The sequence below is a fragment of the Solanum tuberosum genome, unplaced genomic scaffold, assembly GCF_000226075.1.
Source record: "Solanum tuberosum cultivar DM 1-3 516 R44 unplaced genomic scaffold, SolTub_3.0 scf00146, whole genome shotgun sequence".
NCBI lineage: Eukaryota > Viridiplantae > Streptophyta > Magnoliopsida > Solanales > Solanaceae > Solanum > Solanum tuberosum.
This window is the reverse complement of record NW_006239076.1, coordinates 551,928-614,304: the sequence shown is the minus strand read 5'-3', so window position 1 is coordinate 614,304 and position 62,377 is coordinate 551,928. Positions and strand designations below refer to the sequence as shown.

The 62,377-nt window shown below is 33.5% G+C and overlaps 1 protein-coding gene and 1 long non-coding RNA gene across 3 annotated transcripts; one reads left to right on the top strand and one right to left on the bottom strand.

The window, feature by feature from the left end:
- Positions 1-3,486: 3,486 nt before the first annotated feature.
- On the top strand, positions 3,487-18,037 carry LOC102602959 (uncharacterized). 2 transcript variants are annotated; one of them, XM_006353037.2, is made up of 11 exons: positions 3,487-3,736; positions 4,945-4,988; positions 5,671-5,773; positions 6,305-6,419; positions 6,589-7,013; positions 7,197-7,343; positions 10,958-11,351; positions 12,952-13,240; positions 13,631-13,783; positions 14,779-15,234; positions 17,157-18,037. In XM_006353037.2, exons 1-11 carry the CDS (start codon positions 3,553-3,555, stop codon positions 17,442-17,444), a joined length of 2,598 nt encoding a protein of 865 aa, XP_006353099.1. In that variant the 5' UTR covers positions 3,487-3,552; the 3' UTR covers positions 17,445-18,037. The 2 variants fall into 2 exon arrangements, with proteins under 2 accessions (XP_006353099.1, XP_006353098.1); XM_006353036.2 differs by having other exon boundaries at positions 7,164-7,343.
- Positions 18,038-21,330: 3,293 nt separating this feature from the next.
- On the bottom strand, positions 21,331-23,825 carry LOC102602620 (uncharacterized). Its single transcript, XR_367681.2, has 3 exons — positions 23,630-23,825; positions 22,040-22,102; positions 21,331-21,357 (listed from the first exon to the last, which is right to left on the bottom strand). It is a non-coding gene; the product is annotated as an uncharacterized lncRNA (long non-coding RNA).
- Between the last annotated feature and the right edge of the window lie 38,552 nt (positions 23,826-62,377).

Here is a 62,377-nt window from a genome sequence, read left to right as displayed (position 1 = left end):
GTGATCACTACACTTGACATCCATTCAAGATCGAACGTATATAATAATACTATCTCGCATTTCATACTGGAATGGATTATATGTTAGCTCTTCACCTCTACTACATCATGACATGAGATATTAAGTTTATGATTAGACGACGGACTGATAGGATTTGTACATTACTCTATAAATATAAGTATAATTATCTCCTAATTCATATCAACGTAGTTTCATACTCTAAATATGGATTATAGATATTTTTTTATTTATTTCACGAATTTAACATTTTATTTGTAAAAGTATACAAAATTGTTACACTTTTTGAATAATTAATCGTAGGTGTAAAATGAAATTTTAATATTATGCACAATAGCAAAATTATGATTAATAGGAATATTTTAAACATACCGACCTCATGAGGTCGGTATCACATTAACTTTTAAGATAAATAAAAAGTAATCATGTTAATTAAATAATATTGACATCGGGAGGTCGGTATTTTATACTAAATTATTTTTTAACTTATATAAAACCGTCATTCGGAGGACGATTTATTTAAAGTTTATTGAAAATATTAATTTATTACATACTATTTAATTTTACCGACATCTGGAAGTCGTTATTATAATTTTTTTTGTTTTTTATTTTACACAAAATCATTCTCCGGAAGGCGATTTAAATAAAATTAAATCAAAATATTTCTCAATTTTGTTTTTTTATATGGAGAACTGGGGAAAATCGCGTCTGCTAGTGCATATAGTTTTAAAAAAGCGATGGACAACGTCTCTATGTCCGTCGCTTTTTAAAAGAAATTGTTTGACCAACATTTTGACCAAAAAGCGACAGACTAAGAGACATTGTCCGTCGCTTTCTTAAAATATTTGACCAGATATTTTGACCAAGAAGCGACGGACATAAAGATGTTGTCCGTCGCTAATTTAAAAAATAATTAAACATTTACAATTAATAAAAAGCGACGGACGGCGTGACTTTTTTTAAATTAATAAATAATTATTTTTAATAAAAAGCGACAGACTGCGTCACTATCTATATAAAATAATTAATTAGCAAAAAAACGCGAGAAAAAGCGACGGACTAAGCGATGTCGTCCGTCGCTTTTAAAAAAAAGTTTAAAAAAAATTATTTAAAATGCGACGGACTAAGAGACGCTGTCCGTCGCTTTTTAAAAAAGTATTTTGTTTGGGTCTTGCTCAACTTGAACCCTTTGGACTTCAGGGTTTGTCTCCAAACCTCACTACTAAAAAACGACGGAAGAAAAAGCGACGGACAGCGTCGCTCCAAAAAAGTGACGGACTAAGAGATGCCGTCCGTCGCTTTTTTTAAAAACTAATTAATAAAATAAAATAAATTAAAACGACGGACAACGTGGTTATTGTTTAATTTATAAATAATTATTTTTAATAAAAAGCGACGGACTAAGAGATGCAGTCCGTCGCTTTTTGTAAAATAATTTTAAAAATAATTATTTTAATTAAAAAGCGACGGACGGCATCTCTTAGTCCGTCACTTTTTTGGAGCGACGCTGTCCGTCGCTTTTTCTTCCGTCGTTTTTTAGTAGTGAGGTTTGGAGACAAACCCTGAAGTCCAAAGGGTTCAAGTTGAGCAAGACCCAAACAAAATACTTGGAGTGCAATCAGGTAAGATAGGTGTGGAAGTGAGACTTGATTCACAAGTCATTCTTAAGAGAACAAGTTTCAAGTATCTTGGGTCTTTGATCAAAGAAAATGGAGAGATCCATAACGATATCACATATCATATTAGTGCGGGATGGATGAAATGGAGACTCGCCTTCTGATGAAAAGGTTGCACCAAAATTAGGGTTGGGCATAAAATACCAAAAAACAAATTATTGAACCAAACCAAACCAAAATTTTTGGTAATTTGGTGTATGGTATTCAAGAGTAAAATTTTAGAATTATGGTATTCGGTTTTGGGTTTGGTATGAGACATTAGTACCATTTGATATTTGGTATTTTCCTAATACCGAATTATTTACTTAATGAAAACTATGTATCAACATGTTCATTACTCATTAATACAAGTCCAAAGAAGAAAGTTAAAGAATGAACGTAAACAACTCAAATACATGTCTTTTAGTTGTATCAATTTATTTCTCTCGATGCTTTCTTACTTATTTGATCTTTGATTATATCTTTCCTCCACATGAGAAAATAGAAATAATTGGAAAAATAGTATTAACTTTGTAATACAATCGGCTACAACTTCAATACGGTATTACCGAATACCATATCAAATCGAAATTTAATTTGCCGTTTACCAAATTACCGAACCAAAATTTAAAATTTTTGTATTTGGTATCTACTTTTGACTACCAATTACCAAACCTAAAATTTTATAATTTCGAACCGAATACCAAACGCCTACCCCAAACCAAAACTTATGGGTAAGTTCTATAAAGTGATGGTTAGACCAGCTTTATCGTATGAGGCAAATTGTTGTCCAATCAAGAACTCATATGTTCAGAAGACACAAGTTCCAAAAATGAGGTTGTTGCGATCGATGGAGTAAAAATAAGATTAAGAATAAGAATATCCAGGATAGAGTAGGAGTGACATATGTGGTGGACAAGATGAAGAAAGCGCGACTGAGATGGTTTGAACATGTGAAAATGAGATGCGCAGATTCCCAAATACGGAGGTGTGATAGGTTTGATATAACGGACATGAAAAGAAGTGATTTAACAAGACATGATGCAACATTAGCTTATAAAGGACCTAACCTTAGATAAAAGGGTATGAAGGTCACAAATTAAGGTAGAGGGTTAGTATGTACTTGAGTTTTGACTCGCTTGTCGACATGTTTAGGCTTGGTGGGAGCATGTGAGCACTATGTATGTCGTAGTATTATCCTTATGCATGGAATATCTTTTAGTTACCATATTATTAATGTTGTTATTATTTCATTTTCCTGGATGCTGACATATCTTTCTTCATTCACGTATTTCCATTTTCATGAATATTTTGATTCGCAACACTTAAGTCGAGTGTCTGAAACAATTTCTTTATCTCTTTGAGGTAGGGTGCGTACATTCTATCATACTCAAACCTTACTTTATATGATTATACTAAGTATGTTGTTATGGCTACAAATAAGTAATGAAATGTCCAAACAACCTTTTAAACATATAGTTATGTTCTAATAATTGCAATTGAGATTGCATTCACATTTTTTTCCCTTCTCTATAGTAAGGGGTCCACCTTTCCCAAAAAAAAAAGAAGAAAAAAGGTTCCACTATTCCACATAGGTGAGTTATCCCTCTCTGTTTTTTTTTGTATATATACAAAAAAATAGAAAAAAGACATGAATGAAATTTGATATTCAAAAATCAAAACCCTTCTCCTAAGTCTTCTCTTTGTATTCCCCTATTCACCAAATACAATTACTCTCTTTTCCCTCTTTCTCTCCTCCCTTTCTCTCTCTCTAAACATATAGATACAGTAAAAAGTAAAATACATATATTTATATAAATATATATATATATATATAGAGGTAGGAATTTGTGGGGTTGGTGGGGTGGTGAAGAAGAAGATGAGTAGCAACAACAGTGGAGTTGGTGGAGGAGGACCTAGGGTTTCAATCCCAAGCACTGTGAAGAAAACGATCCACAACATTAAGGAGATCACTGGGAATCACAGTGACGATGAGATATATGCAATGCTCAAGGAATGTTCTATGGATCCCAATGAGACTGCACAAAAACTCCTTTATCAGGGTCAGTATTGCTTTTGGATCATCTTCTTTTCACTTGGGATCTCTTCATTTTACTATATACTCACTTCTGCCCACGTATTTTATTATCTTGCCTTTTGTGTTCTTGTTACATTCATTCTCATACTAATTTGGTCACTTCTTAATTGGGTTTTAATATTGGACTTTATCAGGGCTGATAAATTATCTTATATGTTAAAAAACAATGTATTTGATTTGTTTTGGTCCTCAATGCAGGTTTCCCTGAATCCCCTTTTGTTTTGACAGAGATGGCTTCACTCCCCCCCCCCTTTTTTTTTTTGCTGCAGTTACATTGACAGAACCTCTAGTTTTAGAGAACCCTGAATTTGCCTTAAAAATCATTTTTTTTTAGTATTGGAATGAATTGAGACCACAACAGAATGGCCAGAAAGGATTCATATATCAGTGCCAATAACCTATGTTGCTCGAACTCTCCAAAAATGCAGTCGCACCTGTGTCGGATTCTCCAAAAATGCACTACTTTTGAAGAAGAGAATCCGACACACATTCAGTGACATTTTTGAAGAGTCCAAGCAACATAGCCAACAACTTAACAAAAAAATAGAGAGAGTCGGTCCTAACTAGTTTGAGATTGAGGACCCATGTGATTGATGATGTATATTCCATTTTTGTTCAAGATAACATTTTGTAGTTATCAGCAAGTTTTGTTTTGATGAAGTTTGTTATCGAGAAGGTTTAGTCAAACTTCTCACCGTCTATTTGGTGCGTGGCAGAGTTGTCAATGTATTTTGTATTTAGTAGTAACAAAGAAATTAATATGGCTGTCGGTTCTTCTTTCTTGTTTTCTTCGTTACATTTGTGATGGTTGGTTCGGATGCCTTCTTTAAAAGAATTCGGAACCTTCAAATCATAGTAGCATAAAATTTTGCTTTCTGCATCTTCTTGTTTTGCTGATTTTAGATAATTTTATATGTGCACCAGTAACCTATGGATTTTCTGGTAACAAGACTAAAGGGAAATTTGCACATGTGCACATAAAAGATGCATAGATTGGTGTTGTTTATGTGTTCTCTTATTTTCTATTTTTAATATTCTGTGAGATTTGTTCCTTTTTTAAACTACAGCCCATGTGTATTACCCCAGCCAGGATCTTCTCATTGTTACGCTTCCTAGCTATTGCAATAGAAAATTTATTTTTCCTTACTCATCTTATTGAGGGGTTATTTACAGATACATTCCATGAAGTAAAAAGGAAACGGGACAGAAGAAGAGAGGTATGGTTAGCTACTGATTTGCACGCTCACAATGCTCTCTATAAAGATCCATAGGGAATTAATGTTTTCTGGGTGGGGGATTTGCAAAATAAGGTCTCAGCTGATTCTAGGTGCCCAAAGAGCTTAATGTAGTGCACACACACACACACTGACAAGTAATTATACAAGCTGATGCAGATTCATGAAATCAACATTGAACGTAGGGTGGTGGAGCAATTTATTGCCCGACACTAGAAAGAATGTAATGAACCATTTCAATCAAACCTCTTGCTAAGATAAGGCTGTTCAGCATGTGTTAATGCCTTCTCTATTTAACCACTGTCATCTAAGTTACAACTTATCTGGTTGATGTGCTGAAGAACATCATCACTTCTATGATGCATAGAATGTCTATTTGGTTTGATCAACCTGATTAATGCAGTAAAAGAGGGAATGTGGATAGGCATGAGCACCTTGGCTGAATTGGTTCTTTTTTTGGTCATGGACCCCATGAATGTCAAATGAGTTTCTTTCCCCGTAGAATTCCATGCTATAATTCAACTTTGGTATCAGCATTTTGCTTTAATTGTTTCACATGTTCTCTCATAATGACCCAATAAATGTGAAGTGCTGGCTGACATGCATTCATGGCCTTTCACGTGCTGTTTCTGTATTGTTATTACTTAATTTGCCTTTTTTACAGAATTTGAACAAGGAGTCTACTGAGCCAAAGTGGAAACCAGCTATGCAGGGGAGGGGGAACAAGGGGAGTCGGGGAAACTTCACTCCTCGCCATGTCTTGCTTGGTAAACATCCATTTTGTTATTAATTTCTCTGACTTGTGATAGCTTATGCTGCCGAACATGGTGATTTCATATTTGTCATTTTTCTGATATCTTGATTTTAGTGTTCTTTTTAATTGCTTGACCTAGTTTCCTTTTTTTTTTCTCCATTTTCCCTTTTTGCCAAATGACAAAAGGCTGGCATCTCTAAGAATCCAAATTATTTTCTTTATGTAATTGTGATCTTGATGCTGCTTCTAATCAACTATCACAAATTTTGCCTGATATATCTAAGCAAATTACAAGTTGCTCCAAAGTTATAACTACTTCATACTTCAATTTTTTTTTAAAATGTCTTTGCACTAGCCAAACAGTAACAAAGAGAATTGATATTCTGTCTTTTGGGCCACACGTAGACTTTCAACAATTAATATAACTTATTGAAACCTTTTCCTTTAACTTGCGAGTATTTTCACTATATCTTTAGTTTTGAGTCTTATCACTTATGAGTCCCTCTCCTATCCATTCATAATTGATGTGTATATGCTTGGTCAGATGCTGGTGGTGGAAGGAACTCTAGACCTGATAAGGAAAATGGAGCCAGTCATGTTTCTGGAAAGAGTGTCAATCCATCTTCCGTGCCTACTGTTGAGGGGAAGAATACTTCAAGGTGTTATTGATGTTTCTGGATTTTTCTCTCTGTGTGCATTACAGCATGTGGATGCTCCTTGAATTGCCAGTGTTATACCTCTTCAGATTACAAAACGTGGTTTATTGTTTTCTATACATGGTTTGATTTCAACTATTTTTGTCGCCTAATTCTTTTTCTCTCTTTTCAGCTCATCAAGTGCCAGAGCCATTCGGCCTGGTGTTGTAGCTTTTGGGAGTAACAATGTTGTACCTGATGCACATGCATCAGCAGGAAGAAGGATTAAGCAATCTGAAGCCACTGCAGGTGCTGGCTCTATTAAGTCAGAGGAACCTCTGCAATCTGCAAGTCATGATGCGAACAGAAGCCCTAGAGTGTCCGTGGGACCCAGGGATATGCTTGGACAGAAAATGCCAAACTTCAGCAACTCTTCAACATCCTTATCTTCACCACCTTCGTCAGGAGCTTATTTTTCAGCGTCTGATCCTGTTCTTTTGCCATCTCATGATTCACGACCCCCTGGTATAGTAGGCACAATTCGAAGAGAAGTCGGTAGCCAGCGTGCTCCATTTGAAAATCTTCCTACCAACTCTAACGGAAGCAAGACAGTCACTGGTAAGCTTATGAAGACTTGTCTGGAAATTTGTCCTTAATTTTTGGAAGTATTGATACTGTTGTATCATCATCAATTCATGTCATTGTTTGGGGGGTGGGGTCATTCAATTAATGGATCTCATGTATTTGTTTCTGCCTATGTATGGATAGAGGTTTCTGACTCTAGAAGTTCAACTGTGCAAGTAAACATGTCAAGCAAATTCCAGGGGCCTGGAAAGAATCAGCTTCCGGAGAACCCACAAAGTGCTTCTTCGGCTCAGGGTGTTTCTTCTCTTAGTAGACCTACATCTAATTACAACAACCGGTCACCACTGGTTGGGCCACAAAAAGGTATAGTATTGAAACATGTTCCATACTCTAATGCATTAGTATATTATTTTCTTTCCCCCTCCTTGAAAGATTCTTTTAATTGATATTGTTTCTGCAATTGTTACTAATGGTGCTTGATGATTGAGCTATGGACGGATTTAAGTTGTGGTATTTAGGAGGCTCTAAGGATATGAATGGAGTAGGAATTTTAGTAGATACAAACCTAAGGGAGCAAGTGGTGAAGTTAAACAGATCAATGACAAGATGATGGTGATCAAGCTAGTCATTGGAGGGTTTTCTTTGAACGAATGAACGTCATTAGTGCATACTTGCCGTAAGTGGCTTGGACGAGGAAGTCAAGAAGTGATTTTGGGAGGATTTGGACGAGATGGTGAGGAATATACCACACTCCAATAAGCTCTTCATTGGTGCAGATTTCAATAGCCACATCGAGGCAATTTCTAGTGGTTTTAACAATGTGCATGGAGGCTTTTGTTTTGGCGATAGAAACAAGAAGTGGTGCTTTGCTTCTGGATTTTGCTAAAACTTTCGAGTTGGTGATAGCTAATTCGAGCGTTTGCCGAAGAAGGACCACTTAGTTACCTTCCCTAATGCGTTGGCCAAGATGCAAATAGATTATTTACAGCCCTTTGTAATACTGCAAGGTTATTCCTAGCGAGAATCTTATCACTCAACATAACCTCTAGACTATGGACTTGAAGATAAAGAGATAGAGGGAGAAAAATACTATATAATCGGTCGAGGATCAAATGGGGTGGCTTGACCTTGCCCAAGCATGGGAGATGGGGGAGAAGTTGACTGTGGCTCGGGGGAGTAGTGGGGATGCTCATGACATGTGGGTAAGACTTCTAGTGGCATTAAGGAAGTAGCTAAAAAGGTCTTGAGGTTTTTGAAAGGTAATGGTGGTGGTCATCGAGGTGATTGGTGCAAGAACGGAGAAGTCCAAGGCTAAGTGGAAGCTAAGAAGGTTGCTTTTGCAAAGTGAGTGGAGAGCAAGGACGAGGAGGAATAATGGATGAACTAGGAAATGTATAAGGTTGCGAAGACGGTAAAGTTTACGGTTATGGCAACAAAAACAACTTTCGAACGCTTGTATATTGAACTTGGAGACAAAGACGAAGACAAAAAGTTGTATAGGCTTGCCAAGGCAAGAGAGAGGAAGGCCCGAGACCTGGACAAAGTGAGTGTATCAAGGACGGGGGAAGGAAAAGTATTGGTGGAAGAGACACTTTCTAGAAGGAGATGGCATGTTTACTTTTACAAACTCTTGAACGAAGAGGGGGACAAGGACATTGTGTCATGTGATTTAGAGCACTTTGAGAGACACCATGATTATGGGTATTGTAGGTGTATTAAGGTTAAGGAGGTTAAGGGTGTCCTTTAGAGAATGTGCAAGGGAAGAGTGACAGGGCAAGATGAGACTTTGATGGTGTTCTGGAAGAGCTCAAGCAGGACTTGAGGGGATGACTTGCTTGTTTAATGTCGTTTTCAAGACATAAAAATTCCCGAAGAGTGGAGGTCAATTATCCCTCTATACAAGAACAAGGGTGACATCCAAATTGCAGTAAGCTGCTAAGCCACAAGTGTTCTCAAAAGTAAAAAGCGCAAAAAAAATGTGAGGTCAGTTGGGGCTTTAAGTGCAAAACACAAATAAAGCGCGAGCTTTAATGAAAAAAGGTGCAAAGGAAAAAACACAAATATATATGTTTAGTCCAAAACATATAATTATAACATGAATGACAATATATGAACAAAGTTATTGAAATTTTTAACAATTAAGTGAAATATCAATTGTTTAGTGTCGCCTCTTTAGAAGAGACTCATTGATAAGGAAAAATATGCCTTAGAACCTTGATGACAACACTGAACTACACATTAACCGAGATGGAGTGAGCAACGTGTTTTGAGCCTCACTTAAAGGCCTAAGTGCACCTTTGACAACACTGTAAGCCACACAATGGAAGTTTAGGAGAGGGCGAGGGAGATGAGGGTGAGAAAGATGTGTTCATTACTGGGAACCTGTTCGATTTCATGCCGAAGTGTTCTACTATAGAAGCCATTCATCTTGTGAGGAGATTGGTAGAGAAGTATAGAGAGAGGAAGAAAGACCTACATATGGTGTTCATTGATCTAGATAAGGCTTACGACAAAGTTCAAAGAGAGGTTATATCGAGATGCATGGGGCTAGAGGTGTACCGGTGACTTACATTATGGCGGTAAAGGACATGTATGATGGAGCCAAAATTCGGATAAGAACAATGGGAGGAGACTCGAAACATTTCTTAGTCAAGATGGGGTTGCACTCAAGATTAGCACTTGGCCCCTTTTTATTTGTCTTGGTGATGGATGAATTAATGCTTCACATCTAAGGTGAGGTGCCATGGTGTATGTTGTTTGCAGATGATATAGTACTGATTGATGAGACTCGCGGTGGAGTTAATGCTAAGTTGGAGGTTTGGAGACAGACCATGAAGTTTAAGGGTTCAGGTTGAGCAGACCAAAATAGAATACTTGGAGTGCAAGTTTAGTGATACATCATGTGAGGTAGGCGTAGAAGTAAGGCTTGATACTCAGGTCATCCCTAGAGAGAATTTTAAAAAGTATCTTGGTCCTTAATATAAGGAAATGGAGAGATCGATGAAGATGTAACACCTCGTATTGGTGTGAGGTGGACAAATTGGAGGCTCACTTCCAGAGTCTTGTGTGGTAAAAAGGTACCACCAAAACTTGAATGTAAGTTCTATAGAATGGTGGTTTGATTAATTTGCGTAATAAGTGTCTTAACATATGAGTAGGATGATTTTTTCTAACACGTCATTCTCCTTTCTATGTATGGGGTGCAGTATTGGCTAATTAAATTTTTTTCATGTTTAGAAAATGCAAGTTGCGGAAATAAGGATGCTGAGATGGATGTGTGGACATACTAATTACTAGGAGAGATAAGATTAAGAATGAGGATATCCGGCATAAGGTGGGAGTGACCTTTGTGGTGAGCAAGATGAGGGAAGTGAGATTGGACTAGTTTGGACATGTGAAGAGGAGATGCATAGATGCCCTAGTAAGGAGGTGTGAGAGGTTGGATATAATGGGTATGAGGAGAGGAAGAAGTATGCCTAAGAAGTATTAGAGAGAGGTCATTAGACATGATATGTTACAACTTCAACTTACTGAGGCATAGCTTAGATATGAGGGTATGGAGGTTACGGATCAGGGTAGAAGGTAGTAGGTAGTTGAGTTTTGACTCGCTTTTCGATAGGTTTAGGCTTGGTGGGAGCCGGGGAGCACTGTGTCTTTTGTAGTATTCGTCTTATACATGTATTTTCTTTTCAGTTTCAGCAACCACATTATTTTGTTGTTATGTTTTCTTTCTCTGAGAGAATGCCCGTAGTCCTAGTTGGGGGACATGCACCAGTATATTCTCGTCTTTAAAGATGACTCAATAGTTACATTATTTGAAGCTTTAGAGTGTTATGATACTCTAGCTTTTTGTTAAATTTGATTTTTGCTGTTAAATGGGAAGAGAATAAAGAGCTGAACTCTGGAGATTAGGGTTTCTTACTTGAATAACCATGTTGTGCTCAACCTAAAAACTTGTCCTTTGCATTTCACTACAGCTGGTCCTGGTATGGAATGGAAGCCAAAGCCTACAAACAATAGTATTGCTCAAATTTCTGTTACATCTGCTGCTGGTTCATCTGATGTTTCTATAGCTTCTACTGAAGTAGATACTCAGCCGCAGCCTCCAGGTGTCGATGTTGAAACAAGGGAAGGGACTTTGGAACTGCAGCACAAGTTAGAAAAATCACACATTTCAGATATTCAGCATGTCATTATCCCTAACCACCTTCATGTGCCCGAGGTGGAAAAACTTGGTTTCTGTTTTGGAAGTTTTGAAGCTAGCCTGGGTTTAGGCATCAGCGCTAACAGTGCTGCTGAGAGTGAAAAGACTCCATCACTCTCTGGAACTTCTGAGGGTATCGAAGAAACAATAAATGATCAGTTTTCGAGGTCTGTCATCTCACTTCTTGCTTCCCTCAATTGACCTGCGACTTGTGAAAGCTTTTTGATTGCTCTCCTTTTAGCCTAGGAATCGAGGATTAGGATGAATAGTACCAGTATATTTCACCTTTCTAATTTAATAGATGTGGGGGGGTTATTTGGAATGTCCTGTTTTTGTTGTTTTATATGATACTGCAGATAGAACTTAGAAGAGAAGTGCATACAATTAATTGATGATGCCAACATATATACATGACCTCACAAAAAATACTTTATGCATTATATTAATGCGGGAATGGTTTATCTGGAAGTCCAGTTTTGCAGTAATACTAAACTGGATATTCAAATAATATTTTTCAATATTTTGAAGATTAAAAACTTTTAGTTACTGAAATTGTTCAGTGATGCTTTGTTCATTCTCTAGATTCTCATTGCTCAGTCTTCAATTTTCCAGACAGTTGCCAGCTGCATATGGTTTTGGCAAAGTCTAGGAAACATTCCAAAAACTAAACCAAGTGTTTTTTATTTGAAATAACTTGAAACCAACTTGGTCTGGTTTTCAAAAACCAAAAGCCGATGATTAATCTTTTTCCTTAGCAAAATCTGACTTTGAAACCAATCTTCCAAACCAACCCGTACCCAAACATACAACTTTCTTCCATAATCTAAGGCTACTTTACTTTATTGAATATCGGTTACCTTTTAAAAAAACAACTTTCATCCATAACCATTCCCGATTAATTTCTTGTGAAATCAAACCCAAAAACCAATTCCAAATGCATGGCCTTTTTCCATCTTCTGCATTGACCTTGCATCTTTTTTAAAGCAATTTGGACTACATTTGGAAAAAGTTTTTGAGATTATTTTTTCAGAAAAATATCTTGTTGAAATTGAGATTACTTTACTTTATTGAATATCCGTTACCTTTTAAAAAAAACAACTTTCATCCATAACCATTCCCGATTAATTTCTTGTGAAATCAAACCCAAAAACCAATTCCAAATGCATGGTCTTTTTCCATCTTCTGCATTGACCTTGTATCTTTTTAAAAGTAATTTGGACTACATTTGGAAAAAGTTTTTGAGATTATTTTTTCAGAAAAATAGCTTGTTGAAATTGAGACGTGTTGGTAGGTGTAGCTTCTATGAGAAATAAACTTCTGGAAGTGAGTGTTCTGCGAGTAGAGGAATAGTTTTTTCTTTAATTAATATGTAAAATTCTAGTTTGAAATACACCCTCAAACTGCAACTTCAGAAAAACAGTTTCTGGATTTCTTTTTGTAAAAAGTACTTCAAAATATTAAACAACTGTGAATTAATTTTTTTCCACAAATTTTGAGAATAAATTTCTTGGACAGAAGCCAGTAATTCTATATTTTAAGAAAAATCTTCTAGAAGATTGAGACCTAAAATATCTAATTCAATTTGTCTTTTTTCTTTTAGCTTTTAAGCGCCTCCCTTATTTCAAATGTTTTCTGTGCATATGAACTTGTTGCCTTTAGCCTTGTAGTTTATATCTTGATGGTATCTTTTATAACACTTAAAGCTATATATACTTCGTTTGTAGCACATTCACATGCTAATGTTTTCATTCTTATGAGTGAATGCAGTGATCAAAATCCATCAACAGCTGCAGAGGGTGCCGATTGTTCTGATCAATCTCCGCCTTCAGGTGGGCAGGAGAATTTGTCTGCAAAGACAGAAGATGTCTCATCCTCTATTCCCGAGTACAGTGAATCTAAGCAAGAGACCCTGAAAGGAGGTCATCAGTATTCAGTTGTTCATACGTCCCCGAACTACAGTTTTGGTTTTGTGCCACCAACATTAGGCAGCCAGCTTGCACCTTTTGAAATCTCTGAATCACAGTCTCGTGATGTTTCTCATTTTCCAAACTTTGTCGTAAGCCTTCATACTCTGATGTACTTTTTGCATATTCTATGATTTTATTGGTTCTGAAGCTTCAAATTCTCAATTTTGGTATAGAAAGTTGCAAGTTTGTAAGTAAATATCCGTAGTTAGATGAACACCATGTTGTAGACTTGTAATGCGTTGTCATTGTTGGTTTCACCTCACTTGCCTGCAAGGTCCTAGAATCTCACACTTCGATGATTTGTTCTGGGGTCTATGTTAATGTTGAATGTAGAAACTATCTGACAGTAAATAGTAAATATAGTGTTTCGGGATGATTTGACATATTCCAAGAAGTTTGCGACCACGTGGAATCGATATAACTGATTCATGAAAATTTATCAATCAAGAATTGTTAAAACGGATCATTTGTTCCTGTAGGTTCAGCAACCAATTGACCCAACAAGCTACTATGCCCAGTACTACCGCTCCAGTGTCGATGGTGATGGCCGCATTTCACCTTTTCATTCAGCGGGAGTTTCTACCAATTACAACGGCAATGTTGCAGTTGTGCCTCCACAAACTTCTCAAGAGGTTTGAAAGTACTCTATCGAGTATATGTTTTATTGTCTGTATGACTCTATGCAGGAAAGTATTGGGTGGATGGGGGGGAGATTATGCACTTGACACCTTCTCCCAATGCTTTCATCGCATCAACAGAATTTCGTCTCTTGTACAGTAATGCTAACTTGTCCATTGATTAGTTTCCTTTACTATAGATATTCCCTAGCCTAGACGGAAGGTTTGTTTTTCTGCTAAAGACCTTAAAACTCTCTTTGCCCCATGCATTCGTGAAAGTCATAATTATTATCATGGTTGCGGTCCAGCAGGATTCAGTTCGTTGGTTGATTCTTTAGCTTGATGTAATGGGAACAACAACATACCCAGTGAAATCCCACAAGTGGGGTCTAGGGAGGGTAGAGTGTACAAAGCTTTTTACGCGAAGTTATATGATTAGTGATTAGTGTTCTTCAAGAAATTTGTTATAATAGATATTTATAGAGTATTATAAAATCCTTTTAATAAACTATGCATTATTTGCATAGTCTAGTGAACACTATCCAAATCTTTTAGTATTGCATTCTTAGAACCTTGAGTGACATTTGAGCAAATGTTTTCTAAGTTTCGTAAGTGTATTAGATGCTTACTTTTGCTGTTCAATATTGATATTTTACCAATTTTCTATTCACCAGAAGATCAATGCTAAATGCCATGAGTTCTCCCTTTATGTTGCAGTGAACCACCAAGTATAGTGTAAATCTATTTAAGATAGCTTTTGACAATCTGCAGTAAGTTGTGTGCCTGGTGCTATCAGCCCCTTCTATAATTATGACTGAACAAACTTTATTTTATTTCTTCTGGTGGATTTCATACCTTCATACTCTCCACAGAAGTATACCACCTGTATTTGATAATAATTTTCACAGAACAATAGTTTAATTTTTGGGTCAGTTGTTTGATTTACAACTTGCTAACTTCAGCTCACAGTAAGGTACTCCTTGTTGATATGCATTTCAAATGATACGCAGGGAGGAAATGCTCCAACATCCCTTGCAACTCAAGCTGCTGGGATTATGCAGAGTTCAGCAGCTGTAACTCAGCAATCTCTCCCTGTATTTCGACAAGCTACAGGGATGCATTTGCCTCATTATCCTCCAAATTATATCCCATATGCTCACTACTTCTCTCCATATTATGTTCCACCAACAGCCATCCATCAATTCTTAAGCAATGGTGCATTTCCCCAGCAACCTCAGGCTGGTAGTGTGTATCCATCTCCACCAGCCGCTGCTCCCAGATACTCACTTTCACAATATAGGTCAGGAGCTAATGTAGGAAACTCAACTCACATTGGAGTGCCTGGGACGTATGGGCCATATGGATCCTCTACATCCAACTATACCCCTGGTTCAACTACAGGAGGTGGAAACCCTGCTTCTAATGAGGATCTTTCTGCTTCTTCCTTCAAGGATAGCCAACAACAGGTTGGTCTTGTGTTTAGTTTAAATCTATATTGATGTTATCTTTTTCCTTACTGAAACATTTAATTGACATCATTCACATTATCTCTAAATCTTTTTGAATGGTGAACAAAGGAGATTGTATAATGATGAAAGATCACCCCCTAAGATCAGCAATAAGGGGGTGATATCCCAAAAACAAAGGAGAATGAGAGATGAATAATATGGTCTATATTGATTTACGGCATAATACATAACTGTGCCCTTTAGTTTGACATCAACTGACATCTATGCCCTCCAATTTTGGGTGTGCACAAGCAGACACTTAAACCATCCAAAAGTTAAACAAGTAGGCACACGTGTCCTATGTGGCCCCTTATGTGACAATTCACGTCCTACATGTCATCCTACGTGTATTATGCCACATAGGATGTGTCTGTCTACTTGTTCAACTTTTGGATAGTTTAAGTACCTATTTGTGCACACCCAAAGTTTGAGGGCATAGATGCGGGATGCCAACTGAAGCCAAGTTAAAGGACACATTTATGTATTATGCCTTGATTTACCCCTAGTGAAAAGATATAATTCTAACCTTGCCAGTAAAGTGAAAAGACAACCATGTGAAAATTATCCATTATATCAGAACTTGAAATTCTTTTAGCAGAATGATAAGGGCCTAAAACTGATGAAACTAGGCTATGTCTGCTCTTTTAAAGCACTTCCAAAATATTTCCAAAGCTTCCTACCCCTGCACTTGGACTGATCTGCTGCAGACTATGATTCTTTTAATTTTTGCTGATATACTGGAGAAGCCATATTGATACTTGGAGCTTTCTGTGAATGTCTGTATCTCTCAGGGGAAACTGCACTTGTGTTTACATTTGTTATTACTCCCTCCGTTTCAAAAAGAGTGGTCTAGTTTGACTTGACACGTAGTTTAAGAAAATAAAGAAGACTTTTGAATGTTGTGGTTCTAAATTAAAGTTATGTCAAATGTACAAAATTTCCCTTTAATCTTGTGGTCTTAAACATGCCACGTGGAAAGCTGAAAGTAAAATGTTACAAAAAAAGTAAAGAGGTCATTCTTTTTTAAACAAACTAAAAAGGAAATGAGGTCATTCTCTTTTGAAACGGAGGGAGTATCTTTTAACTTTTTTGAGTGTCCAGTATTGTGACTTTAGTATTTTAAAGTGGAGAACTAATTATACTCTGCCCTGCATTTATACTTTTGCTTGCAGTTTTCAGAGTTTAACATGCACGTGTGTTCTATAGTACATGCATGTGCGAGTGTGTGTGTATATATATATATATATATATATTTGCTTTGGATGGTGGTTTTCTTTTGTGGAAGTTCTATGGGCTACTACGCCCTTGTAGGGTTGTGTATACTTCGCCAACATTTAAAACTTTTCTTTTCTTTTTTCAAGATTGTGGCAAACTAGAAATTGTGTTGCATGGCAGTCCTTTCAAGAAAATTTCTAGGATCCCATATTCTTGTTCTTGTGTCAAGTAATTTTCCTTTCGAACACTTTTGCCTTGAGTGGGACAACCTGATGGTTATTGGGCTCGTACAGTGAAATTGAAATGGCATGTTCCTCGTCTGTCTAGAAAGGCTTCTCCTCTTTTGAAACTGACTTATTTACTTTTATTTCTAAACAATGAGTGAGCTTCTACTATGATTTGTTCTTCTGACTTTTTGTGTGGTAAACTCTTTTCTATACTGTTTGCTTTGAGTTTTGTATCAACTGAATAATTTTACGTGTAACCTTGATACTATGTCCAAATTTTATAAAGGTATCCAAATTTATAGATGATTATTTGGAAAATAGACTCGTTCTTTATGTAAGGCCTGAGCCCATAGGTCTCTCTGGACTGTGTTTATCATCTTTTTTGGGTTTGTACTTTATTTATGTGGCTTAAAGGGGTGAACAATTTTGTTGTTGCAGAGTGAGGGCTCAGGTATGTGGATTACTCCAGGTCGAGATTTATCCAGCTTGCAAGCAAGTTCTTTTTATAACCTACCCCAGGGTCAAGTGGCTTTTACTCCCACACAACCTGGCCATGGAAACATTGCTGGTCTTTATCATCCAGCACAACCAGTGACAGCACAGACTGTTCACCCACTTATGCAACAGTCGCAGACGATGTCTGGTCCAATTGATATGGTTGGACCCACAGCCACTGTCTATCAGCAGCCTCAACATTCACAAATTAACTGGCCAAGCAGCTACTAAGGAGCTGGTCCTGCCATTTGTAAACCGGAAAGAAAATGAAATTCTTGATTACAATTTTGGGGGTTACAATTAGTTTGGAGACGGAGGAAGTATCCAGCACGTGCCTAGAAGACAATCACTGTGGAGGTTGACTGTAAATCTATTAGAAATGCCCCTTCCTGAAAAAAAAAGGAAAAAAGACGAGGTATCTCTTTTCTTGCTTGGGATTGAGGATTCAAAGGGTAAAATCCTCCTGTAACGAATAGTGACATTCTTTAGTTTGAAGCAGGTATAAACATATCAGTTTTCGTTTACATTTTGTTAGCCCTTCGATAGTTTTCAGTGTCAACTCTTTTCTTTTTGGTCATTTTTTTTCCACATTTCTTTCATATATATATATCCTTCTATTGGTAGGTTAGGACTGTTTAAAGCAATGAGGGGCTTAGGGGATTTTAATACTTTTTCTTTCTCTTTTTGCTTTCAATCATCTTTATGTGTAAAGTTAGTTTTGACATTTAAAAGGGGTGTACTTGGACTGTTGTTATTGGTGCTTCCAGATGCTGATTCAGTTTTGCATGTGGGGGTAAATTGATTGATATGATGCAGCTTTTAAAGAGCTTGTTGAAAATTATGAAATCTTGCTTGTGCCCAAGATTTTCTGTGATGTATATCTTTTCTTTATTTGTCTGTGTTTGTTTTTTCCAGTACTCAATACAGATGTACAATGCCATGAAGTAAATGTGGGGAGGGGTCCTGAACATGTGTTTGATAAAAGAATTTGCTGTATTTTAGTTAAGATACTGTACATCTAAACAGCACATGACAAGCTTGGCATTCAATGCTCTGTTGGATCTCTAGGATTAATACTGAAAATATGATAACATTATTGATCTTATTGCTATTTTGGTGGGAAATATGAAGATACATGGAGATCCTAGCTCCTTGTATCTTCATTGCTGGCTAATCTGTCACTATCCTTAAGAATGTCTTTACTAAGATGATGGTTTCTCAATAGATGACAACTCTTCTTCCTTAGTCCTTGGCAAAACTCCAATATAAGACAAAGCTTGAACCCATAGGATCTCTATTGAAGAACTAACCCTACAACATGGGGAATACTCACTTGGATAAAAAATTGTTCAGATATTGGATTTGACAAATCAAGCACTACACTTTGTCTGGTGGTATAAATTTGTCAAAAAAAACTTACAAATCAAGCTATATATGTATGTATATTTACCATGCCCCAATTGGTTGTACTTCTCTAAATTCAATGTAAATGAACTTTCGCGATTTTTTTATGGTCCAAAATAAATAAATTGTTCAAAACTCAAAAGAGTGTATTATTATTATTTTTCCTTCAAAATTATCCTTCTTTTAATGTGTTTTTAACTACTTTAAATATCAAATGGTGACTCTACTTTTAAGAAGAGTTTGGGAAGTGTTAAAAGTGTGAGCATCTTATCTAAAAGCTTAAGCTGTTAGAGAGAGCACACTTTTATTAATTAATGATATTCTCAACAGGAAGAACTAACATAGTAATTTTTGAAATATCTTCCTTAAGGGGTATGACATCCTCCAACAATTTATTTATATTGGACTAACGGAAGTAATTTTAATTTTGTTGTATATCTAATGACTTCCCTACGTCGTAGGGATGACAATAGGAGGGGTTGGGCTAGGGGTTGAACCCTTGCTCTATCATAGTCTTTCCATTCTCCGTCTAATATTTTTTTTATTTTTCAATCTACCCCACCTCGCCTCGTTTAACTCCACTATTTTTTTTCAAGTTTGTAACAGTAATTTAGAAAATTTTAAAATAATAAAAATGTAATTGGTGAAGGTTTGCTTCTCCTTGCATTAGCAGTACTTTCATTTTATTATTTTAGTTTACAACAAGATATCAACAGTTTTATGTTATGGATTGAACTTCTTTGATTTCCTCAACCCTCCTAGCTATTTTCCAAGATATTTTTCACACTTGATGCATAATGTTCCTTAGACAGTTTGAAGGAAAACATTATGCATTCTACAATATCTCAGGGCTTTCAAGAAAGCTACTGTCTCTGTTTCCATATTGGCTCAACTCTTTAATCCTCTTCCTTTTCAATTGATAGTATGTATCCTGTCTATTTAATATTTTTTTAGATTGTGTAGGTAAGAAATTAAATATTACAACAAGAAATTTATACTTATGAAGTAGAAATATAATAATACCAAATCTTAGATGAATGTGTGGGCATATTAGGGGCGATAAGATCAAGAATGAGGATATCCTCGACAAGATGGGAGTGACTTCCGTAGTGGATAAAATAAGGAAAGTCAGACTGAGATGGTTAGAACATGTGAAGTGGAGAAGCGCATCGTGAGAAGGTGCAAGAGATTGGATATAGTGTGTACAAGCAAATGTAGAGGTAGATTGAAAAGGTATGGGAGAGATGTGATTAGACAGGACATGACACAACTTGAATCATCGAAAACCTAACCTTAAGAGGGTGTGGTGGTCACAAATAGGGCATAAGGTTAGTAGATAGTGAAGTGTTGTCTGTCGTAGTATGAATTAGCCTTATTCTTATAGTGTATTGCTTTTGATTTCTGTTATCATATGTTGTTTAGTAAATTTCAATTATTATACTATTTTGTTGTTGTTAATGTTTCCTTTAATTAGTTGTTATGCCTTCTTCACGGTCATTTTTTCCTTTTCATATCTACTTTGATTTGTTGTACTCACCCCGAATGTCCTCTGAAAATAATCTCTTTACCTCCACAGATAGAAGTAAGATCTGCTACCCTCTTTCCACCAATGACTTCCACTAAGTATGTTATTGTTGTTAGTTTGAAAAAAGTAAAATTTCACTCTTCAGTTTAATTGCAACAATACCCCCTTTCTGTTATATTTTCACTTTAAACTTCCTCTATTAACACTGGATCTCAGTGTTTTTCTTCTTTTCTCTATCTTCCCATCCTTTTCCTCTTATTCAAGGACTTTAGCTGCACACACAGAAAATAAGATGAACACATTGGAACTCCAACTAAATTCGGATCACGCACTGTAGGTGGCGCTCCCAACAGAATTTTCTCCATAGCAAGGGTTGAAGCAAACATTGAATGAGCAGGGATTTAAGAGAGATCTATTTCACAGGAAACTCAAACCTCATGTGCCTTGGCCATATAATTTTCAAACAATGCAAAAGATCTATTAGGAATATGTGACATTTCACCATATCAATCAAGCATTAAAATGTTCCCTTATAAAGTTGCTAGCTAAGCCAGAAGATGGAAAACATCAGGAAGTGGCAATTTCATAACATATGTACAACAATGTATGGATTCTTGGTCGCAACAAAGAGACCCGTCACTATGATAGGACGCAGAGTATTACAGCATAAAAGGTTACAGAATTATGCCGTCTCAACGATCAGGCGGTCATCTATAAAACTTTTACCCAACTAAGCTGTACATCAGAACATATCGAACAGAAGGAGTAGCCTGACAAACTACAAAATTCACATCGGACAAGTATCTTCCTCACCTTCTTTAGGCATAATGTAATTCCTGCAGAGAGGGCAGGTGACATTCCAATTCTTTAGCCATTTCTCGAGACAAAGCTTATGAAAAACATGGCCACATGAGAGGTGGTTTATCTCTGCGTCATGGTTGAAATCTGCCAGACATACCGGGCATTCTTGTGTAGGGTGATTAGATATACACAATGAATCGTAACGAACAGCAGGGGTTCTGCTTCGGAACTCCTCCATGTATGATCCCGAGGGGCTCCCACGACACTCAAATGGGTCCAAGGGGCCTTCAATAGAATATTCTTCCCATGATGCAAAGTTGATGCCGATCACATGAAGGATAGATCGAACCATTCCCTTGACAATAGAGATGGATATGGCTGTATTAACCAGAATCACACAGAACACTCCTGCATCTGCCGGAGTCGTATATGGTGAGAGTCCCATTATGAATAGGAACCTGGATAATGAAAGAAATGTCGACAATTTGGAACGTCATACAGGACTTCAAAGAAGATATAATAAGTTACCAAGCAAAGAGACTCTGATGGTCTAAAATCAAGTCCCACATTTTCTTTCAGCAAAAGCAGCATTACAATCCATCTTCATATAGGTATAATAAAAAAATAATTCCAAATTTTTTGCCGTAAGTTACTTTTCATAACGATTTTCCTAACTTGACACATTATGGAAGGGCCTCAATTGGTTTAGTTTCCTTTCAGACCTCAAGTAGAAAAAAGATTAAACAGATTGCTCAGAGGAAGCAGCATCAGTAGACGTTTCAAGTTAAGCAACAAAGTTCCATCCCTGTCCATACTTCTTTGATAGTACAGAAGGCAAAATAATGCAAATAGAGGTTGATCATTGGTCATTTTGAAGAGAAACGGTTAAGAGTCACCAGTTTCAAAGCATCAAAGCAGCCATTTTTACTGTTATTTGTGTAATTCTTTATGTGTATTTCTGTGAAGCATGAAGCATTTCATAGCACTATACATTAACGTTTGACATAACGTAAGTACTCGAACTTAACAGAAACATCAGGTCAATGACCAAATAACATCTACTGAGAATCAGACTAGTAGTGATACAAAAATTTACCTAGTGTAGAGGTGAGGAATTTCTCTTCAAGCCAAACTTTTGGAAGAACTCAATGCACTGGATCTGCATAGAAATAGAAATCAGGTATTGTAAAGAAACGTTGAAGCAGATCACAACAGTGAGTCCACAAATTATGATATGGTAAACAGTTACCCACACGGGGTGTTTACACCAGTGACCAAACCAATAGATGCATGATGTAAACTCCAACAGAAGCAGATTAGATTGATTCCTCTTAGCTAAGAATTTATAGTATACACATCAATGTAACATCTAGAGATGATTGAAGCATTACAACAGAGCAGGTGAGAAACTTAGGAATGCATATTTATTTCTAGTTTAGAAATGAAAATTGGAGCCACTTCTAAACAAATGGAAGAAGTCCCATTAACCAGAATCCCCATCTTCTGTCCTATCAGTTCAGGTGTAATTCCACTAGTAAGGTCTGAGGAGGATAGAGTATTCACGGACCTTACCCCTACCTTTGATAAGGTAGAGAGGCTATTTCCGAAAGATTCTCGGTCATTTCAGTTCAATTTTGTGCCATTTAGCAATCAAGATTTAAGTATTCAAGAACTGAAGTAGCCCATACTACTAACCTTTCTCTAAGAAAGTAGGCAAATTTGCTTTCTTGCAACCAAAAAAGAAGAGGTTACCAAAAAAATAAAGCAAAAATTGTTATTTCTACTCATCCTCTCTCCACTTTGCTGTTCCAGAAAAAACATGTGAAGATAAATGCTCTTTTTTTTACTCCTCCCTAGGAGCTCCCACTATTTTGCTCTCTCGATAACTTGAACTCACAATCTCAGGATTGGAGGTGAAAAATACTTACCATCCAAGCAACCTCCTATTAACCATAAATGCTATAAAACTTGACAAAATAACTGGTGATGTGTTCACCCACTTGCACACTTCCTTGCAAGCACGAAATCCTTAGTTCGCCCGCTACCACACGGGCCGGTGTACTCTTATCGCTAACCCCGAGAGAGGCTATATTCTAAGAGCCAACCGACTCATTATTCCTAGACGCAAGGATTAATAAATAGCGATGTATGAGCGTACCTTCCGCTCAGGAACAAGAAATCGAGCTATTAAGTTAAGGTGCCGCTTTCCTATTTCTAGCCCTTCTTTGGGTTTCCATCCTAAACCCTAATCTCCAATGCAAAATTATACAACTTCAAACCCAAAATATAAATTTAGTAAAGTATATAACCTAACCCCTAAACTCTCTAACTATAACCCTAAGCTTTCTACAAATGGATATAAAGATTCAAGATAAAAAATTTAGATCACCAACAACAATCTATATATGTATATATATGCAGTAAAACATCCAAACAAAACCTTCAGATTCAAGATAAAGTCCTCAAGTACCCAAAGCAATAAGGAGAAATCAAGAACAGAAGCAGAAAATACACTAATATTATATTTCTTGAAAAATTGAGATCTAAGTACAGATCAGACTCACTTTTTATCAACACCCCATAAAAAAGAAGCAAACTTTTGTTTCCTATAACCAAAAAAGAGAGAGAAAAGCAAAAAGCCAAGATTTTTGCAAAGATAAAGAAGAAAGAAATAAAGGGTACTTACTTTCTTGAAGGTGGAGGTAAAAGAAGTAGAATTTGAACAAGTTGAAGATTGTTATTGATGATTGAGGTGAAAATTCATATCATAGGACAAGAAATGTAAAGATTGACCATGTCCTATGAACCTCCAAAGACCCTTCTTTTCTTATATTTATAAAAACAACAAAACAAAGCAAAACAAAGTAGTGATTGATCAAACTCTCTCTTTGGTCCCACCACAAAATTACAGTTTGTATTTTGCTCAATCTTTTCAATTATTGGAACATCTTTTGAAACTGTCCTTTTCATGGTAAAGGTGACATAAATTTGCCTTTGCAATTGGCAGTAACATTTCTTTATATTATAAAGTTGATTTAAACCATCCATCTTTATTGCGTCCCTTTCAATTTTTTTAAGATTTCAATTTATCTGCATTTGAATTAAGCTTTGTCATTAAATATATAAATTCCAGAAAAAGACAATTAGGAGCTTACGTTGCAAAAAGATACCCCAAAACTTGTACTCCCTCCGCCCATATTAGATGGACAGTTTTTATTAGAGAAAATTTCAGAAATAGCAAATATAATAGATATAATAAGGCTGTAGTCTGTATAACTATAGTTTCGATAATTGTGCTCCATAGCTATAATTCTGTTTGTTATGGAGGCTGCGGCTTGTATATTTCGCTTGCCGGTTTATATATTTTGCTTGCAAATATGCAAACAGTGTAAGTATATACAAATGGAGTGTGGTTTATAAATTTCTCTTGCGATACAAACATTGTAAATTATACAATTTCTGTTTGTACGTTTAAGAATTTTTCAGAACTTCGTTTGTATATTTCGCTTGCCAATTTACAAACAAGGTAGTTTATTATGAAATTTCATAAATCGTATACAAATAGCTAGGATAAGCATATACAAATTCTGAATTTATACAATGAGTAATCGAATTATACAAATTTTGGATTTATACCATCAGTAACCGAATTATACAAATTCTGGATTTATACCATCAGTAACTGAATCATATAAATTCTGGATTTATACAATCAGTAACCGAATTATACAAATTCTGAATTTATACAATCATGCAAATTATACAATCAGATGAATATTAAGAATTGAGGAAACTGTAGCCGCGAATTATAATTTTTTTAAACTGTAGTTATAGTACCTAATATAGGCGAAATGCTTGCTATTCTTCATAATTATCCCTTTTTATTTTACACATTAATTAAGAAATCATTAATCGATTGATCAAATTTACTATTTTACCCTTTGTTCATATTAATTAGCCTCTTGAAAAAAGAAATTTTTTAATCTTTAAAATTTGTTTAAACTTCCAAAGGTCATATTAATTGTAGGGGTAAAATGAAAATAATAATAATTAATTCTATCTTGATTTAGAACATGTTTGACATTGGTGTTGAGAGACTAGAAGTGCTTTTTTAAAAAAAAAAAAATACATTTTTTTTTGAAAAATTAATTGTTTGACAAATCTTAAAACTGCTTTTAAAGAGAAGCATTGCAGTTTTTCTGTTGTTGGAAGAATCTAAAAAATTATGTTTTTAAAAAAAACAGAAGTAGAAGCAGAAAATTATTTCTTTAAGACTAAAATATCTATATATATGTATATATATACATATTTATCAATATATCTCTTATTAATTAATTAACATATCTCATAAGTTTGGTTAATTTTCATCCAAAAAAATTCTTTTTAATTTTTTATTTTTATATGATAATTTTTGTATTTATATTTTTATATTATTATTTATAACAAAAAAAGGATAATTGCTAAGATTGAATCCAAAAAAATATGTAACAAATAACAAAAAGATTCATCTTTTCAATATTTTTCATCAATATTTATCTATGTATAATATTGATTGAAAATCTGAATATGCACATTTTAATTAATTAACATTGATACTTGCCCTTTTTCATAATTTGACTCTCAAAAACACTTTTTTTAAAAAAAAATAAGTCAAACACAAATTGCTTATCAAAAGCACTTTTCAAATGAATTTGTCAATTACAAATTGTTTTTTTTAAAAAGCGCTTTTCTGAAAAGGTATTTAAAAAAAAGCACTTCTAAAAATAAGCAGTTTTTAGCAACAATGCCAAACAAGCTCTTAGTAAGTGATAAAGTAATATAAGACAAATATTTTTAAGGACAAATTACTTAAGTACACAACATTACTTTACTTATTCTCAATATTTCCCTACTCTTTTATTAAAATACAAAAATCCCTTATTTTCCCCCAATTCAACTTAACCGGATACTTTATTTTTTGGAAGCCAAATTGACCTTTCCCATTCCCTAATTTTCGCCCTCAATCTCTCTTCAGATTTTCCCACAACACACAATTCCATCTCCAAATTTTCTCCCCCATTATTCTCAACAGATTCATTATTCCAATTTTGAATTTCAAACTACTTCTCTATCCATTCAATCAATTTCAGAGTTTGAAATAGGTAGTTTCTTCATCTTCAACTTTTTTTTTCATTTTTTAAATATTTTGTTATACTTTATGGATCATCCGTCTTTTAATATTGGGATTATCCAAATAGTCACAACCAACACTAATCGAATCTTTGATTATGAAGATCCTATAACAATGGCTAAGCAAAGTTCTAAGAAGTCAAAAGCTAAAAAGGAGGCACATGCAAAAACACCCAAGAAAAGTGGTAGAAGGGTTGCCCCGGCCATATCCAGATCTGCAATACCAACAGTATGTATTTTTTTTTCCTGTAATTTTATGTATTTGCATGTTACTATTGGATCCACAACATTCGTTTGAGGTGGAATTTGTTCAAAATATTATGCAACAAGAAAGCGACAGTCTGTAACTATTGAATCATTTTTTCTTTACTTACACATCTGATCTTTTTTTATAAATGTATCTTTTTTTTTTATAGTGACTGCGGAATGTTTTTTGTTGTTTTTGTTGAATTTCTGAGCAGTGAAATCAACACCCATCTAATGATTTTCAAAGTGACTATCTTCACACAAGATATGCAACATTATTGTTATGAAAGTATGGTCTCAACAAGGCCAAGACGGAATATGTTAGTGAGAATGATGATCTACAAGGCCGAAGAGTGACTACACTCCACCAACAGAAGATGATCTTGTTAATGTAGAATAGATTTTTATATATCGATTCACCGACAATTGTTGATGATCTATTGTTTTAAGATACATTACGTGTTTTTATACAATTATCAAGTATATGATACAAAATTGTTTTCACAAATAACAAATTTTTATTCTTCACACAACATGGTACAAATTATATCTTATAAGATTGGTACAAATCACAACAGATGATACTAAATCATTATCATTTACATAATATTATGTATATCATACTTAGGTGCTTTAAACATCTCAAATTGATGCGCTTTTATTATTTCATGCCAAAGTTACAAAGATATTAAGTTTCAAATACACGAAATTGATACCAAAATTACTCTAACTTTTTTTAAGCTGATATTAAATTTCCAGAAAATTATTATGTACATGAAACACAATTGCGTCCACAAATATCAAAATTGTATGTATATGATATATAATATTGGTAAAAAATACAACATCCGATACTTTATTATTAGTAGATACAAAATTTAGAAGAAGATATTATGTATATGATATGTCATTGCTTCAAATGATATCTTTTTTACATGTTGTCTCTTTTAACTTTGGCACACATCGTTACAAAGATATTAAGTATCATATACACAAAATTAGTTCTAAAATTACTCTAACTTTTTTAAGCTGATATCAAATTTTCAGAAAATTATTATGTACATGTAATACAATTGTGTCCACAAATATCAAAATTGTATGTATATGATATATAATATTGGTAAAAAATACAACTTTCGATACTCTATTATTAGTAGATACAAAATTTAGAAGAAGATCTTATGTATATGATATATCATTGATTCAAATTATACCTTTTTTACATGTTGTCTCTTTTAACTTTGGCACACATTGTTACAAAGATATTAAGTATCAGATAAACAAAATTAGTTCTAAAATTACTCTAACTTTTTTTAAGCTGATATCAAATTTTCAGAAAATTATTATGTACATGAAACACAATTGCATCCACAAATATTAAATTGTATGCATATGATATATAATATTAGGTAAAAAAATACAACTTTCGATACTCTATTATTAGTAGATACAAATTTTAGAAGAAGATATTATGTATATGATATATAATTGATACCTTTTTTATATGTTGTCTCTTTTAACTTTGGCACACATCACAACTATTGATACTATTATTCTATCCCATACAAAATTTACAAACAATTAAGTATCAGAAACACATCAATGTATACCAAACTAACTTTTTCAGAAATTAACAATCAAAAAATGTAGCCAGAATTCAAAACATAACATTTTTTCATTTATTGCTTCACAAAATAGTAACCTAAAAGTACTTAATTAAGTATCAAATTTGAGAATTATTAGACATGAAGCATAAAAGTACTTCTAAAAAGCAAGCATCAAGAATCTTTCCACCCTCAACACACACGATTGCACCTGTTGTTGCATCGAAGTTTTGTATCTCTTCGTCACTTTTTTCCGACGTATCAATGCATAGAGGATACATACTGAATCTCACCTCATGTTTCTTAATTTCTATGTACAATTTCACTCCCATATCATTCTGAATACACAATGGAGATGAATTACCTTCAACAACGTATCTGATCTCGATGTTTTTTTTCAATTCATCGATATCCATTCAGCTGCAATTGCTGAAATAAGATTAGCGAACGAAATATTTTCAGATACCACTATCCCATCACTTCTGTATCGCTCGTATCTAACATCACTTTTCCATAATCCAGAATATCTTAACAAGATCGAAATATTCATTACGAAACTTCACAAAATTGCGTTCCAAAATTTTTTGAATCAAACTTCTACTGAGTTTTCGAAGAACAGGGAGAAGGTTTCACAATTTGAAATTTAAAATTCACAAAATTGCGTTCCAAATTTTTTTGAATCAAACTTCTACTGAATTTTCGAAGAACATGGAGAAAGTTTCACAATTTGAAATTTAAATTTCTAATTCAGTTAGAGGTTTATTAAAGACTGTTTGGTTGAAGGAAGAAACGTACGCGTTAATAGTGGGAGTCAATTATAATTTTTGTTTTTAATCCCTTATTTAACGCATTAAACTGATAAGAACAACTTATTAATTTAAGTATCCACCTGTTATTAATTAAAGTATCCGCCTGCAATATTATGTATTCGAAAGACACTAAAAATTGGGATTTTTGATAATTTATGAAAGAGTAGGGATAGAAAGTAATTTATTTCTTATACTATGTGATTTGCATAAATTTTACTATTTTTAATAAGACACCCATCTAATATGAGACTGAAAAAGTATTGCAAATCTTTAGTCCAAAACTTAATTTAGTATAATAACATTCAACATACACTAATGTACAAAATTTTAATATATTATTTTATAAAAATATTTTATAATTTGATATATAATATTATATACTCAATTTAAAATATTGCATAAAATTGTAAGTGGTACTTATAAATTCATATACAATAATATATAATTTTATACACTATTATACAAAATACCGAGGATTCATCCAAAAATACCTCAAAAATTAAAATAAATCATCCAAAAATTTATATTTAGGCTCCTCAATATGTAACTATAAGAGAAAGAAAACCCCCCGACCAATCAACAACTTTTATTATAGGAAAAAATGACAAATATACCCCTGAACTATCGTAAATGGTATTAAGATACCCTCCGTCATACTTTTGGGACATTGGTGCCCCTGCCTTCTAAAACCTAGAGCATATATGTCATTCACTCTAACGGAAGACTAAATAGGGACACGTGACACAATTTTATCCATCAATTCGATATTTAATAAATGTTGGATCGGTGGATAAGATTATGACACGCGTATATCCGTTAGTATAAAAGGTATATATGCTCTAGTTTTTGAACGGCAAGGGCACCAGTGTCCCAAAAGTATGACGGAGAATATCTGCATATCATTTACGATAGTTCTGGAGTATATTTGTCCCTTTTCCCTTTATTATTTTTCAATGAAAAATTATAGGCTGCGAAAAAAATCCTAAAGGATATCTGCATATCATTTACGATAGTTCTGGAGTATATTTGTCCTTTTTCCCTTTATTATATTTCAATGAAAAATTATAGGCTGCGAAAAAAATCCTAATGTTTTTTAAGATGTGGTCCAAACAATTTCCCAAGTAATATTGGGACTATTTAAAAATTTTCATGCAAAGATCAATGGATCGTTGAGCCACAAACATAACATAATTTCTCTGTAATTTCACTTTAAAAGCATTAATTTAAAATTTAACGATTTAAATTTTTTCTATAAAACTAGAAATTTTATTTTCTTGATAAGTTAGTAATAATTAAAAGGCTCAATGGTCTAATTGACCCTTGTACTTGTATACGTTTAAAGTGAAATTACAGAGACCCCTCTGACTATCAAGACACTCTCTCGCCAACTCAACCATCTTAATGCCACATAAGTCTGGTCAATGGTCAAAAGAGTTTGATATATTGTGTTTTACTGAATTTAACGGTTCAGTTGGTAAAATGTTAAGTAAAATGACCCATAATACAAACTCAGGCACATACAAGGGTCCATTATGTATACTCTTGTACTTGTATACGTTTAAAGTGAAATAATAGAGACCCCTCTGACGATCAAGACACTCTCTCGCCAACTTAGCCATCTTAATGCCACATAAATCTGGTCAATGATCAAAAGAGTTTGATATATTGTGTTTTACTGAATTTAACGGTTCAGTTGGTAAAATGTTAAGTAAAATGACCCATAATACAAACTCAGGCACATACAAGGGTCCATTATATATACCCTTGTACTTGTATACATTTAAAGTGAAATAACAGAGACCCCTCTGACGATCAAGACACTCTCTCGCCAACTCAGCCATCTTAATGCCACATAAGTCTGGTCAATGGTCAAAAGAGTTTGATATATTGTGTTTTACTAAATTTAACGATTTAGTTGGTAAAATGTTGAGTAAAATGACCCATAATGCAAACTCAGGCACATACAAGGATCCATATATATTAAAGAGTCCACCATACAAGGGTCCATCTCTCTCTATATACTAGATGAGGGAAGCCGTGCTCTGCACGGCCCAACGTGTTCAATTAAAGATTTTTTTTTTAAAAATTATTATTATTTTGTAGAAGCAACATTCATATTCTAGCGTAGAGTTTTGTTGATTTCTTTACTTGTATATTACCTCTAAAGTAATCAAATTAAATTTTTATGAACGCAATGCTTCTTAGATAAGAAATTCTAAGAAATGTACAACTCCCATAAAAAAAGATGAATCAATATGTACACCATTATTCTTATAACAAAATAATTCAATTCGATGAATATAAAAATAGGCAAGAGACGCTCAAGAAGCAAAAACACTTGCCCATATACTATCAATACATGTATTTGATTGGACACATGCATTTGGGCTCACACCAACAATTTCACTTCTTGAATAATACAATGGCAAAAGATCTGTCTACAGCGCACATGAAAATTCATTCAGCTCCTCCAGACTCTTCAGAAGATGAGGAGGCTAACAACATATTCAGTGAAATCCGATCAGTGAGGTATGAGAAGGGTAGAATGTAAGCTAACCTTACCACTAACTCGTGGAACAAAAAATTATGTCATATTTGTGGAAGTATGAGTCTTCACATCAAAGGGCATCTCCTGTGGCCTGCACGGTAATATCTATTGGTGACTTCAAAATCATGTAAAACAAAATACACTAGCAATATCTCGATCCTATTCTAATGACCCTTACGAGATAATATGTCACTATTAAGTTGAATGCAATTAGTTGCTATACTTGCTAATGATATCATTGAGATGAGGCCATGTTGGTTGTGGATCAAATTCAAATAGCAAGTATGGAGCACATGAATCCATACATTAATCCTCATTATCAACTCAACTAACAAAATACAACTCAACTAATTAAAATAATAAAATCAAATTGGGAGAAGTAAAATAATTAGCTTCAAGTTGTAGAGCATCAAAGAAAAACTATTTAGTTATTTTGGACGTATTATCAAAAATATTTGCTGCATCAGTTGCTCATTTGATGGATCTTTTCGAATATCATTTGAAAAATCTAGATTGGAGTATCTAAAATGTATCAAAAGTTTCAATAATTGCTGCCCCTTGAACATAATAATGACAAATTTCAACTAAGTTGAAAAGTATGAACAAAGTTGACTGTTCTTTATCTTTGTGATTTGATTAGTTTTATCAACTGAACATTTGCAAGGTTTCATGTTTTCATTTCTCATTAAAACATTTGTTTTCAATGGTAAACTGATATAATTTCTATGACCTTTCTACTTTAAGTACATTATCGCACCCATCTTTCATGTTATTTGTTTCATGGGTTTCTGCATTCTTAAAAGTGCATCCATGTTAATTTCTCTCTTTTCCTTCACTATTGAGATAATATTTTAAAGACGAAATCAATTTAGATAAAACAGAATAACATAAGACAAATTCATTCATTAATATCTTCTCTATAGTCTTTATTTGTTGGCTATTTGATCATCCAACATAACTTCCTCTTCCTATACATTTTTAGGAAGAAACATTGAAAAATATGTAATCCACACAAACAAAGCAAGTAAACAATCCTTCAGACAAACTATATCCAAAAATTCTTTCACAGTTAACTCACCTCTCCTCTGTGTATTACCTAAATATGTGGAGTATTGGAGTGTTAAAAGTAGTCTACACAACAAATTGGAGCAAGGTTAAACTCTTCTATTTTAAGCATACTTGTGAGACCCAAAATTAGAGAAATTAAAGTCACGACGAAGAGGAACAATAAAGAAAGCAACAAAGAACCGACCTGTGAAGAAGGTTAAAGAACCTGTTGGCGTCAAGGCTTCGCCACATTACTATAGTCCTTTGTTGTGAACTCTTTCCTTCATTGAAGAAGGCCAACACTATCAAATACAACATCTAACACACATTTTCACCGTTTTCGCTGGAACTAAACTCAAGTGGACCTGTCACACACTCCTACACTCCTCGCTGAAAAACCTCTGATATCTCTTGTCAACTCTTTCCTATTCTCTCGCATCAAATGCACCAAAATTTCTTCCAAATGATCAATATAGGAATAGAGATTTACATCTATACAACACATGTATCTACACCAATAGATATTATTAGGCAAGAACTTCAAAAATTCAACCAACACTAACCAGAGTAAGCCTGGATCTGAGAGAATGCAAGAGGTCCAGATGATATGACTGTGGAAGAACAGAAACAGACCATATAGTTTTTGCTGGACCTGACCATCAAAACAATATTCTTAGTCATTGCTAGTGAATCAAAGAGAAAATGGTTCAACTTTTTCTGAATAAACTATCTTTATCTATGCTTTTAATTATTATTTTTCTTTCAGTTGTTGATAAACTGAGGAGGTATAAGAGAATGTCAACTAATATTTTTATTATTCATATAGCTATCGGTTAGGAAATGATTCCAAGGAAGTTCGATTAGGATGTTAATTTCTTTTATTTTATATCAGTATCTTTCATGCTATTCATACAAAAGTTCATCACTATCAATTAACCATTCTATCTATTCTTGGCAACAACCTGATACAATGGTATCTTTGGTTAAGGTCAAAAACTGTTGCTAGCTATACAAGCATTTCTCCTCGAACTTGTAATGAACTTGCGGTATGGATTTCTAGTTTCATAAAAGAAACTGTTTTTTAAATGAAATGAAACTTTATCTACATTTAGGAAATTGTAGTCCCTTACAGTTGAGAAAGTGTGTTGACAATCCTAGCATTCACATTTCATTATATTCGAAGTAGGCTCCTTCTTTATATGTGCGAAGACTGCTTAGTCCTACATATTTCACACACAATATGTTAGTCTCTCTGTGGATAGTCAAACAACTTCCCTTGCTGCTGCAAGAGATATCTCATCAAGTGATCCTTTCAATGGTAGCTGGATTGACCAAAGTGCTTGTAATGATTTTGTTCAATCGAAGGGTAATGTGTGCACAATGTTACCCCTACTTATAGATGGTCAACTGCACATCATCTGTTGATAGCCAAACTTGAGAGTTAAGCTGCCGAAATCAAATAATATCATTTATGTATATCAATCACAATTGTTATATAGTTCCAAATTCAACAGTTAACGGGTCTCATTTGGTTTGTCTCTGGTCATCGATTTGTTTTTTCAAATTAAAGTATTGGTCTGACTGTAAATAGATCATCCTTTTCAACTTCATTTTACTTGCAATATCATTAATTTCTCAATCTCCTTTTCTATCCATAAAGACAATCTGCTATTGAAGAAAGAGATTTTTGTAAATTCCCAACTCGCACAAACAGTAAACAAAAGCTTAGTAAAACCAGCTGACAATTACCAAATGGAAGCTCAAGCAGTGTAGTTGGAAAGGAAATAGGAGTATGTGGTTGTTATCAGTGATAGATAATTGCCATTGTCATACTTACAGCTAACAGCTTTGCCCTATTGTGATATTTGCAGCTAACAGCTTTGCCCTGGATTGTTCTTGGCTTCACTCTGATATATACATGAATTATCGATTGTCAATGTAGGAAAACTAATCAACTTCGAGTTACTTCACTTATACTGTTAGTTATTAGGTTCTTAAAAGAACAGTAAGTGCATCTAATTTAAACACTTTCAACATAGCTAAATAAGTGTACCTTAGAAAGTTAATCATTAGAAACTAAACTGAGAAGCTTCATGTCGGTAGGCATTTCGACACTCTGTTGGAATCTCTAAAGGCGAAATTGGTAGCTGAAAATTGTTTGGTGTCGTCTTTTGAAGTTGAAATTTGAAATTTACCTACAGAATCGAAAAACTTTTTGGTAGAAAGCTTTGAAATTCACCATTGTTGAAGCTTGGGTCTGACTTGGTGATAATAACAATTTATTACACAGATTAAGCTGGTGATAACCATTCAAATCTCCATGTTAATGTTTATAGCTGAATCGATGACAGAAGAAATGTCAACGAAACTGGAATTTTGGTTCAGAATTAGAAAAAAATCGTAATAAGCCAACCCATGTTTGAATTTTTTTGCTGAAATTTTGATGTCTTTAATAAGTTCCTTCAAATTTTTGAAAGTTAATTGAACCGTGGGAAAAAACTTGAAGGAACACTGACACAAGAGATGAATATGAACGAATGATCTAGAAGCCGACATAGTGTTTATCATTTACCCTTGAATAATAATATAATTACGATTATGCATGAGTTTAAGAAATTGGAAATAGGCTTGCCAAATTGAAGACTATTCTGGAAACTATCTAAAAGAGGTGATATGAGAACTTCTAGATCTATGCTGAATGTGTGGGAATAAAAGTCAAAAACAAGAAATTGATTATATATAATTTGCCACTATCTCATACATTAATTATCATTTTGCCATTGGTCGTCCATCACTTCACGTTTCTATATAGTAAAATAATAATACATAGAGAGAGGATGGAAGAAAAATTAAGTAGACGCCTATGAACAAATATAATGCATAATTTCAACAGATAAAAGAGTAAATGAGCTTCTTTTGACTTATTGATACATGGAAACAATGCATAATTTTAAATATGATATAAAAAATTTCAAATATAACATCAATTTGTTGGAAGAGTATGTAAATGTAACACATGTAGATGTATTGTAATGCTGACGTTGTAATGTTAATGTTCATAACTTTACTATTTTTTTCTCAATATTTTCTCAAGACCCTTACAAAATGTGGCATCAAGAACTTCTGTAACTTTTACAAAAATAAAATAGTCATGTCGTGGAGTGAAAAGTTAAAAGAAGTTCTGAACCTCCAGTTATTTCAAATTCAATTATTGTGTTTTTTTTTTTAAAAGTTCACATATATTATAGCGTACATTGCTATTTTATATAATTCTTTCTTCTTATGTAGTATGTAAAATATTTTATTGATTGATGTGATACACATGTGCAATGCACGTATGCTAGATTTAGTTATTTTAATAGTACTTGTATATAATTTAGACAAATAAAATGAAAAAAGGAGGTAGAGGGTAATTGACAGAGGCAAATTCATGATTCAAAGATAACAAAGACACCACTAAAGGCAGATGCTAATTAATTGATGCGATGTCACAAACACCGTCTTGTCTGAAAATTTTATTAAACACCCAAAAAAATGATGTTCTAATGAATAAATATGAATTAAATTGTATAATTGGCCAGTTGTTCTGCGGACTGGCGGTTTGGGCACCACTTTGCATTGGTTAGGCTGCGTATTCGAAACCTTGTCAACTATATATTTTATGCATTTTTTACAAGCTAGCATAAAGTGAAAATGATGTACCAACGAAGGTTCAAACTCAGGTAGCTAGCACAACAGATGCTCATGAGCCTAAGCTGCCCGTTGGCCAACAGATCGAACCCAACAGATATATTTCAAAGTCCATTTAAAATATATGATAATTTTGCAAGGTATTTAAACATATATACTGAATTTTTTCCGAAGTTAACGGATGCATGTGCATCCACAATCCACCATATGAATCTGCCTCTGGTGGTTGGGGTGTGGGCTGATGGCTAGTGTTATGACTCGGTCGGTCATTTTTGAAAAGTTTCGTGAATTGATCATTTTCCCACTCTTGATATCGACCCCGAGTCTTTTATGATTGAGTTTAAAAAGTTGGTTTTGAAATTTGAGTTAAAAGATGAGATTTTGGTAAATTTGTGAGTTTTAAAGGGTCTTTTATGATTGAGTTTAAAATGTTGGTTTTGAAATTTGAGTTAAAAGATGAGATTTTGGTAAATTTGTGAGTTTTAAAGGCTAATGTTAAGAAAGTGGTTTTTGGGGTCTTTCGGAGTTTCGGAATAAAATTCCGTCGGTTCCATCAGTCCTGCAATGTGAAATTTGAACTATGAGAGTTGTTTGTTCTAGATTCTGAGTCTTTTTGAGGATTTGAAGTCCTAAGTTGTGAAATTGTGGAAATTTAGCCTTTGGGTTGACTTTGGTCAACATTTGAGGTTCGGATGCTCGGATTGGGATTCTGAGAGTTCTATTGAGAGGTCCCGAGCTTGTTTTGGCCTTTTAGGCGTTGAGTTAGTTTCTTGTGGTTTCCACGGATGTCGGGTCAAGTAGACCTCATATTTGTGTTATGATGGTTTCATTGAGTCCGGAACATCAAGTATAATTGATATGCACATGTGATTTGTGTTTACGGGGTTCCGAACGAAGCCCGAGGGTCCTTGCGATGTTTTTGAGAGTTGGCTAAAATTGATGGTGTCTGCAGGCTTCGCTTTTGCGAAGGCCAGCCGCTTAAGCGACCTTCGCTTAAGTGATGGGCTTGTCGTTTAAGAGACCTTCAATTTTGCGAAAGAGGCTTTGCTTAAGCGACGCCCACGTTTTAGGCAGGGTTCGTATAAGCGAACCCCAGGTCATTTTTGTGAGACCTGGGAGGGTTTTTGGCCTGTCATTTTGGGGTTTAAGCTTTGTTTTTTTCAATTTTGAGCTTTGGGGACCCTTGGTGGCAAATTTTGAAGGGCTTTTTTGTGCTAGATTAGTTGGGTAAGTTTTCTTGATCCTAAGCCTTCATTTTTCATTGATTAATTATGAGTTTTAATGTCAAAATGTGGGTTTTTGGTGGGTTAATGACAAGGTATTTCAAGAACCCAAGAATTTAGTAAAATGGTGATTTTTGAAGTTATTTTGATCCCTTTTTCGAAATGATTTCACTAATGAGTTCCTAAAGCCTGAAACATTATTTTCAAGTATTGTTTTCTCAATTCAAACCACCAATTTGATATTGGGTTTAGAGTTGATTGACCCATTTCTTTACATGATTGATGTGAGAAGTGTTGTTTCCAATGGGTGATTGTAAATACTTGATTATTTTAGATCGTTTGACTTTGAAAGTGATTCGGAAGGGGAAGACTCAACTCTTGGAGTGATTGTTGATTGATTTAAGGCAAGTGGCTTCCTAAACCTTGTATTCTAGTTGAATTTGTTTGCTTCCTTTGTTGCTTGTGTGTTGGGAGTAACGAGGATGAGGTGAAGTGTTAAATTTTCCACTTGTTATACCTAAATGAATAATAATGGGTTGAAATGAAAAAGGCTATGTGTTGATCATGACGATGTGAATTGTTTTATTGTAACCCTTGTTAATTGATTGATGAAATACTTGAAAGCATGAATGTGGACTTGAATTGTGTAATTTTTTGTCTCTTTTATGTGGTGTGATATTGCTTGTGTGTATTGATCGTTGATGTAGCACCCTAGAAATTTTTGAACTAAGACTCGAACCATCCTTCGTTGTGAGTAGGATTTTACCAAGGAATTCAAAATTTCTTAAGTATTAAGATCACCTAGATAGCTACCTTGAGTTCCAAAAAGAATTAAAGAGAATTCATTCAAGTCATTCCTAGGTTCTTTTAAGTTTTGGGTCAACTTAAAATGACCATGAATTTCAGTACAGAATGATTTAGGTGTCCCATAAGATATTAAATGAAAGGTCTTCGAATCCTTTTTCCAACGCCACCGAATTTGCTAATTTTGGAGCTTGTATGAGGGAGATATGCCCGTTTGAAGTCGGGCTGTCCAATTAAGGAAAGTTACCCGAAAATATGAGGGGTATTTTGATCTTTTTCTTACCCAATCAGATTTAAGCATTTTTAGTAAGGTTTTAGGAGTCTAAACTTATTAGAATTAGTTTCATTCATCCCCAAAAGTGTTTAGGGTTTTAGAGAGAAGATTCAAGAGGAGAAAAAGTTCAAAGTTTCAAGGCGTTTGTTCAAGAAATTCAAGATTTCGCCAAGAATATAGTTCTTTGAGGTATGTAAGCTTCCATAGTGTTGGGTTCGTTCACCCACACGCCAATCATGATTTTCTTTTGCGAATCTATCCATAAATATTGAGCAATTTAATTTCTTGATGAGTTCTTGATAAGTGTTCTTGAAGTTTCCTTATCGATTAAGTTTTGATGTAAGAAGATTCTACTTGGGTCAACTTCAAAAGACCATATCTCTTAGAATATGAAGAGTTACGTGAGCCATAACCTATCAAATTAAAGATATTTGAATCTACTTTCCAACGCCACCAACTTCGCGTCAATTCAATCTCTGAATAAAAAGTTATGACCACTTTAGTAACCCTTAAATTCCGCATGAACTCTATCAATTGAGTATCTTTGAGAGGAGTAGTATCTTCAAGTTCTTAGTCTTGAGTATTGAGTTCCTAATCATTTTGGGATTATATTCCTAATCATGGGGCTACTACATGTTACCCATGAAGGTCCTTGAGTTGAGTAGTTCATGTCCATAATTCCGCATCAACCCTCCGAGTCGAGCTTTCTTGAGATGAGTAGTATCATCGACTCCTTGAGTTCTGGTGTGGTTGAGTTCCAAGTATTGAGTTTTTATGAATGGTTATTGAAAACCTTGAATTGAGTCGTTCACGTCCATAATTCGGCATGAACCCTATTTTAAGTAAGTCTTATTTTTACAAATTAGTTTTAAAACTTGTTTTAAAGACTTGAGCACTGAGTTGAGGAAGAGTAGAGTTGAGTTCATTTTCTGTAAAATGATATATGGGAACTAAGTTTTTCCAAGAGTAAATGATTTTACATTTAAGATGAGAGGAAACTGAGATTTCCAAAAGAGTTTTGAGCAGTTTGAGTACCATCTCTTTTAAGAGAAAGATTTTGAGTAATAATCTTAAACCACAGAAAGAGTTATGTTTTCAAACATATGAGCTGAGTATATTTTTGGGAGTAGATTGAGCACCGATATGGGGACGAGTTCAGATAACTCTAGTCTCCATAAACCATGTAGCCAACGTGGGTAGAAAAGGGTCATACTTTTTAGACGATTCCTTAATGCTTATTAGCATAGACTAGTGGATCAACTTAGTTGAGAAGTTCTATACCCGGAAAAGTATAGGACAGTTCTGGTAGCGTGCGCGAGACACTGTATCATCACATAAACTCATAGTGATGATGGTTGTCGGTTAGAGAATCTCCCACAGAGTTATATTGTATTTTTATAAACAAATTGAGTTATTATTGTATTTTTCAATACAATTGAGTTATTATATATATATTTAAAAGTTTTCCATATATTGCATTTGTGTTTACTCTATTAGACTCCCACTTTGAATTCATCAATTCATGTATTTACATAGTTTTCATGAGTTGATGAATCTTTATGACTTCTTACAATACGATACAATTTAATTTAATGTTAACTTACCTTCTTATGTTGCAAGAACTAGTCATGGAGCCCTTATAGAAAATGGAAAGTAATTACAACTGAAATTTTAAATAATCTAGTCCTTAAAATATTATTAAGGTTAACCATCAAATTCGTTCTTTAATTCAATGGTTATCTCTAATCAATCACTAGTATCATAACATTTTCTAAATTCATAGACTTATATATGAAAAGATGTTACCAATCATATGACTTCAAAAATTCTAAAAAAAATGTGGATATTCCGTTGTGATGATCAGGGGCGGATCCATGAAGAGTGTGGGGGTGCCACGCCACCCCCCGAACTTCGACGGGAAACTCTATATATACATAGGTATATATATATATATAATATTTATATAAATATTATATATATATATATAATATTTATATAAATATTATATATATATATATAATATTTATATAAATATAAAGTGTGCCACCCACATAACAAAATTGGCTTGTGGTGCCACGGTAGGAGGGCAACTTTAGAAGGTTGATGTTGTGGGTTCGAATCCCATTTGTACCTTTTTTTTGAGAAAAAAAAAGGCTCCAAGCACGTTTTTTTAAGGAAAAACAGCTGGCACAATTTTTATTTTTATTTTTGTAATTGTTATTGACTTAAATTAAATTAATTACATTATTACTCCTTTGACTTTTCTTTTATTTGATTAAATACTCAATAAAAGTGTAATATCTTATTATTTATATTTGATTGATTGATATATGATATATATCGAAAAGACGAATAATTTAATCAAATGTAAAATTAATTTAATCGATAAGTCTATTTGGCACCCACGAACTCTAAACCCTGGATCCGCCACTGGTGATGATCCCAATCGGTTAGCTACAATTGATCTACTCAAATGGAGTTCCTTTGTACTTGCTTAAGAATAGTGTAGACCTACTGTTAAATGAACAACTTGATCTTTTATTGATGCAAACTATTACAAAGTGATAGTTCTTTCAACTAATATACCTAATAAGTTGTATATGTAGGTTTATCCCTAGTAAGTGTGAAGAACCAATTGAATGGGAAGAATCAATTGAATAAGACTTAATTAATTGTTTCATCGTATTTTATGTAGTATTATTTTTCTATTGAAATTATTTTTAAAAACTTGATGTACAACATAGTAACATATTATTTTTGTGGAGTTGTTTACAACAAATATTTTAGTTTTGTATTATACTTAGTAAAGTTAGCCTTTATGTTTATGTAATTCTTTACTTATAATCAGAGAAAATAATCATAAGCTAACTATATTTCAAAACCATCTTCACTATATTTCAAAACCATCTTCATTGTATTCTATTATCTGTACGATAATTTTTGGATTAGAAAAATAACACTCCCTTTACATTTTAAGCTAAACAATAAATATTCTTAATATTAAATCAATGGCTAAAAGTATGTCGCTCAGATTAAATAATACAAGAGATAAATGAGAAGTTATTTTCTTATTTCAAAATTTCGGATTTCCTATAAAATTTACTCACTTATATATAATACTGTAGAATATTTTTTTGATAGTTTTTCATTTTGTGATCCAAAGAAAGTACAAAAATCTATCATAAATTAAAAGAATTTTTTTATATTGTATTATATTTTGAAACTATTAGACCGTGAGAGATAACAACATGGAACTCGTCGGCAAATAACTCGGCATATTAATCATCACATGTCTTATCACAGTGTTCAATTGTAACGATCCGAGCCTACACCTGGACTTGACCAGCACTCGAGAACCATTGCTGGTCTCCAAGCGAACCCTGATCCTGGCTGACTACAAGCGGAAGACTAACTCAAGCATACAAAGCTTAAAACAGGATAATATTCATTGAACTCAATTACGAAATCTTTAACTCAAAATATTAACTCAGAATAATATTCAACTCGCTAGAAATAGGCATCTCAAGTCTTTAAAACATTTAACAAAATAAATGAAACAAACTTCTCAAACTCTACTGTCTATCTATGAAGCCTCTAAATGACAAAGATGAAATTCGGGACAAGACCCATGACTCCTTACGAAACTGAAAAGTAAATGAAATCCTTCGGAAGCAAGGAGACTCACCATAGCCACTGGAACTGTAAGTGGTATCAATGAAGTGCTTGTTGATAATCGTGAATACCTGTATGAAACGATGTAGGACAAATGACTCAGAACGTGGAATGTAGAGCATGTAAGGGGAATTCTAAAGCATAAACATAGGCTTGAACTTGATAAAAAGGTAATAGTGAGGTTATGAACATTACCATTACAACGTCAACATTACAATACATCTACGAGCCTGTTTGACATTGCTGCTAAAAACTGCTTATTTTTAGAAGCGCTTTTTAAATATAGCCTTTTAAAAAACAATTTGTGTTTGGCAAATTCATTTGAAAAGTGTTTTTGATAAGCAATTGTGTTTGACTAATTTTCTTTAAAAAGTGCTTTTGAGAGTCAAATTACGAAAAAAGGGCAAGTATCGATGTGCTTTTAATATTAAGAATATTTTATAGAGAGAAGCTATTTTAAACATCTAATATAGAAACTTTAATTACATTTTTAATTTAATTATTTGAAATGTGCATATTCAAATTTTCAATCAATATTGTACATAGATAAATATTGTTGATTTTAAAAAAAAGAAGAATCTTTTTTTTTTGTTATTTATTATCTATTTTTTGAATTCAATCTTAGCTATTATCCTCTTCCTTTTTTTTATAATACTCTAAAGTTTTAAAAATTCAAACTAAAATAAAATAACACGTAAATTAAGAAAAGAAAATTTGTTATTTGTTACTTTTTTGGGAGGGTCTAAATGCGTAATTGTTATTTTTTCTCCTTTTTAATCCTACAAAAATATCGTTGTTACTTTTATTTCTAATTCCATAAAATAATACATAAAGTAATATATACAATATAATCTATAACTAATAATAATATAAAACATAAATAAAATAAAAAATTAATTATATAAAAATAAAATTAAAATTCTTGATTAAAAATCAACCAACATGTCCTCTAACACTTAAATAGTCCTCTCTGACTGCCCGTCCATCTATGGATGGAAGGCTGTGCTAAAAGGGAGTTTAGTGCCCAACTCCTCATGCAATTTTCCCTAAAACTTGGACATGAACTGTGTACCACGGTACGAAATGATAGAAAGGGGCACTCCATGCAGCCTCATTATCTCCTTAACGTACACCTTAGCCAACTACTGCGTATTATAGTCTACTCTGAATGGAATGAAATGGGATGACTTAGTCAATATATCAACCACTACCCAAATGGAGTCAAAATTTCCCAAGGTCTTGGGGAGACCCACCATGAAGTCCATAGCTATCATTTCCCACTTTCATTTCGGAATTGGCATTCACTGAAGCAAACCTACCAGCCTTTGGTGCTCATACTTTACTTGTTGTTCAATAGGTATGATAAGTGAAGGATCGCCTATACACTTCTTCAACATGGAAATGTGGAATATCGGATGAACCGCTGCTAGCTCTTGGGGTAACTCTAACTCATAAGCTACATTGCCAATCCTCTTGGATATCCCGTAATGACCAATATACCGGGGACTAAGTTTCCCCTTCTTACCAAATCTCATAACATCCTTCATGGGTGAAACTTTCAAGTAAACCCTCTACTTCAAACTCTAAGTTTCTTCTCCTAACATCTGTATAGGATTTCTAACGTCTCTACGCTGTTTTCAATCTCTCTTGAATAACCTACACTTTTTCCATATCTTGATGCACTAAGTCTAGTCCTATTAACCTAGCTTCACCAACTTCAAACCATCCAATAGGAGATCTGCATCTTCTCTCATAAAGAGCCTCATACATAGCCATTTGGATGCTAGAGTGGTAACTATTGTTATAAGCAAACTCTATTAGAAGTAGGTGATCATCCCAATTACCCTTTAAATCAATCACGCAAGCTCTCAACATATCTTCTAAAGTCTGACTGGTGCGCTCTGATTTATCATCAGTCTGAGGATGAAAAGCAATACTCAAATTCACTTTCGAACCCAAACCTTTTTGGCCCATTTATGTAGTTTTCCCTTTTGTATTTTAATTCAATTGCATTAAAAAAAGTTGTATTTTATATTTTTGTATCAATTGTATTTGTATTCATAAGAATACAATATGCATTCATCCTCTCTGTCATATGTATTTGTATAGAATCAAAGAGAGGATGAATACCGTTCTATTCCAAATACAATTGATACAAAACAAATACTTAATACAATACAAAATAAATACAAAATATATTTTGTTGTATTTCGAATACAATTGATACAAAAAAAAAATATATAATATAAAATATAATCCTCTCTATTTCCTCTCTCAATTTTGTTCGCTTCTCTCCTCCCTCTCTCATCTCGTTCGCCTCTCTCCTCTTAATATGTATTCATTTGGATACAAATCAGTTTATATTTGTATTTTTATACTCTAAAATTCGTGAAAAAATAAACTCTCTCCTTTCTCTCGCCTCTCTCCCCACTCCTCCTCTAACATTTTGCTATTATTCGTAATTAAGCAAACTATAGTTATAGAGCCCTATTGAAGGCCTAATGTTTGCTGTTTTTTTGAAAATTTCCCAATTTTTTAAAGGGATAGTTAGGCAATATAGTCACTCAACCATTTTATTTACGAGAAAATTAGTCTACTTTTTTAAAACTATTCGAACTAGTCGAATTCATTTCTTCTTGTTTTTTCCACTTCAACCATTAATGACTTCTTCTTCTTTCTTCTCCTCCTTCTTCAGGCGATTCATGTTCCCTTTCCCGTGAAATCGGTTTTGATATATAATATATTATATATACCGCCACATAAAAAGATCTGAGTAAAATCCTCACTTACAAGGTTAAATTCATATGGTATTATGGTGGTAATATTCACCCTAAACCTCAAATGACTATTCTGTGGGATTTATGCTTAGCATCGAGAGGATATTTAGATGGAAACTCTCCCGTAGCTAGAGGTCGAGTTTCTAGTAGCAATCTCCTTATCCCATACCTATGTGTCCCCATAGGATGATTGTCTTAGATAGACATTAGCTAGTGGATCCACTTAAGCTAGAAGCTATGGTTCTTACTTTGGCAAGTAAGGACATCCCTTTCGGTGTGGGATAGACACCAGATTCCATGTTATAACTCACATGGTCTATATGTCGGTTAAGGCTACTTCCCACAATAATGATGAACTAAAGTTACTTCTAGAAGTATCTCACGTGTTTTCAAAGATGATTTTTACTTGCATCGACCATGACCATGATTATGCTTCTAACCTCTTGTCTTATGTTTTAACTTGGTCTTTGCATGTCATGAAAGGTCCTTTTAGCATGATTTTGTAACTCTTATGCATTTGATAATACTTGGTACATTCTTTATACTAACGCATACTCTTGCCTACATTCTTTAAAAAATGTAGGATTCGACGCTCCGATTCCGCATCCCCATGGCTAGTGATCACCTTAGTAGCTTTTGAAGAGTGGTGAGTCCTCATGTTCCAAGGACCAAACCCTTTATTGCTTATAGTCTTTACTTTTCCAGATTGTATGTGATGTATGAGTTACGTCCCAATCACTCTTGATGTAATAGATGACTTTGAGACTATGTTAGACTTCCGCCTCATTTTTGACAAACTCTTTAAGTGGCTTGTATAGAGCCTCTCAGGGTCATATGTGTCATGTCACGTCTAGGGTGTACTTTGGGTCGTGACAAAAAAATATATTTTTATTTTATTTCCTTCTGATCATTTTCAACCTTTACTTTTTCATGTGATTCCATTCAATCTTTAGTATTATTTTTTTTATTTTTTTCATGCATAATTTTATTAGTATTCTAATCTTTAAATTTAGGTAGAATTTATTGTTGAATAAGGTTATAGACTTACATTTTTTCTTTTCTTTTAAATCATATTTATGTAAGTTATGTTGAAATTTGACATAAGAGTATTATGTTAATTTTTTTGTTATGAATTTAGAACTTATGTAATATTTTCTATTTCATTTGTTTTAGTAGTATTGTCTTGATACTTCACATTGCAAGTCATTTATTTTTAGTTAGACTTGATAACTTATCTTTTTGTCAAATGTTTTAATAATTTTATGACATTATATTTATAAAATTAACATTTTAGTCAAATATGCATTTTATGATGTTCATAGAAATCTTGTGCTATTAGTTTTTGTGATTAATTTAATTAAAATATACTAATTTGAAAAATATAAATCAATTATTTTTTATAATATATTAATTAAGAACATATGTTTGTTAATTAATATATTTTCAAAAGACAATCTATATCCTAAATATATAATTTAATATCATTTATAAAGGTTGTTATTTGTCTAATATTTTTTTAATTTTTTTTAGATAATTAACTTTTATTTTAAAAAATTAATATAACCTTATGATCAAGCTTGTGTAACCAAACAATACACTTGTAATTACATTGTGACAAACAAACAAGTCAGTGTAATTGCTAGAATATGTAATTACCAGACTGATAATTACTATCATAGAAATCACACCAATTTAATTTAACAGGTGCCTTTCCAGACAAACCCTAAATAAGTTAATAATTACCACCATCATCATCGCTGCAATAGCCACCTTCATCGAAGAAATCATCTTCAATTAATAAATCAGCTAATAAAATCACATTTGAAAATTTTAAAGATGGAGAGAGAATAACATATGGAGAAGAGAGAGAGAATGTGTTTCAGATGTATACGAAAGAGAGAAATAACAATAGATTAGTGGCCAATTTGGAAAATCTTACCTATATTTGGGCATATTTAATAAATATCAAATTTTTTATGGAATATATTGTAATTCTTATTAAATTTGGAAAATAATTTTCTAAAATTAGCCGACTTAACTATGGTTATGCTATTTGTTTATATGATATAATCTTGACTTTTAAACTTTAAATATGACACATGTCTCTAATCTAGACGTGCACTTGACGAAATGGAGGGGAGCCGGATCCAATATACTTTTAAGTAATTATCTCATACTTTAATCGAAGAATTTACTCTCTCTATACAGGATGAGAGAGAAACTAAGAAAATAGTAGAAACTACGATGACATAGATGCTTAAAAGATATGAACAAACTTAACTCACAATAAAAGGGTAAAAATGAGCTTCTTTTGACTAAACTCACGTTCGTTTCACTATTGAATGGATATCCTATTGAATATGCTATCAATAGTGGAAACATGGAAATAATACATGATTTTAAATATGATATACAACAAAACAATCAATTATAACATCAATTTATTGGAAGAGTATGTGAATGTAATACAAGTAGATATATTATAATGCTGACGTTGTAATTGTTGTAATGTTAATGTTCATAACTTGACCAATTTTTTAGAAAAGACACAAAACCACCATTGAAGTTGTCCAAATTTTTAAAAAGATACCTTAACTTTGCGGACGTCCTATTACCCATAAAAGTATTATATATATATCTTCGTAAATAGATCATTTTGACCTATTTTCTCATTAATAAAGCTGTGTGTAATTCTCAGTACCCCTTTTGACCCCTTTTAGTTTTACTGCCCTACTGTCAACATCGACACTCTATGGTCTCTCCTTCATCAAGAGGCGAACAACAAGCTGCTGCCAATAAGGGTACTGCTCTGTTGATTGATGTTACCTAGTTTGGGTACTTCAAGGTTTTGGGCGAAGTTGTTTTGCCTATGGGACAAACTGTTGTTGTGAAGGCTAAGTTGGTGTCGAAGAACGCAGAGAAAAAGATTAAGAAAAATGGTGGAGTTGTTGTTCTTACCACTTTAGATTTGAATTGTTAGTTGTTTTTTTATGTTAAAGTTACTGTTTTGATTCGTTAATGAATATTTGGACTTGGTATTGCTTGTTTGATCTTCTTTTGAGATTTTTCAATTTAATGAGTTATTACCTGTTAAAGTATCTATTATAGATCAGTATGCTGTGATTCTATTTCAGAATAATGATTTCCCCCAAGTTTGAGTTAATGATATTTGCTTGTGCTAGTGTTTACGTGTTCTGCCATCTAATTAAGTTCAACACATTTGAGGCAATTGTAGCCCAATTTGAGGAAGATGATGAATTCAAAATGAGGTAAATAATTAAGGGAAAAGGATCAAAAATACCCCTCAACTTTGTTTTATTAGTTGACTTTACCCTCGCCGTTAAAATGAAGTTAATTTTACCCCTACCGTTACTAATTTCACCAAATTTACCCCTCAATTGGATGGAAAACCCAAATCAACTAAAATTACCCAATTTCAATTAAATAACCCAATTTTTTCTCTTTTTAATCCGAACCCGACCCATTTATACCAAATTAAAACCCCAAATCAAGCTCCGGCAATCCCCATTCATTTTCTTCGTTTTCCAGCAAAACACCACCAAGACAACCTCCAAACGACCACCTGAAACCACCACTCAAACCCCCAAAAACCAGAAACGACATCAAGCAGAAAACATTAACAACAAACCCATTTTCCTCTACTTTCCGGTGACGACAACAAGACCTTTCTTCTCCATTTCCGGCCAGTTCCAAGCTGGAACAACATTAAGCAAACCACCCACCACCGGAATCATTCAAACAGCCGCGAAACCGACCTGAAACAGCTCTCAAACACCACCCTCTCCACTCCAAAATTCAGTAGTAAAACCACACTTCAGCCCACCAGAACCCAGACCTCCATCACCCAAGCTAAAACAACCAGCAAATGACCACCAGACCACCAGTTCTCCGACCTCCAAACAACCAACCAACAAAAACCCCGACCAAAACCCCATCGGAAAACAACTGAAGCACCGCTAGTAGATCAAACCAACAACACAATCAAGCGAGAATCAGGGCTCGAAAACAACAGCCACAACTTCATATCCGGCTAGGCTCAGCAAGCAAGCAATAACATAGTTTTAGATCTGCCCGCAGGAAAGCAAAATTCGATGATTGAACAAGCTCCAAGCTCCGACCACACTAGTGTTCTAAATCTCTCTAATCTTCTTCATATACTTCCTCTATTGAATGTGGTCATGGGGGAAACCCACTGTCAATCTTGGATGGGATTTTCATTGCAGTCAAGGATGACAATGATTGCTATTTTCATCCGGGTATTTGTTTAACTTCAATTTTAGTAGTATGTGTTTCAATGGAAGAAGGAGATGGAGAAAATTAAAGAGATGGGTTTAGGGTTCTAATTTGATATAAATGGGTCGGGTTCGGATTAAAAGAAAAAATCGGGTCATTTAATTGAAATTGGGAAATTTTAGTTGATTTGGATTTCCATCCAATTGAGGGGTAAATTTGGTGAAATTAGTAACGGGAGGGGTAAAATTAACTTCATTTTTAAACGGCGAAGGATAAAAGTCAACTAATAAAACAAAATTGAGGGGTATTTTTGACCCTTTTCCCAATAATTAATAAAGAAAATAATTGAAACGTGTCACTTTTTAATTGGTTTTTGATAACAAAAATAGACCTTAAGGCGCTTCATGTGCGTGTTCACAAACATAGTGAGAAAATGAGTCAAAATAGTCCTTTTATAAAAATATTCAATACTTTTGTGGGATAATAAGACGTCCGTAAAGTTAAGCCATATTTTGAAAATTTGGAACAACTTCAGTAGTGACTTTATGTCTTTTCTCCCATTTTTTATTTTTTTTCAAGAGTGTTATAACTGTGGCATCAAGAACTTCTCTAACTTTTACAAAAATAAAATAATCATGCCGTGGAGTGAGAAGTTCAAAGAAGGTTTGAACCTCTTATTTCAAATTCAATTATTGTGTCAATGTAATAATATCCTCTTTTTATTTAAAAAATGTCACATATATTATAATAATGTACATTATTACATAATTCTTTCTTGATTGACGTGATACACACGTACAATTTATTTGGTTATTCTAAAAATATTTATATATAACTTAGACAAATAATATAAAAAGTGGAGATGGGGTGGACATTGGGGTGTGGGGGTGATGGCATAGGAGGGGAAGTGAAGATGAAGGTGTGACAGAGGGTGAGGAGGATGTAACTATTGTATTGATGATCCTAACAAACAATGGGACTTGGTCCCATGAGTTGCACATGTTCTCTGGTCAAATGGGAAACAACTGTAAAACTGTCAAACTGTCAAACTGTTATGGTTGGTGAGCACGGAAAAAGAGGACAAAACTCTTAGCCAATGGGAGAACACAAAATTATTTTGTTCAAAGGATAATATACCTTTGTTGGTATGAAATAACTTAGTTAACACATCAAGCATTATCAAGTAAAATGTATCTTTTGTCTCTCTAGATCACAAGCCTTTAAGAACTGCGAGGGACCTGATAGAATTTTCAACTGTGTCTTCTGTTGTTAATCAAAGCTTGTGTCTTGTGTGTTTTAACTTGTAAGATACGTTTCTAATCTATAAAGAAACTGATCGTTTCTTTATTCTAGTGAACAATGAACATAGTTAGAGTAAATTGTATAGTATGTGATTGAAGTCTATATTTACTAGAGTTAGTTGATATAATTGGCAATAGAGTTATTGCTTTGGCTCTCTCTGTAATAGGGGTGTTACAGGTTGCATTAATCCTCGTATGATTGTTGGAGTCTGTATTCCCTTGTTGCTTAAAGATAGTGAAAAGCAGTTGGAAAATCCTGTTAGATAGGTCGTGGTTTTTCCTTCCTTGAGCAAGGAGGTTTCCACGTAAAACTTCTTGTTGTTCTTATTCTGTACTTTAATTTTTACTGCATTAAAGTGTGACAAGGACTTGGTCCTATAGCACGTGGTGGACTCATATAAGTTATCAGAGTACATAATCAATGTGAAATAATACTTGTAAAACTCATTTTTCCTACTTCCATTAGGAAAGTCATATTCCTCATTTTTAAGGATTTTGGTCTCAAGAACCAAAGTGTGAACAAGTAAATACTATTCCCTCCGTTTCACTTTATGTGATACCGTATTAGCGTTTAACTTGATACGATGTTGAATTAAGAAAAAAAGAAACACTTTTGAAATTTTTGATCTAAAACAATCCTTAGATATTTGTGTGGTTGTAAATCATTACATTAAGGGTAGAAGGAGAATTTTAACATAAAAATATTTTTAATTATAGTAATATGACATTCTTTTTTCAGACGGACTAATCAAGAAAGAATGCATCCAAGATACACAAAATGAGTATCTCCTGTACAATTGACTCATACATCCTCCTATCAAAAACTTAAAGAGCTCAGACAATTCCGTAATAAAATAGAGCTAATATCTACATTATTAGTTTCCTCATTTATTAGGTAGAGAAGTAATAAAAAAATGAAGAACTTTCAAAAATGACTATAATATAGGTAAAATTAGAAATTTATAGTATAGTTTGCTTAATTACGATTCATAGCTAAATTTTTGGGGAGGAGAGAGGTGAACTAGGAGAGGGAGAAGAGAGGCGAGATAGAGGTTAAATACATGTTGTATCAAGTTGTATCACAAATACAATACATCTAATTTGTATCAATGAATACAACTGCATCAAATACTATTGTATTTAGCTACATGTTAGGAGGAGAGAGACTAGAGAGATTAGGAGACGGAGGAGAGGGGCAAGCAAGATTAGGGAGAGAGGATGGATGCATGCTATATTTGTTGTATCAAATTGTATCACGAATACTATTCATACAAAGTACATATATAGTTGATACAAAATACAAATATAGTTGTCAGAATATAATTAATATAGAATAAAAATCTCTCACTTATATTTGATCGTATACAATTGATACAAAATACATTTGACAGAGAGGACGAATATATACATATTGTATTCGTTGTATCAAGTTTTATCACTAATACAATTGATTTGTATCATATATTGAATATAACTGTATCAAGTGTATTAACGAATACAATTTGTATCGACGAATATAATTTTAATCAACGAGTACAATTGGTAGAATACAAATTGTCATAATAAAATTGATACGCAATACAAATACAGTTGATATAAAATACAAATACAGTTGATAAAGAATACAAATATAGTTGATACAGTATACAAATACAATTGTCATATTATGTGGAATGTTGTTTGGGCTGCAACACTGTTTGGCCCGGAGAGAGAGAGAGAAGAGATAGAAATTTTCTATAAAATCCTATCTATAGCTATGAATTGTAACTATTTTAAGAAATTATAATTGTGCATAGTAAATATATATCCTTGTTTATCATATTATATAACTTTCCCTAAAAAATTGCATAAAGGGTGATATGAAACTATTTATTGTGCTTTGTGACTCTTTTCTCTCTTGAGACGTCAAACTTGTGAGTAAATATCTCAAAAAGTCATTCAATTATGAGGAGTTATGTAGCAAAGTCATTAAATTTTACCAGTAAAACCTCATTAAATTTTACCAGGCGGGACCATGAAATATTATTATTTTGTAGAGGCATTATTTAATCGATATTAATATTTATTAATTTAAAGAGTATTTTGAGATTCAATAAAAGTTAATTTTCATTACATTAAAATCATTATATCTTACTAATTTATGTATCATATTTATTGAATTCACATAAAATAATAATTTATTACACATCAAGAACAATGAATACATCAAGTTGAAGATGATACAATACCTTTGAAACTAGTTACACGTACGGAAACACTTATCACATCTAGAACTTTTCACAATTTTATGGTGCAGTTCGAAAAGATAATGCCCAAACTTTTTGATGCAATAAGAAAAGTTTGATATGAACTTCAATCAGATTTAAATTTTAACAAAAATAAAACATAACAGAATCATATTTTACTAAATTGTATATATATTTTAAAGAAATATTAATTTATAATATTAATGAGACCATATGTTTATATAGGGGTCTTCTAAAAATATATTATCTTATCAAAATGAATTTTTTTTTTCATTGGCCCAAGGCGGGACCAGAGGAAAATATTATTTTAAGAGATTATTAATTTACCGAGTATTAATTTAGTGAGATTTTACTGTATTATGTATTAATAAAAACTCTCAACTTAAAAAATTTCTCTTGTAAAATCACTCAAGCAAATTTGTCATAAAAGAGTCCACTTTACCCCCTTAACATTTTAGGTTTGAGAAACAATACCCCTTTACATTTTGAATGTGATAATAAACCCCTTGATGTTAAATCAATTGTTAGAAACGATTTGAATTATTTTATATATTTTTAAAATGTAAAAAAATAGCTTTCACTTAATATGAATTATAATATGTACACTTTTAAATAATTCAAAAATTTAAGCAGTAGTATCGTATAAATATCAAATTTCATATTTCTTTTGACATTTAAACTATCATTTTCTGCATGAACTATTTTTTTTTAAAGTTTGAAATTATCTTGATCCATTTTGTATTACTAATAATGGAAAAAAGAATTTTCTTTTTATCTATTCAATCTAGTGTAAAAAATTTATTCTATTTCCATAATGTTCTTACATAGGGAAAATTGTGCATTAGAGCAAACTATTAATTCAAAATAAATGTTATAGCTACAATTTCATTTAATTTCAATTCGTATCAAACCCATTGCCATTCTCGCCTCTCTCTCGTGAATCTCGCTCGCCACTCTCAGTTCTCTCCCTCACCTCTCTCACTTTTATACAAATACAATTGTAAAAATTGTGTGTTTGTATAAAGCGAGAGAGACAGTATATACAAAGACAAATACATATCTCTCTGCCTTATACACTTATAATTATACTAATAAAAATCTTCCTCTACTCAATTCTCTTTTGTCTTTATCTCTCTCGCTTTATACAAACACAAATTATACAAATACAATGTACAATTTGTGTTTATATAAAGCAGGAGAGAGATTTGATATACAAATATAAATGTTTTTACTCGATCCAATTGTATACTAACTCGATTCAATTGTATACAAATTCAAATTTTATGCAGATATACAAACACAATCATTGATACATATACATAGTAGTTACATATATACAATTATCTAACTAATATACATATACAATTCAACTCTCTCCACTCTCTGCCCTCTCTCGCTCGCTTCTCTCCTTTCTTCCCTAATCTCGCTCGCCACTCTAGCCTAACACAAATAACATATACTTATACAAACACAATTTTCATAGATACAAACACCAGATTTATACAAATCACCGCAATTTATGCCTGTGAATCAGATGCTCCATAGCAAACTATATTTGCTATGGAGCGCAAATAACAAACTGTAACTATAGAGCACTAATATGATTTTTATGCAATTATAAACCTGACTAAAGATAGGAACATAGCCCCGGGGATACTTCTTTCTTTTTATGAATGGGTGTTATATAAAATTAATTGATAAATTTTGAGCACTATAAATTGAAATGACCAAATAAAAAGAAAAAAGTAGATTTTTTTTGAGTTATGGATTGGAAAAGAAATTTATGCATAAGGCTTACTGGACTAACTGGCACCGCATCACATTCACATGTTGTCAAACCTATATTGCTTCGCATAAAAATAAATCTGTTGCCATCTCTGTCTAATAGTTTTTTTAAAAATGCAATTTCAAAAAGTTCTTTTAATTTATGATATTTTTATAGTCTCTCCAAATCAAACATGAAAAACTACCAAACAAATATTCTACAATATTATATAGAAGTGAGTAATCTTCATTGCAATCCTAAAGTTTTGAGATTAAAAAATAACATCTCATTTATCTCTTGTGTTATTTAATCTGAGATTGTTCTTGACATATATTAAAAATATATGGCTTATTTCTAGCCATTGATTTAACATTAAGAGGATTTATTTTTTAGTTTAAAATGTAAAATGAATATTATTTTTCAATTAAAAAATAATTGTACAAATTATAGAATAATTTATCACAAAGAATTATATGAATATAAAGATTAACTTGACCTAATGTAATATAGAACTAAAGTATGTGTTGTAAACAGCTCCAAGAAGCATGTGCTACTATGTTGTGTATCAAGTTTTTTTTATCCGTTAGTTTCTATTTAATTGAACATCCAAGATATACATTTTGACAAACATCAATTCAGCAATAAACATAGTAATAAAACTAGGGGACCATCTAGTGGTAGATGAAGCGATTCAATGAAAGGATTGCTTTTGACTTTGTTGTATGCTAATGTCGGTTGTGGTGCTAGTGTAGAGTTTTGTAAATCAACCTCTAATAGTACCACAAAGGACTCCTTGTACTTAACAACAAGCATTGAATCTAGAAAGAGTTGTACGTCGTCTACTTGAATGTGTCTAATAGTGGGGGTGATGTTCTCTATCGCAACATCATATAAGGCAAGAAACCTTTTTTCTTATCCACCAGACAACTTCCCCATTTTTTACGCCTCTATCATTTTTATCCACCAAATAACTTCTCCGTTTCTTACCGAAGAGGCTCATCCACTCTATCATCAATGTATCAAATCTCTTTATTAAACAAATGATCTACTCAAGTATTTTCAGATATGAACACATTCAATCTGTCATCAATTTCATGAGGGATGATCTATTGTTGCTAACCGATTGAGATCATCCTCATACAAAGAACAAAGAAATATCTATAATTCTTGAAAGAAATTCCATAGGTAACAAGGTCATATGATTGACGCTATCTTTCCACATGTAAGCCAATGAATTTAGGAGATGTTATGATACTAGCGATTGATTAGAGATAACCTTAAATTGAAGCATGAATTTAATGGGTAACCTTGACAATGTTTCAGGCACCAGATTATCTGGAATTAGTAGTAATAACTTTTTTTTAATGAGGGCTCCATCACTAGATCCTGCAATACAACAATGTAAGTTAACATCAAATCAATTCAATTGTATAGTATCGTAAGAACTCACGGAAACTGTGAAAATACTTGAATTGATGAATTCAAAGCGGGAGTCTAATAGAGTAAACGTAGAACGCTGATGAATTGAATGAAGTCGTCTGTGAAACTTGTGAAAATTATGAACCCTATTTCATGCAAAAAGAAATGGAGAAGAGTGTGACAAGAAGAAAATATAAAATATTTGTTTGTAAGGGAAAATAAATTATATTGATCTTAACAAACTTTAATGACACGGCCGGTCACTTATGGAAAGTTCTGTGAAATTATCATTTTACCCCTTTCGATATCGACCCCTGTCTTTTATGTTTGAGTTTTGGAAGTTGGTTTCGAACTTTGTGTTCAAAGTTGAGAATTTTGTAAGTTTTGAGTTTGAAAGGCTAAGTTATTAAGAAAGTGGTTTCTAGTGTCTTTTGGAGTTTCGGGTGTCAGAATAGAATTCCTTTGATTCCATCAGTCTCAAAATGTGAAATCTGATTTGTGAGAATTGTCGGTTTCAGTTTCAGAGACTTTTTGAGGATTTCAAGTCCAAAGTTGTGAAATTGTTGAAATTTAGCCTTTGGGTTGACTTTGGTCAACATTTGGGATTTGGATGCTTGGATCGGAATTCTGAGAGTTTGTTGGATTTGGGGAATAGTTTTAGGCCTAGGTGAGGTCTTGGTCGATTTTTGTGAGGTCCCAAACTTGTTTTAGCCTTTTTGGCGTTGAGTTAGTTTCTTGTGGTTTTCACGAAAGTCGGGTCAAAGAGACTTTGGATTCGTATTTCGACGGTTCCATTCAGTTCGAAACGTTGAGTATAATTGATTTTCATATGTGGTTTCTGTGCAATTGTGATAATTTGTGCATTATGAGTGTGTGATGGTTGGTTCATGTTTACTTCTGGTTGTAGCCAGTATTGATTCAGAATTTTATCGTTGTTATGTGAGAAAAGCTTTGTCTCGTTGGTTGTGTTATGGTCCACAAGGTTTCAGTTCATATTGGGTTCATGGGTTAATCTGTAGCTTGGTAATCATTCCTGATTTGTAGATCTGCCAAATTTTGATTCGAAAGTTCAGTTCTTAAAAGTTAATCTTGATGAAATGGTTTTAAGTAGGAGCTCACTTGGAGAAATGAACACCGACTCTAGAAGATCATACTTCAGACTTCTGGTAACGTCGGTCATTCTTCCTTCTCCTTCTTTATGTTTGAGGACGAACATAGTTTTTAGTGGTGGATAATGTAATGACTCGTCATTTTGAGAACTAGTCCTACCTCTTTTATACAAAACCCTTTCCGTCAATCTTAAAGTGAAAATTTTATAATTGACATCTATAGGACTAATAATTATAAGTTATGACATTATTCTTTATCTTCAAGTTTTAACATTAAAAAATTACGGGCTATAACATTTGTTAATTAAAAAAGTAAAAAAAAAATGGAATATAAATTAATAAATAAATTAATAATAGTAATGATAATTAATAATGGGCATAAAATTAGGAGAGTCATAACAAACAATATATTTGTTTTCCTTGTTTAGCTCAAAATACTTATTGACTTTTTCTCTCACATGTTAATTGTCTATCAAAACGTAATTTGATTATATTTTACTCAATATTCATATCTTTCTCTATCATCGCTAAAAAAGTAGTCGTCATTGTCTTCTCTCACAATATTTTTTTTCCCTCCATAATATTAATAAAGAATAGTGGTAGATGAGATTGTTCAAGTTAGTATTTATTTCGAATGTTTTTTTGTATTGTGTATATCAATAAAACTATGTAATTTTGTTCAATTTAGTGAATAGTAATCAACTTTTATTTCAACAATTTTGTTAGTGTATACTGTTCAATTTATAAATGCAATTTTTTTACTTTTGGCATGAATTTCGTATAGAAATTAAAATATAATTCTCACGACCCAAAATTGAATGTGATGATACTCTTCTTATCCACTAAGACAAGTCAGCCTAAAACTCAATTATCACAAAAATGAGGAAGTTACAGATTGAAATCTCAAAATATCATAAGTGCGGCTAACTAAGTTCACTTAATAAAACCCCCAAAACCTGGTTGTCACGTGTACAAACCTCTAATGTATTACAATAGATTTGAAAGAAATAAACAAGACTCAAATGATGTTGTCTCTTAAGTAGAACAATATCATAAACAGGAGTGAAAAGGTCTCCGGAGTTGACAATCAACTACCTCACAAATATCCATAGGAAGCCTCCGCCAAGAAGATAAGAGAGAGTATCATGAAGATCTAGGCTCATAACCTACACAAATGTAAAAGCAAGGGGTGAGTACCAAACCACAGGTACTCAGCAAGCGAACTCCTAAACACAAGTTAAGAATATAGAATACGGTACTCCTACCACCCCAACCGAACCTCCACAACTACAACCTGCATAAAAACAGCTCAACCTAACAATTCACAGTTTCAGTAGCACATAGATCAATAACAACACTCCAACATTTACAGATCAACAATACACATGATCAAGTTCATCAATCACAAGTTCCACTGAAAGGTACTCACAAGTTCACAAATGATATAGATACACAATGCAATGAAATGTAATGCCAAGTATAGTGATGCATGTCTAACCTAGCGATACACACTCGCTGTCTCTCAGTCCGGGACTAATGGGGGACATATATGTCCATGCATCCATCGCGTCGTGTGACACGATCCTCGATAATAAAATCCATCACGGCGTGCGACATATTCCTCGATAATAGAATCTATCGCGGCGTGCGAGACATCCTTCGAATTATAATATACATCGCAACGTGCGACACGTCCCTCTAAAATGGTACATCCTCCTTAATTTCTTATTCTTCTTCAATTCACATAACACTTGTCACAATCATGTCTCAAAACCAATACAAATGACACGTTCACACAAATAATGAGGAGATGACCATTTTCATAACAATGCACAATTTACAACAACACAATCATCATACAACATCAACAATGAACTAATAAGCCTTTCAAATCATTATCAACATATCATTGTTTGCAACAGATTTCCGTAAGCGCTGAAAATTAACTGCAAGTAAAATAAATAAAAGAAAAATGTGATTTTTATTAATAAATCCTGTGAGTACAATTCTAGTGTTCTCTTGATTCTTCTCTCCTGAAATTCTCCGTGATTTAAGGGCCTTCAGTAGCGTATTTCTCGAAGATACAAAGATGTAGACCTCCTTGAGATGTATTTGATCTCCGGGAACATCGGTTTGCACTTCGTCATTTCAATTCGATCTCCGGGAAGAACTCTGTTGATCACTCTTTCGAAGAGCTATGTAGTTGATGTTGTAGCTTTCTCCAATTGCAGAATGATTGTTGAAGAGTTTTCTTCATGCCCTAGAATGTCATCTCCATCCCCTATTTATAGTTGTAGGGGGTGGATAAGGTTTCATATGATTGGCCAAAGGATGTCATTTTGACACTTGGCATGTTGTGATTGGTTCTTGCACTTGATTGGGACTACCACCTCATTTGGACACGTGACACCACCTTATTGGTCTTGGATGCCAAGTCACTGTGACATGTGGCATGAGTTTTGGGCTTCAAGGTAAAATGGACCTTGGATTTGAATTTAATAAAATGACTTTATTTATTTGTAAAACCCAAATTAATCATTCAACCCAAATGAGCACGGATTTAATTCAAATTTCGTATGAATTCAATCCAATAAAACTTATGTGTCTACAAATTTCCCTTACTTTGAGACTTCTCTACATGTAGGCTTGCCAAATTTGACGACGAGAGTTGAAGTTTTCATGAATGCATTTTCATTTTTCGAGATTTCTCGACGTATAGGCTTGCCGAATTTTGACGACGAGAGTTGAAGTCTTCATGAATGTGTTGTCATTTTTTGAGACTTCTCTACGTGTAGGCTTGCTGAATTTGAAGACAAGAGTTGAAGTCTTCGTGAATGCATTTTCATTTTTTGAAACTTCTCTACGTGTAGGCTTGCCGAATATGACGACTAGAGTTGAAGTCTTCATGAATACATTGTTGAAACTTCAAGAGTATTTGTTTCTTGTCGTCGTATTCTAACTAGGCCACTACAAATGATTTGTTTGTAGTGTTCTCAATTTTTTTTAAAACATTCTTGCTCGACAACCACGTAGCCCCTCTATATTGATTTCAAATAGATGAGTCTAGCGAGTGGTAAATTTTTTTTTCATGTGATCTTCATTGTAAAGTGTCAGAAAAATAAGAAGATTGATTGGAATTTTGAGTAAAATAAAAAGAATATTAACTTTCCTTTGGTATCCAAGTCAATAAAGATATTCTTCTTTCCTTAACTCTTTGGTTCATCCTTCCATATTGGTGTGACTTCAAAATAGATAGTGAATATCTCAACCCAAATCAGATTTTGTTCTTCCAAATTCACTTTATTATGCCTTGTGGAAGGATTTAAAATCTTTCACGGCAATCTCTATATGATCCTTTTGAATGCACAAAGAATTTCATTCACACAAAATTTTAGACGCTGCAAAACACAAGTCATCCGAGTGTATTTAACTGTTCAGCTGTGGCATCACTTGTTTTTTTATCAAATAGAGAGACGTAGCATCCATCATATCACAAAAACTTCAAGCCAAAGTACTCTTGTTGCTTTCTCAGGTAACTTTGAATCTTGTTTAGCAGTAACCCATTTTGATGGTTCAGCTTTCCGCGTCTGTAGTGTAAAATTCAAATCTAATTGTAGAAAAATCAAAATCGCAAGCCGTTTGATTTTCTGAAATTAGAAACATGGGGCTATAACTTAGAAAAGAAATTACAACCAAACTTCTATTCCATTGCTACAGTTTTAATCTTCAATATTGAACATGTTTCTGATTGTCAGATTTACGCATCCGTAGTAAAATTCATATCCCATTATAGAAAAATCGAAATCGCAAGTCGTTTGATTTTTCCGAAACTAGAAACATGAAACTACGACAAATAAAATAATTTTAGCCAAATTCCTCTTCAATTGCTACAATTTTGATCTTCAATGTTGAGCCCATTTTTGATTGACCGATTTGCACGTTCGTAGTGTAAAATTCATATCTCGTTGTAGAAAAATAAAAATCGCAAGCTGTTTGATTTTTCTGAAACTAGAAAATTGAACTACGACGTATAAAATATTGTTTCCAAATTCCTCTTCAATGGCTACAATTTTGATTTTTAATATTGAACTCGTGTTTTGATGGTCAGATCTTTGTGTCTTTTGATTACTCCAATTGTGTTTTCGCCAATGTAACTCCCTTTTTTTCCAGAGCCACATTGTGCAATCTTGATTTCCAGCAGCAATAATGTCAAGCCCTGAGCCTACTCCCTAGGCGGGACTGGCACTCGAGAACCATTGTTGTCCCCAAGCGAACCTTGGCATGACTTAACTCTTAGCGGAAGACTTAAATAACAAGAAGCTGTCTCAAAAGATAACTCATGCAATAACTCAAACTTAGAATGCCTTAAAGAAATATTCGACTAGCCAAAAAGGCAACTCAAGTCTTAACATAAACAATTGAAAATGGAAAGACTAAAGAACCATAACTATCCGTTTATGAAGCCTCTAAAACTATGAGGGATTTCGGAACAAGACCCCGATCATCCTAACGTCTGAAATACTAAAATAATATAAAAAAGGATGCTCCGAAAAGCAAGGAGGCTCACCAACTGACTCTGAGTGCTCAACTGGATCAACGAGGCACTGGATGCTGATCCTGGTTACCTGTATCTGCATCAAAAGATGCATATCAAATGACATCAGTACATTGAATGTACGAGCATGCGAGGGGAAAACTAAACACGATATAAGCTTGAACTGAATTCTGAAAGAATAATTACCTCAACTTTACAACTCATGGATACTCAACTCAAATGAAGAATTAAACAACAATAAAAGTGCAGTTTATATAAAGCATTTAAACAATGAATATCAAATTAAATTTAATCATATAATAGAGTAATATAATTTTGTGGGAGTTTTTCTAACCGACAACCATCACTATGAGCTATGTGATGATACATCGTCTCGCCCACGCTGCCAGAACTGTCCTATAACTTGTCGGGATATAGAACGCCTCAACTAAGTGGATCCACTAGTCTATGCAAAAAAGCATTAAGGAATCATCTAAAAAGTATGACCATTTCCACCCACGTTGGCTACATGGTTTATGGGGACTTGAGTTATTATGGACTCGTCCCATATCAGTGCTCAATACTACTCCCAAAATACTCAGCTCATATGTCTAAAAACATAACTCTTTCTCTGTGATTTGCGGTTATTTCTCAAATATCTTATCTCTTAAAAGAGATGGAACTCAAAACTACTCATGAAAAACTCGTTTGGGAATCAGTGTTTCCTCTCATCTTAAATGTGAAAACATTTGCTCTTTGGGAGTACTTAGTCCCCATACTTCATTTTAAAAGAGATGAATTCGGCTCTACTCTTTCTCAACTCAATTCTTTAAGTCTTTAAAAACAAGTTTAAAATGATTGTAATAGACTTTGAAAAGATTCTAAGAATCTCTTGACTTAACTCTTAGCTCTATCTTGAATTTGATTTATGGATTCAAGGGTC

What these genes read in the sequence shown, in the direction of transcription:
- LOC102602959 (XM_006353036.2), top strand. Translation starts at nt 3,553, where the DNA reads ATGAGTAGCAACAACAGTGGAGTTGGTGGAGGAGGACCTAGGGTTTCA. An exon ending in TCCTCGCCATGTCTTGCTTG is followed by an intron (nt 5,774 to 6,304) that starts GTAAACATCCAT and finishes ATGCTTGGTCAG; the next exon opens with ATGCTGGTGGTGGAAGGAAC. An exon ending in CGGAAGCAAGACAGTCACTG is followed by an intron (nt 7,014 to 7,163) that starts GTAAGCTTATGA and finishes ATGTATGGATAG; the next exon opens with AGGTTTCTGACTCTAGAAGT.